Source organism: Ascaphus truei, chromosome 18 (assembly GCF_040206685.1).
Source record: "Ascaphus truei isolate aAscTru1 chromosome 18, aAscTru1.hap1, whole genome shotgun sequence".
Taxonomy (NCBI): domain Eukaryota; kingdom Metazoa; phylum Chordata; class Amphibia; order Anura; family Ascaphidae; genus Ascaphus; species Ascaphus truei.
The window spans coordinates 4,713,804-4,785,892 of record NC_134500.1 but is presented as its reverse complement, the minus strand read 5'-3'; the positions used below and the strand labels follow the sequence as shown (position 1 = coordinate 4,785,892).

Genomic DNA, 72,089 nt, shown 5'->3' with positions numbered 1-72,089 from the left:
ACAGGTGGCTCATTCAACGACTGAGCCGCCTGTGCTGAAGCAGGGATATCCTTAGAATCTGACCTGTTGGTAGCTCTTGAGGGCTGGCGCTGGCCACAGCTGGTTTTCGCTGAGTTTGACCAGCCTCAGCCCTGGGAAGGCACGGCTCATGACAGGACGTTTCATCCCATCATTTCCTTGCATTGTAGAGGATACAGAAACATCACTGCTGGTGAGCTAATAACTAAGGAGAATGTAGCCGTGACGTGTTGAAAGCCATTCTGGAACAAACATCTTCTTACAAGGCACGCGACCGGGGTGTCACCGGGCAGATTATTTCTCTCTGGGAGTCAGCAGCAGAAATATAATTGACACTTGTAGTGAATGAAGTTCCTCGCTTTAAAGTAATTTCATACAAACACCTGGCAGTCAGGTAAGGGTGATTTAATGTGTGATAGGCACAGTTTCTAAATAGGATTAAGAATGGAAAATATACACTGTAGGAGCCCAGTTGCTTTTTTGCTCTTTATATATATACACAGTGGTCGACAAATCACCAAACAATCTACTCGCCGAACAAAAAAATCTACTCGTCACCTAGTACCACACGTGTGCTGCTTGGGCCAGGGGATGTCACAGTATAATACCATCTTGAATATACTGGAGTACAACACTAACATATTCCTTACAATATGATTCCACTTTTGCTCACTTGAGGGGACGTAGGGGTAGCGGGGTATGGACACATGGACACAGAGGGGGAGAAGACCTGACAATCAAGTAACCGAGGAAGGATAGGTACCATGTATCTCAGCTGGAATCCGACCATTTCCTATATATCTCATATCTATCCAGGCAATATACCATATATATACCATAGTCGTTTATGGTCATAGTTGGGTATGGGAGTTTTTGTTCTATCCATGGAGACCAAGTTTTGTGAAGTCTATCAGCCGTGTCATTGAGCCACGCAGTGAGCTTCTCCGTGGCTAGAACTTTCCATATTTTATCTATAATTGCTGACATTTTAGGTATAGGCAAAAAAACAAAAAAACAGCGCACAACTCATAGTGTATTAAATGTGATTGTATTAACTCTTTGCAGGTAGGTAAGTATCGCACGTACACTTAGTTGGAATAAATCAGGCAGTACATGTTAGGGACATGTTACCACTATGAAATACATCAGGGATCCAGGATCTCGGCATACTCCGGTACCCAATAGAGGCGATCCATGATTCTCTGTTCTCCTCTTCACGAGCCAGGCACCGGATCCCGTCCTTCTCCACCTGTATCCCGCAGTCCTCCGCTCGATCGGGGGGGGGGGGGATACTTCACTATACAAATGCAGGGGAACTCCCGACACCCTACCAAACTCAAACCACTCTAGAATGACTTACACTTCGACCCTCGTGGCAAACACTGACCTCATGAACCAGCGCCGTCGGCCAGCTACCAAATGATCAAGACGACTAAGTGTTCAGTAAATACCACGGTCTAGGTTGTCGGGTTCTGCTCCGGAGACCCCCTGCACATCTACACTAGGATGAAAATGTATATTAAAAAATATTTAGTAAACACCAATACACCAACATCCCGTGCCCCCCCCCCGCCCCCATACTGTAAAACCATGATTTATTTTTTAACATACAGTATTAATACCAAAGGCCAGCGGGGCTCCCCGGTGGGCCCAACGGGTGTCTGCAGGCCCTACAGTGCACCCCGGGGGTGCCCGCAGGTGTCTGGGGGTCTCCGGGTGGTCCACGCTAGGCGCCGTGGCCCACCAGGTGGTACATGCTGGTCCCCACGGGCCCCAATGGGGTCCACGTGTGATCTTGTTGGGAGTCTGGGGGTCCCTGGCTCATCCCCACAGGTGTCTGGGGCCCTCGGGTGGTTCCCATGGGATCTGGGGGCCATCAGGTGATTCCCACGGGGTCTGGGGCCCACCGGTGGTAGCTGTGGGGCCCACGGTTCTTCCCCGCAGGTGTCCCCCGTGGGTCCGCAGGTGGTACCCATGTGCGTCCGGGGGTCCTCGGGTGGTACCCGTGGGCGTCCGGGGTTCCCCAGATGGTCTCCATGGGACCCCGCAGGCCTGTGGTACAAATCCTGTATGTAAAAAATAAAACATGGGCTACATTTAAATAACCCCCCCCCCCCCGCCCCCACCAAACACATACAGTACAGTAAGGGGCAAAATAACTATTATCCAGATGTAACGGGTATTCCCACCTGTCTGACCCACCCAATCTCACATTGGCCCGTGTGGTCTAACCGGTCCCCATTACGTGATCGTGTATGGTGGTGCACATGCAGGCAACAGGACTCCTGAGTCTCCCGCGTGATGGTATTAGGGGATGTCATCAGGAACAGGTAGCTGAGGTAGTGGGTGCGAGTCCTACCTATATCATGTGCAGCGCCTCCACCTCATCAGGATCTGTGCTTCCGCAGGGAGATGGTCCTGGTGAGGAACTCCTTCTTGGTGGTCTCATCCACTGTTGAGTAATCTCACACTCACACAGTGGGGGTATCTTTAAACAGGGCATCTTTATTGATGTATTCGATGAAGTAGACTGCCCCATGCAGCTCTCAGCTCTAGCCACACATTTCTCCGTGCTGTCCCTTTGCCAGGTACGCCCTCCCGAATTGGAGTGGGATCCCCTCTCCCCGTAGGGAGATCACCCCTGTGCCAGGTCCCTGGACACAGTGTGGCCTTGACAGGCTTGATTTGGAAACCCGTGCCACTAGTTACAGTACTAGTGGGCACCAAGCTATCCTGCAATCCCTTTCACAGGAGCCAAACACATCAGCAACAACAACACTAACTTGACAGTGTTGTGCCTTATATACCTCAGGGGGCAGGCACATCTCTGAGGTCACTATCCAGGGACTCAGAGCATGCAGCCACTCCCATCCATACATAGGGCACCTCACCAGGGTGTGAGGGAAAACCTCCATAACTACTGCTGGCATTCCTGTACTTACCAGGGTTTACTGCCAACAGAGAAGATGTCTGCAGTCCATTATTATGCATGGCTACACAGATATGGATAATAGATTATTTACCCATTACTAATCACAACATTAGCCAGCATACATAAATAAAGTAAATAAGTACAGTTCTACTTACCCCATGCATTATGAAGGGCATCCTCGTCAGGATAATGCAGGTCCCTGTCCTCCGTTGCGAGATAGCATACATACATAATAAATACAATCTAATGTCAACATATGAAGATAGTGGGTGCTCCTACCGTCCTGGAATTGTTTATTTCTTATCCATAAACGAATCCTAGAAACATGGCTTACCTATGGAATGGGTATACTACTAGGTGAGTGACTAAAATCCAATACTTCATAAACCTCCTGAAGGTAACCGGGAAATGATGATGCTCCCACTTCACTGCCCCTCACTGGAGATAATTGTATAATAAAAGTCCAAAACTCACCAAAGCTTGTAGTAATTGTTGTAGTCCATGTGATTAAATAAATCTTCAGGATATCTTACCCACTCCTAGAGCCACTGGATTCTGTAGGGGCTTGTCCAGCCGCAGTTTCAAATCCAAACAGCAAGAAACTATGCAAAAAAATGCACAAGGCAGCGCAATGCCCAGGGAGACAGGGGAATAAAAATTGAAAAATATTTATTGTCTAGCAAAACATTACAAAAAAGGAGGTGTGAACTTTCCTACGTGTTTCACACAACACGGTGATTTAACAAGGAGTATGGTACAATGCACTGGGGACCCCTTTATATTCTCTAAGAATACTGTTGTCATTAATCAAATTTCGCGCCAAAACGCGGGTGTGTGTGACGTCATTACGGGTTCGTCCATGCTCCCTTGGGCGCGCACGTTTCACTGACACCACGATCTCCCATCGCCCCCAATGACGTCAACCATTCCGCCCTCTGCTGAAGGCATGTGAGGAGCACACGCCCCAATTACACGGGGTAATTGATGTAGGGGGAGAGGTGAGACGGAGGGGAGAGAAATACATGTGAAGAGGAAGGGAAGTAGAGTGGGGCGTCTCGCAATACCACCGACACGGGGTGGAGAGGCGGTCATAACTCTAGTCTTGGGCCCCGGGAAATCGGTCTGTGGCCCTTACAGGAACACACGTCAGACCTAGAGTGCTCTGTAAACCAGGAACAGGCAACCGTGAGCTGTATGCTGCCTGCCTTATAAACTTAGGCCGCACTCACGGTGACGGCGCGCCCCCTCGCACACTCCGGCAGCCACAGCGATCTGTGCACTTGGCTGCCGGAGATTGGGGAGGCATGGCAGGGGCGTGGTAAACGCGTCAAGGAGCTGGTTCGCCCTCATTGGCTGAACGAGCTCACATGACGCTGACGTCCCACGACTGCAGCCTGAAAAGAGAAATTTACTTGTCTCTCCAAACCGCAGCAATGACGACGCGCTACATCACCGCCTGCATGATGCTACCTTCAATAAGGTAGCATAGAAGAGTCCCGAACACGCGCACGTAGCAACGCCCCCACCATGAGCGTGACCTTAAGCAGCCCAACTGAATTTGTAAATCCTTCTGCCTTTCCCAGGCAGGGATTAGCCCCTTGCTGGCCAACACCCAACAGCTGGAGCTATTACAGTCACTTATAAAGATATTAAAGAGTACCGGACCGGTACCGATCCCTGAGGTTCTCCCCTATTCATCGTTCCCTTCTTTGAACTCATTCCATTTCTATAACATTACCTACTAAAATCCTCTCTCAGGTAGCCCTGGGAGGCACAAAAATGTCAAAATGTAAACAACTTCCTTAGAAGTATAACTTTTCTCTAGAATTAACACTTGGACTGAATTATTTCCTGTAAATCTGGACGTGTTTTTATTGCATTCGGTTCCCAGAAATAAGCCTTGCCATGCTACATTCTTTACTGTTTCCCTGAACATCATAAGGACAAGCGTGCCAGTGACCGTACCAATGAACAAAGAACCTCATTTATTTATAAAATGTGTTACCAGGCAGTAATACAGTGAGAGGTACCTCTCGATTTCACGTATGTCCTGGGCACAGAGTTATGATGACAGATTCTTGGGTACGTTTTTACTCGGGGAGGTCATGCTAGGGTGACCATATTTTTACTGGGACAAATGCCACACTTGGGCAAACGGTGAGCGCTGACCACGCATGGAGGGCCAGCAAACGCGAAAGCCAAGTCATTTCGATAGATTTTGGGACAGAGGGAAGAAATGGGATGTTTGGCCACCCTAGGTCATGCTTACCACTGTCCAGGAGCAATCAACACAATTGGAAAGGTCCCACTGGTGAGTTTCCACCGACACCGTCAAGGGACACGTCACAACCAAGTAATTGTTAGCCAAACAATCGTGGGCAAGGAGGTCACGTGACACTTCCGGTGCCACCAGGCTTCCAGCAGCAAACGGGGTAACTAAGAATGAAAAATTACTTTGCAACCAATCACCCAGAGTTACAATGAGATGATTGACAATGTGTGTGTGGACAATAACAATTCTATCAGGAAAGAAATTAGGTACCGATCGTAATAAGAATTTAGCTGCTATGTAAACGTTGAAAGAAAACTTAAAATACTTTTACGTATTGTAAACAAAGTTTCCGGTCACCAACATTTAGCCCCTGAGGAAGCCTACACAGGTGAAACGCGTAGGGTGAGAACCCTGGACCTTGACAGCATCCGTAGTAATCACCTTTCTTCTCACTGAGTTGGCGCTGGATTTGATAACCGCCTGGGCATCCTCTGATGTGCTGCGGAGGAGACCCGGAACAACAGATGCCGATCCGGCTACGAGAAACAGCTGTTGTTCTGCGAGGTGGCATTACACTGCTGGAAGGTCAAACTTAGACCAGCATTACCGGACTGCGAGTGGCTCCCGCGAGCTGCGGTGCTGCAATCCGTGCGACAGGAGCTGTGGTGACACTTGCGACTTGCAGAGAGGGCACTGCTCATGCAGAGCAATTGATCAAGTAAGGCCGCGCTTACAGTCCCGGCAACAGTGACATCGTGTCAAAACAAGTGTATTGAATCCGTTGCATGCGCTTATAGTAGGAGCGGTTAACCTTATTGCTGAAAACATAAGGAATCGGTCTTTAAATTAACCCCACTATTTCTATGGAAAACTTGCAAGTAAATTCACGGAAATTAAGAATCAGCGCCTTCGCCAAAATTCTCACGAATAACATTGAATTCCATTCGTTTAAACCGGACAATATAACACAAGCGTATATGCATTTTTTTCAACAAAAGCCCTCTTTTTTTTTTTTTTAATAGAGGAATGCGGATATTCAACATCAAACGGACACGTGAGTTTTTTCGTGGTATACATACTGATTTCGCTTAATCAAGGTGTAACACATTTTTGTGTAAAATGTTTCTAGAATTTGTATTTTAATAAACGTAATGTTTTTTTTTCTTTTATATGCTTTGTCATCCAGGACCTGGGTCAAAAATGTGTTTTTGCTATTATACCTCTATATAGAAATGACTATTAGAGTATTCTCTTTTCTACATTTAACCCACTAACCTTTCCTCTGCTATTATTTGACTTTGATTCTAGGATGGACTGTTGCTTCCCGTAAATGAGCAGAATGAGCACAGTGGTCTTCCAAGCTCTCATTGAGCCGATGAGCCAGATCCCTGTCCTAAGGGAACCAACCAGTATTTTATTCATATGCTAATTAGTTGCATTCACCTATTTGCAAGTACATTGGTTGTTCCTGAGTGACCCGTGGTCCCTAAACAGGGTTTGAGAACCACGGAGGTCGTGCCTTGTTCATGTTAGTGTTAAACTCACGGTAAAAACACCCCCATGGTAGGTAGGAGTTTCTAACCTCAAAATGAAGCTAGCGCATCATATATTTATTTGAATGAGTGGACTTGTCTCGACTTTTACCTCTTTGCTGTCCCCTGTGTTAAATCTGGGAAGAATAGATGTGTGTGCCATATTATGGACATACAGTATATGTGAAAACAAGGGTGCGATGAACACTATTCATGATATTAATAACTAAAACAAGATGTAGGTGAAGAGTAAGACTATTTCCACTGCTATGACCGGGGGCCGGTGCCTTCCCTACCGGATTTAATGTGTGCTTGAACCAGGACATTAAAATCTCCTACTCACCGCCTTGGCGGTATCAATTCTGAGACCATCATTAACCCCATAATGACCAGGGGGTTCCGGTAACACTGTATCACTGATGATTTTCACATTTATTGTGTTTTTATTATGTGCATTTTTTATATACATCTTCTACATATTTTTTACTAAAATCAATATTTCATGAGAATTTTGTGCTGGTTCTGTTATTTAATATTATGGACAAGCCTCCTTCTGCAGATGGTTCCCTGAGATAAGATTAGTATGGCACAGAATGGAATAAGAATGTGAACTCCCAAATGGTGCAGTTACATTTATTGTTTGTATTAATATGAATATACAAATGTGTTAATAGTATAAAAAGCGTTTAAACGTTCCTATTTTACCACTGAAAGGTTGACAGATCTCAGCAAGGTATGTTTCCCTGCGTCCTTTCCCACATAGAACTCCATGTTTTATACTTTATCTCTGATACAACACTTGGCAGATTTGAAAGCAGACATCTTCAATGCTATTATCCATTTGAACTGTGAAATACACACAATGAACCTTCTATGACTTTAATCAAACTAGGATATCATGGAAAACGTAAGTCGTAAATCTTGTCTCGACCTGCAGCTCTTTGCTGCTCCCTGTATTAAATTTGGGACGATTAGATCTATGCGCCATAATACTCTGAACTTTGACGGCATCTTGCAATAGAGGATCACGGCTACAGTAGGTACTATTTCCCTATTGCTGATTCACTGCACTAAAATCCATTTGAATTCTGTGTTGCTGAGACCAGTTTAAGATAATTACGATCGATTATGTCAGATATAATTGTATCTAAATGTTCAATGTCACGGTGTGTTTCGGTCATGTTTGCGGGATATTTGCTTTACACAGAGGTCGCATGAAAACGGATTTAGTCTGCCAACTTCCCTTCTAAACATTTCCTTATCAATGTTATTAATATGAAAAAAACACTATTCTTTCGTAGCCCTGTTCATCAATTCTGCAGTTAGTATAAGTTGAACTTGATGGACATATGTCTTTTTTTAACCTCATCTATTACAGCAGGCCTGCACAACTCCAGTCCTCGAGGGCCGCAAACAGGCCAGGTTTTCAGGATATCCCTACTTCAGCACAGTTGGCTCAATTAGTGGCTCAGTAGGGGCGCTAGCCCCTGCTAAAGCCGCTCTCATTGCGGCTGCAGGGGCTCACTGGTAAGCACCAGCGCCTAAGCGCTGACCATGCCCGAGGCCTAATAGTTAAATATATGTTATCAGAGATAAGCGGCTTTCAGAGGTACCTTCAAGATCTGTCTCTCATATACAATGAAAGCTCCTAGCAGGAGGGGCGAACAGGAGCACAGAACACCCGAAAATAGCAAAATAACAAATGATACCTGAAGGTGCGATCCACCCAAACTAAACCGCTTTATTCACAGATGGTCCTTCAGAACTGAACCGCACTGTTTTCAGCTCCATGGATCACCTGGTTCCTAGAATACTTCCTGGCGAACTTACCAGTATTATTTTGTGGTGTTTGAATGGGATTTAAATGGCCGCCCAAGAGGAAGCCATAACCGATGATATTGTGGCAGCCATTTTGTTTCCCCTGGAGGGAGATGTAACCCCAGTAATTTCACAGGTATTTATCTCATGATACAAGGGTGCAGTGGGGCAGAAAATATCTGCGTTTGGCTCCAGGGGGATCCCAAGTTCCCATCCTGTAAATAAACTGGTCCTGCAGGGAGACAGAGAGACTGATTGGTTTGCTTATGCCATTGTGTAACTTAGGCATGGCCCAGTGGAAGAAACGTTGAACCTTTTTCTTGTCTTTAAGCCCCACACTGGTTATTCGTGGTGGGGTATTGTAAGGTTTTCTGCAGTTGTTTTCCATTCCTCAGCTAGAGATCTCCTAGGAAGGCAGAAATGAAGAGTCTCTTTGAGAAAGCTGATGCAGAAGGAAATGCTGATCATTCACTCCCCAGCAGCATAAGGCAGCAGATGAAGTGTGTGTGTCCTGAAACCATATTGTACATTGTCTCTGTTCTCAGGCTGCTAACATTCCCCAGTCTTAACTTGTTACAAATGTAACTTTCCTGGTTGGTTTCTCAGCCAGTTGCCTTGGCAACGCCCCTTTTTCTTAGTAAATTGGGCTGCCCCCTCCTCCCCTTGCTAGTTGGCATAGTCCTTGTCTTATTTCCTGTTTGGCCAGGCAAGCATGCTCTCTTTCAGCCAGCAGCCATCTTCAGCAGTCACCTTAGTCATCTCCTCTGGTAAACTTATTGTAATTGACCTATCCCTGATACTAAGCTATCCCTATTACCTAGCATTATCCCACTTGCCATCCTAGCTCCCTTTCCTCTCCATTACTCCCATGCCCCAGTGTTTTCTCTCAGTACCTTTTCCCCTTTTTATTTCTTGTTGTTGCCAAAATAAACACTTCAGCAAATAAGAAGCTTCCTTGCATGGTATATGGGATTGAGTTAACCTGCCTGCCTCTACTCACTAGCCACAGTGATCTTGGGACAGAACAGTGGAAGAGTTCGATCGCAATACATTGTACAACAGCTTCAGTACTCATGGAAGTTTGCAACCCAAGTCCATCACTGCACTGTTCAGTTCTTTCCACTAGATGGCATTACATTTTCTCCAATGTCTTGCCCAGACAGATGAATAATGCTTGTTTGTCGGAATCAGCTCCTGACCGTTGTAAACAGATGTAATCGCGATAACAATGCAATAGCAATGACATTGTATGCAAGCAAAATCTACCCATTTAGCAGGTACACTACCTGTGTCCTGTAAGACCAGCTGTACCTATCAAACAGAATGTTTTGTGTGTGGTAAGCTGCATAGGTTAGGGCAAGGACGGGCAACTCAAGTCCTGAAGGGCCACCAACAGGTCAGGTTTTCAGGATATCCCTGCTTCAGCACAGGTGGCTCAGTCGAAGACTGCACCAGCTGTTCTGATGCTGGGATAGCCTTAAAACCTGGCCTGTTGGTGGCCCTTGAGGACTGGAGTTGGCCCCTCTCCACCCCCCGCGGGTTACGGGACTACCACTGAAACTGCTTGGAAGTTCTTCCATCCAGCACGAGAAACTACAGTGGCGCCTATATCTATGTGCAAATGGAGAGTCTCATGTGCGCGGCTTGTAGGTGTGAAAGGCACATTACAGTTTATCAACATACAGATCCTACGTGATCCGTGTTTTCTTTTCTCTGTTGGGGGGCTATGAGGCTATTCCCCAAATCCACCCCCTCTCCGTGGATAACCCCTCAAATTTCCCTTTCGCCTTCCACCCTTCCGTTTCAGAGCATGACCGCTTCTTCTCTTTCTCTGAAATATGCTTCAGTGCTGTACTTACTGTAAATCGGGCACCATATTGGTATCCCTTCTTTGCTCAAACACCAAAAAGAGAGAGAGGAGGGGGGGAGGGAGGGTCAGGGAGAAAGAAGGAAATAGAGGAGGAGAGAGAAGGTGATATAACTACGATTTTTTGACGAAGCGCCCATCCTTGATGTTTTTGTATTACTTTAGACCCCTTGCAGGGGCTTCCCAAGCGGCTGGACCTGATACTCTATATTTTATATCACACTGGGCCCCACATTTGCTAAAGTCTGCTCCTGAGTTTCTGGGGTTACCCAATGTGTCTTGGTCTCTTCTACTGTACCTTGTACTAAAGTCGCTTTTACATTATCCGGCACATAATGGGGCCCCCCCCTTCCTTCCCTGACCTTCTAAATACAGTATAACTTAGTATACCTGATTGTAATTGCATCAAAACTCAGTAATAGCTGCAATATCCCATTCATCACATGTCATTATCGCAATTAGTTTGGGATTTTATTTCCCAAACATTTTACACATTTCCCGAAGGCTTCTGTTACTGCAAATACTAATCCTTCCTGTTTTCTCTTTTTCCTACTTCAGTCTTATGTTCCCCAGGATAGGTTTCCTGCTGTAATTTCCCATCATTCAGTCTCTTACAAGGAAGGGGGGAGGGGAATGGTTTTAACCTGATTCATTTCAGTTGCCTCCTCAACAAGTTTTAATACTTCCTAATGAAGCATCTGAACTGTTCCCTGAGTATATTGGTTCTCTCCAAGATAGACGCAGGCCATCTCATCTATAGGTCCAAATCCCTCCAGGTAGTAATATGCTTAATAATAAATCACAATCTCTCCTCTTACTTAGCCACATTAAAGTCTCTGAGCGAGGAGTCCTGCCTTGTCACCCTTATAGACTGTTACTACATCTCATTAAGTCCCCGACCCCCTCTTCCGCTGCAGTAGGTGCCTCTGGGGTGCGGTTCTGCCCGGCTAGTGCGGTGTAGGAGTTGAGCAGCGGCATAGGTTATGGGATCTCCAACTCTCACCGTACCAGAGCCCACCGTTATCCAGGCTTCCCCCCTCCCCAGAGCCCACCGTTATCCAGGCTTCCCCCCTCCCCAGAGCCCACCGTTATCCAGGCTTCCCCCCTCCCCAGAGCCCACCATTATCCAGGCTTCCCCCCTCAGAGGCCGCGGTTATCCAGGCTTCCCCCCTCCTCAGTGCCCACCGTTATCCAGGCTTCCCCTCTCCCCAGAGCCCACCGTTATCCAGGCTTCCCCCCTCCCCAGAGCCCAGCGTTATCCAGGCTTCCCTCCTACCCAGAGCCCACCGTTATCCAGGCTTCCCCCCTCCCCAGAGGCCGCGGTTATCCAGGCTTCCCCCCTCCTCAGTGCCCACCGTTATCCAGGCTTCCCCTCTCCCCAGAGCCCACCGTTATCCAGGCTTCCCCCCTCCCCAGAGCCCACCGTTATCCAGGCTTCCCCCCTCCTCAGAGCCCACCGTTATCCAGGCTTCCCCCCTCCCCAGAGGCCGCGGTTATCCAGGCTTCCCCCCTCCTCAGTGCCCACCGTTATCCAGGCTTCCCCTCTCCCCAGAGCCCACCGTTATCCAGGCTTCCCCCCTCCCCAGAGCCCACCGTTATCCAGGCTTCCCCCCTCCTCAGAGCCCACCGTTATCCAGGCTTCCCCCCTCCCCAGAGCCCACCGTTATCCAGGCTTCCCCCCTCCCCAGAGCCCACCGTTATCCAGGCTTCCCCCCTCCCCAGAGCCCACCGTTATCCAGGCTTCCCTCCTCCCCAGAGGCAGCGGTTATCCAGGCTTCCCCCCTCCCCAGAGCCCACCGTTATCCAGGCTTCCCCCCTCCCCAGAGCCCACAGTTATCCAGGCTTCCCCCCTCCCCAGAGCCCACAGTTATCCAGGCTTCCCCCACTCCCCAGAGCCCACCGTTATCCAGGCTTCCCCCCTCCCCAGAGCCCACCATTATCCAGGCTTCCCCCCTCCCCAGAGCCCACAGTTATCCAGGCTTCCCTCCTCCCCAGAGCCCACCGTTATCCAGGCTTCCCCCCTCCCCAGAGCCCACCGTTATCCAGGCTTCCCCCCTCCCCAGAGCCCACCGTTATCCAGGCTTCCCCCCTCCCCAGAGCCCACCATTATCCAGGCTTCCCCCCTCCCCAGAGCCCACCGTTATCCAGGCTTCCCCCCTCCCCAGAGCCCACCGTTATCCAGGCTTCCCCCCTCCCCAGAGCCCACCGTTATCCAGGCTTCCCCCCTCCCCAGAGCCCACCATTATCCAGGCTTCCCCCCTCCCCAGAGCCCACCATTATCCAGGCTTCCCTCCTCCCCAGAGGCAGCGGTTATCCAGGCTTCCCCCCTCCCCAGAGCCCACCGTTATCCAGGCTTCCCTCCTCCCCAGAGCCCACCATTATCCAGGCTTCCCCCCTCCCCAGAGCCCACAGTTATCCAGGCTTCCCTCCTCCCCAGAGCCCACCGTTATCCAGGCTTCCCCCCTCCCCAGAGCCCACCATTATCCAGGCTTCCCCCCTCCCCAGAGCCCACCATTATCCAGGCTGCCCCCCTCCCCAGAGCCCACCGTTATCCAGGCTTCCCCCCTCCCCAGAGCCCACCATTATCCAGGCTTCCCCCCTCCCCAGAGCCCACCGTTATCCAGGCTTCCCCCACTCCCCAGAGCCCACCGTTATCCAGGCTTCCCCCCTCCCCAGAGCCCACCGTTATCCAGGCTTCCCCCCTCCCCAGAGCCCACCGTTATCCAGGCTTCCCCCCTCCCCAGAGCCCACAGTTATCCAGGCTTCCCCCACTCCCCAGAGCCCACCGTTATCCAGGCTTCCCCCCTCCCCAGAGCCCACTGTTATCCAGGCTTCCCCCCTCCTCAGAGCCCACCGTTATCCAGGCTTCCCCCCTCCCCAGAGCCCACCATTATCCAGGCTTCCCCCCTCCCCAGAGCCCACAGTTATCCAGTCTTCCCCCCTCCCCAGAGCCCACCATTATCCAGGCTTCCCCCCTCCCCAGAGCCCACCATTATCCAGGCTTCCCCCCTCCTCAGTGCCCACCATTATCCAGGCTTCCCCCCTCCCCAGAGCCCACCGTTATCCAGGCTTCCCCCCTCCCCAGAGCCCACCGTTATCCAGGCTTCCCCCCTCCCCAGAGCCCACCGTTATCCAGGCTTCCCCCCTCCCCAGAGCCCACCGTTATCCAGGCTTCCCCCCTCCCCAGAGCCCACCATTATCCAGGCTTCCCCCCTCCCCAGAGCCCACCGTTATCCAGGCTTCCCCCCTCCCCAGAGCCCACCGTTATCCAGGCTTCCCCCCTCCCCAGAGCCCACCGTTATCCAGGCTTCCCCCCTCCCCAGAGCCCACCGTTATCCAGGCTTCCCCCCTCCCCAGAGCCCACCATTATCCAGGCTTCCCCCCTCCCCAGAGCCCACCGTTATCCAGGCTTCCCCCCTCCCCAGAGCCCACCGTTATCCAGGCTTCCCTCCTCCCCAGGGGCCGCGGTTATCCAGGCTTCCCCCCTTCCCAGAGCCCACCGTTATCCAGGCTTCCCCCCTCCCCAGAGCCCACTGTTATCCAGGCTTCCCCCCTCCTCAGAGCCCACCGTTATCCAGGCTTCCCCCCTCCCCAGAGCCCACCATTATCCAGGCTTCCCCCCTCCCCAGAGCCCACAGTTATCCAGTCTTCCCCCCTCCCCAGAGCCCACCATTATCCAGGCTTCCCCCCTCCCCAGAGCCCACCATTATCCAGGCTTCCCCCCTCCTCAGTGCCCACCGTTATCCAGGCTTCCCCCCTCCCCAGAGCCCACCGTTATCCAGGCTTCCCCCCTCCCCAGAGCCCACCGTTATCCAGGCTTCCCCCCTCCCCAGAGCCCACCGTTATCCAGGCTTCCCCCCTCCCCAGAGCCCACCGTTATCCAGGCTTCCCCCCTCCCCAGAGCCCACCTTTATCCAGGCTTCCCCCCTCCCCAGAGCCCACCGTTATCCAGGCTTCCCCCCTCCCCAGAGCCCACCGTTATCCAGGCTTCCCCCCTCCCCAGAGCCCACCGTTATCCAGGCTTCCCCCCTCCCCAGAGCCCACCGTTATCCAGGCTTCCCCCCTCCCCAGAGCCCACCGTTATCCAGGCTTCCCTCCTCCCCAGGGGCCGCGGTTATCCAGGCTTCCCCCCTTCCCAGAGCCCACCGTTATCCAGGCTTCCCTCCTCCCCAGAGCCCACCGTTATCCAGGCTTCCCTCCTCCCCAGAGCCCACCATTATCCAGGCTTCCCCCCTCCCCAGAGCCCACCATTATCCAGGCTTCCCCCCTCCTCAGAGGCCGCGGTGGCCGCTCAGGTGGTACACACCGGAGGAGAGCGCAGTTACATCTTTCTTGGGCCCGGAAGTCCGAACCCAGAAGTTAGGCCCTGACAGAATTCGGGCCCAACTTCTGGTTTCAGCCGCCTGGGTAGGACCCTCTCTGGTGCCGGGTAGGGCCACAGGTAGTTTCTGGGGGGGGGGGGGGGAGGGAGAATGAGTGAGGAGGAAGAGTGAGAGAGGTGGGGAGGGAGAGGGGGTGAAGGGGAGAGAGGGGGAGAAAGAGAGAGAGGTGGAGGGAGAGAGAGGTGGAGAGGGAGGGGGAGAAAGAGAGGTGGGGGGAGAGAGAGGTGGAGAGGGAGGGGGAGAAAGAGAGAGGTGGGGGGAGAGAGAGGTGGGGAGAGGGAGGGGGTGAGGAAGATACAGGGGGGCATAAAAGAAGGGAGGTGAGAGGGGGAAGGGGAAGAGAGGGGGAGTGTGTGAGAGAAGGGGAGTACTCGCAGTGCATAAACCTCAAGGCAAAAACAAAAGGGCGCAAAAGCAAAGCATCCAAACCTCTTTTTTATAAAACAAAATATTCAGCTCCGTTTTCCAGCCTGCTCCGGAGGGAGACACTCGGGGGGAGACGGGACGCAGGGGGGAGACGGGACGCAGGGGGAGACGGGACGCAGGGGGGAGTCCGGACACTCGGGGGGAGACTAGACGCAGGGGGGAGTCCGGATACTCGGGGGGAGACGGGACGCAGGGGGGAGTCCGGACACTCGGGGGGAGACGGGACGCAGGGGGGAGACGGGATGCAGGGGGGAGACGGGACGCAGGGGGGAGTCCGGACACTCGGGGGGAGACGGGACGCAGGGGGGAGACGGGACGCAGGGGGGAGACGGGACGCCGGGGGGTGTCCGGACATCCGGGGGAAGACGGGACGCAGGGGGGAGACAGGACGCAGGGGGGAGACGGCACGCAGGGGGGAGTCCGGACACTCGGGGGGAGATGGGACGCAGGGGGGAGTCCGGACACTCGGGGGGAGACGGGACGCAGGGGGGAGACGGGACGCAGGGGGGAGACGGGACGCAGGGGGGAGTCCGGACACTCGGGGGGAGACGGGACGCAGGGGGGAGACGGGACGCAGGGGGGAGACGGGACACAGGGGAGAGACAGGACGCAGGGGGGAGTCCGGACACTCGGGGGGAGACGGGACGCAGGGGGGAGACGGGACGCCGGGGGGGGTCCGGACACTCGGGGGAAGACGGGACGCAGGGGGGAGACGGGACGCAGGGGGGAGACGGGACGCAGGGGGGAGTCCGGACACTCGGGGGGAGATGGGACACAGGGGGGAGTCCGGACACTCGGGGGGAGACGGGACGCAGGGGGGAGACGGGACGCAGGGGGGAGACGGGACGCAGGGGGGGGTCCGGACACTCGGGGGAAGACGGGACGCAGGGGGGAGACGGGACGCAGGGGGGAGACGGGACGCCGGGGGGGGTCCGGACACTCGGGGGAAGACAGGACGCAGGGGGGAGACGGGACGCAGGGGGGAGACGGGACGCAGGGGGGAGTCCAGACACTCGGGGGGAGACGGGACACAGGGGGGAGTCCGGACACTCGGGGGGAGACGGGACGCAGAGGGGAGACGGGACGCAGGGGGGAGTCCGGACACTCGGGGGGAGACGGGACGCAGGGGACAGGGTCCTGAGCGAAAGATATTCCACTCTCTTTCCAAGGCGATTAATCCCGTTTCAATGACGAGTTCTTCCCTTATCCAACATCATTTTGCCGTGCTTTATAAGAAACATTTCCACGCGTGGCTTTGCGCCCCTTCTGTTTTTGTTTTGAGGATTATGCCGTTAGAAGAGGCTTGGGGCAGCACACAGGCTCATCTCAACGTCGAACTGTTTCACCCTGTTTTATTAATATTTTACATTCAGATATCCGGAGACTCGGTCACGCTTCACGATTGCGCTTATACGTCCTCGTGCAAGGACACTTTTCTATCGGGTGGATAGCTGGCACATTTTCTTTTTGTATATTGTTTGTATATTGATTCATACATGGTCACTTATTGATATACCCAAATATTTAACAGGTTTTACCCGTTAGCAGTTTACAAACTACAGTATAAACAATTATACATTTCTTCTTCGATTGATCAGAGGGATCATTTCCACCTAGCGCATTTCTTACATTTGATTTTTTTTTTCAGGGAACTCACAGTACTATCGACAGGGGGGAGCAGACACCTCCCCGCTCCCCCTATCCCCCCTTCCCGCTCCCCCTGTCCCCCTTTCCGCTCAACATCTCGGGGTCCCGGTGGGGATTTAATTCCTGGGCAAGATGTCGGCGGACCTTCCTACAGATGGGACAGTACCTGAATTTCCAAAATGTCTCATAGAAAACTACTGCTTCCCATGCGTTGCACTGTCCCACACCTAACATTGTAGCAGATGTAATAGGATTAAGAATACAATGACAATGCTGTGTACAAGTCTCCTGCTGGTTTAATACACACTTAGAAAACAAGTTACAGCCGGCAGAGTTATTATTATCTCCTATTCTCCAGCAAATAAAAAACAAATAAAGTGATACCAATTCTTAAGACAGAAGTCATCAGGCATCTAACACTGAGAAATAACTTCACTGTTACATCATATTGTATCTATTCCCCTGCAGCGGCCTGGAAGGTTCTTAAAGTGCAACACAAAGATTTTTTTATTTACACTATGGGGCCTATGCAGAGAGCAGCGAATTTTCGAAATTCGCCATTTTTTGGAGATAATCGCGCAGAAAACAGCAGAAAATGGAGATTTCCGAAAAACGCGCCAATTTTTCTTTTCTCTTTGTAAAACTCGCCTCGCGGCTGGCGAGAACCGCAATCTCGCCAGTTTAAAAAATATCCGTATGCAGAGAGGCGCGAACGGCATCTAGCGGCTGTTCGCGCCAATAAAATGGCGCGATTGTCTCCGTTTTGCCTCGCCAAAAAAAACTGCCGCTCGCGGCCATTGCAAAGGGGAAAAAAAAGGCGCGAATTTGTTTTAACACATTTCTGAAGCGCGCATCTCGCCAATTTAAACTCGCCACACGCATCCATGTTAAACATAGCAGAATTCGCACTTTTCTGCATATGGAGATTAAAACTCTCCAAAAAAGCTACTTTTTAATAAATTCGCCAATTTTAAAATTCGCTGCTCTCTGCATAGGCCCCCATATATGTATATACCCTCCTACATACCAATTAGATTGTAAGCTCCTTGGAACATGGACTCTTCTTCCTAAATGTTACGTTTGTCTGAAGCACTTATTCCCATGACCTGTTATTTATATTATATTATTTGTTATTTATATGATTACCACGTGTATTACTACCGTGAAGCGCTATGTACATTAATGGCGCTATATAAATAAAATAGTGGTAAAGTGAACACAGGCGCAAACAAATAAAAAGTAAACACTAATAATAAGTGACTTAATGAATACTTGAATAAGTGAATAAGTGATAATGATAAGTAAATACAGTTTCCCCCCCTGCTCAGCACCCACTGGAAGGGGCAGTCTTCACTCTTCCCCCACAGTAACAGCAGAACACACAAAATCCAAGGGGAGCATGGGGAGGAAACAAAAATAAATGTAAGTGCAGCAGAATAGCAATGTGGAAAAAACCTCCAAACGACTTGGCTCTAATAGATTGACTACTTACAAGATGTAAGAGTCAATAAGACAGGGTTGACTCATACAGTCAGTGGTTGGTGGGTGGTAAAGTTGTCATCTAAGTGGATCAGGTTCTCAGGAGGATGTGGCCCAATGTTGAGAGAAAGAAACATCCCGCAACGCTCCCCACTTCTCCGTCTCGGCCTCCGGTCAGCTGTGACACTGCTCCGGCTGGCGTCTGACGTCAGATCCGGGTCCGTCGCTAGGTAAGGGCTGGATCTTCCGAGACTACTCTGCTGATGGCTCCGTACTGGATAAGACTCCCACTCTACGCGTTTCGCCACGTGTTAGCGTTGGCTTCGTCAGGATGTTTCTTTCTCTCAACATTGGGCCACATCCTCCTGAGAACCTGATCCACTTAGATGACAACTTTACCACCCACCAACCCCTGGCTGTATGAGTCAACCCTGTCTTATTGACTCTTACATCTTGTAAGTAGTCAATCTATTAGAGCCAAGTCGTTTGGAGGTTTTTTCCACATTGCTATTCTGCTGCACTTAAATTTATCTTTGTTTCCTCCCCATGCTCCCCTTGGATTTTGTGTGTTCTGCTATACAAATAAAGACATACAATACATACAATGCTGGCCTCGGATTTGGGAGAATTCATTTCTGGTCCAAAACGCGGTAAGTAATGGTGGGTTTTTATTTTCCTCTCTTTGCCGCCACCTGGTGGACATGAAAAGGTAAGAATAAAAAGGCAAGAGTACAGTAAAATGATGTCCGGTTTGAGGAACTATCAGTAACTGTTGAACTTTTAGTAGCTTCTCCAAATTATAGACGTATAAAACTTTCAGAGATTTTGTTTGTAGGGGACAAGAAGGACAGATGGCCAACACAAGACCATGTGACTCTCTGTGCTGATGTCATAATACAGTGACACATTGTGCAAATATTGTTGCTCTCTGTGTAGGTGTTATGCTGTTATTTTGTTGCATTACAGTAATGTGTGGAAGTACAAAAAGTTGAACTCCGTTATTTCTTCCACAATTTGGATACAAACTTAAAGCAGCCGTCCCCACTGTGTTTGTATTTTTGTTAATGTACCTGAACCCCCGAGTTCCCTCAGATACTTTGTGGTTCCTTTATCTCTGGGGACCCCCATTTCTGAGATATTTGTCATTTTTGCTGCCAGTTTGAGAAAGAAAAAAACGACAGATTTGTCCGTGGGATCACAGATTTGTCCATGGGATCACAGATTTGTCCGTGGGATCACAGATTTGTCTGTGGGATCACAGATTTGTCTGTGGGATCAAAGATTTGTCAGTGGGATCACAGATTTGTCCGTGGGATCACAGATTTGTCCGTGGGATCACAGATTTGTCCGTGGGATCACAGCAGCAATGTCTTCCCCAAGTGATTTTGTAGATTTCTATTGGCTGCCGGAGCTGGGCCGCCATATTCTGGCCCCTGGGCAAGTATTTTTGCCCCAGTGGTGAAACCTCAAAAACTGGTTATTTCTTTAGGGGGGAACTGCACGTTTAAGCTGTTCCTTTGTAATTCAGCTGTCACTAAGTCATCAGAGAATGAATCAGTCATAAGAATTGTCTACCCGTAAACACAGAGAAAACACACAGAATGGCCTCCGGGTGAGGCTAGTTGCAAATACTGTACTGTGACCAGAGGACGATGTAAGGTGTGGAGTGATACGGAAACTGTGCTCAAGCAAATACACATTTATAGAATATTCCGTGCATGATTAATCCATCTTGTCAGCTGCTCATGGGAATCTACTTCTGCAATAAACATTCGATCTGGAACCCTTGCTATAAGCACAATCTTTTTACTTTACCCCAAGGGGGTCATTTATTGACGTCTCCCCGCTACAAATCTTGTGCAAACATAATGCGTCAAAAATGATCGAAGAGGAATTTTATTTCCTTAATAAATTGGGTGCAGTATTTTTGCCCCAGTTTTGCAGCCAGACGACTCTTATAAATGGCTCCTAAGTATCTGAGTTCCCTTTGACCTATTCCTGCTACATTCTCTAGCAGCGTAACCCTGGCTTCTTGCATTCGATGCAGATCAGTAGGCTGGGGAGTTAGTGTCCTTAGACTTGTCAGAGATTTTTGATATTAAGATGATTTAAAAATCATAGTTGCATAGTTACATAGTAGATGATATTACATAGTTACATAGTTACATACTGTAGTTACATAGTAGATGAAGTTGGAAAAAGACATACATCCATCAAGTTGAACCTATGCTAAATTTAGACGACAGATACTTTATCCTATATCCGTACTTACAGTATATTGATCCAGAGGAAGGCAAACACAAACCCCAGTGGCACATCATCCAATGAGATCTCATAAGGGAAAACCTATAGTACCTGGTTCTCCCAGGTGGTCTCCCAACCCGGTACTAATCAAGCCTCGCTCTGCTTAGCGTCCGAGACCCGGCGGGATCAGCGCGGTCAGGGCAGTATGGCCACAGGCGTATCAGACGGAGCTGCAGAACTTATAGCTCTTATTCCAGTCTGTGCATCTTGTAACTCCTCCTAATTGCAACAAACGAGGCCGAGGGGAAAAATACCGGGATATTTAGGGCACAGAGACGCAGATAAGTTGTATAGGTGGAATGGGACATTTGGTCACAGCCATTTCGCCGCAACCAAATGACCGCCAGCATTTGGCTGCGGCGGAGGGTTCGCCTGCTTCCAATCTGGTGCAGCCAACCCGCCACAGGAACCCTCGCCGCCGGCCGGTTCTAAGGTAAGTTTTACTTGTTAGGGTAGGAGGTTAATTTAAGGGTTTTATTGGCTAGGGTAAGGGGCTTAGGGTAGGGTGTTTTAGGATAGGGGTTTTTAGGGCAAGGCACTTTACTGAAGCGGGCGGTGGCACCAAGTCCCAGCGGCGAGGTGAGTCATGGCGAAGCGCCGGCGGACATTCGGTTGCAATGAAACTGTCACGATCAAATTTCCTAGACCAGGCCTGCACTCCTCAGTGCCTTGTGCTCCCCCCCCCGAACCCCCGCTCGACCCTGGCATCAAATGACGCGCGAGGGTCATGTGACATCACGTAGCCATGGTAACGTGAAGCCGTGGCGTATTTTGACGCCTGGTTACCAGGACGACGCATCGCTGGAAGGGAAGGTGAGTGTATTATAGAGGTCTCGCGAGCCCCCCCCCCCGGCATTTAATTTAAATGGAAGAAAAGTGCGCAACCCAAAAGACACATAATCGTTAAGAAGACAATGTCTAAATTATTACACCATCTACTTAGGCCTTGGTTATCAATTGACTGAATGCAAGGCCCAACCCCACTGTGGAAGTGACAAAATCCTAAAGTAAATCCATACAAAACCGTTGGATGTGGCGTCTGCTGCTAAAATAAAGAGTGGCTCAACACTTCCACGAACTAAGAGATAAAAACACAAAAAAAGCGCAAGACGCAAATGGTGAAGTATCTCTTTCGAAGCTAAACAAAAGCTTCTTCATCGAAACGCGTAGGATTACTATTTTCTGTTATTTTATGGTACCTTTTAACCCCCTGCCATTCATTGTGCATTTTTGAGCATTTTATTGTGCCTAAATTTCTGCCCGCATCGATCCGACACGGCCGGTGTGCAGCTCCGCGCTGCGCGTATGACGTCATCTCAGTGCGCACCTACCGACGGGTTTTCCCCGTTGAAACGCCAGCTGCTTAGACCGCAGTAGAGAGAGACCTGGACCCTGTTACTACCGGCTGAAGGAGACTCGCACTAGGTGTGTTTAGTGCTTGAGATGGGACAGATGACCTGGTGATCGAGCGATCTTGCTGGATGCTGTGGATGCCAATCACGTGTTGCTGTGACTGTGAGAGACCGTGGGAAACGCAGGCAGCAGTTCCAGTCTACAGGAGCAGAGAGACCAGAGCTGTATCCACCAGACCACTACATCTGATGCTTGCCGTGTGGTAATTTCGTGTTATTAACATGTGAATGCGCTTATTTTACAACATTGATGTACGCAGATTACTTACCCTTTTAATAACAATATTGATTACTTTGATATACTTCACCATTTGCGTCTTGCGCTTTTTTTGTGTTTTTATCATTTAATTTAAATGCCTGGGGGGAGAGCGCGGGACCTCTATAACTGCTGCACCCCCCCAGAAAATCTAACGCCCCCCCAGTTTGCGCACCGCTGTCCTGGACCAGGGTATAGGAGCCTTATCTGGAGTCCACTGCCCTTCAAGTGATTCCACATGGGATGGAGCTCCGATTCCCCTAATCAGAGGTTACCTAACCCCAGCCAGTGTCATCTTAATGTCAAAAAGGGTACTTTGTTTGTCCTGTGATACATATACTTTGAATATCATGGCTTCCTATCAGCCCGCAGGGCGCCAAAACTTTCAACAGCGGCCATATTGTGAACCCTGGCAGCCGAAGAGAGCAGTTACCGGCACCTGATTCAGAGGCAAGTATCTCCAGAAGCAGAGGGTCCCCGCAGCTGACATTAGTGGGGTTCCGTTCCGGAGACCCCCTACTTCAATGCTAGATTAAAATAAAATTGCAAAAAAATGCGACGGCTTCAGTAATAAGCCGTTCACACAAGCAAGTACAAAGCAAGAGTCATTACTAGCCGTGAAAGGGTTAAGGATGCACTAGTGTCCTTATCCTGGGTTAAGCTACGCCAGGTAGTGAGTGATGTCATTTTATTGCCTAAACCGGCCAATCCCAGAGATAGTCAGACAGGCCATGTGATGAGCTTCATTGACATGCTTTATAAGTGAAGCTTTGAAGCACGAGGAAGTCTTGTGTTTGTGTATAATGAAGGTAATTATGTAACGAGCAACACATTCCAAACCCGGTCTTGTCAAACAGGTCCATGTGGAATCTGTTAAATGTGCGTCCATGCAAAGTGTTTCTAAGGCAAACACAGGAACCCCGAAGTCCTGAGGACATTGTTTCTGTGCATCAGAGTAGTCCAAACCGTGCGTCGCACGTATGATGGTCGTTATGTCAGCGTGTCGCACGTGTGACAGTCGTTATGTCAGCGTGTCGCACGTATGACGGTCATTATGTCCGTGTGCTGCACGTCTGAAAGTCGTTAAGTCCACGTACCGCACATATGAAGGTCGTTATGTTCACATGTCACACGTGTGAAGTTCGTTATGTATGCATGTCACACGTATGAAGGTCGTTATGTCCGTGCGTCGCACGTATGAAGGTCGTTATGTCCTTGTGTCGCAGGTATGAAGGTCATTGTGTATGCATGTTGCACGTATGAAGGTCGTTATGTATGCATGTCGCACGTATGAAGGTCGTTATGTCCTCGTGTCGCACGCATGAAGGTCGTTGTGTGAGTTCATTCACATGACACTTTAGTTCAATGTACAATTTTGATACATTGTGTCATGTCGAATATCGGATTGATACAATATAAATTCAAACATAATTATGTGTTTTTTAAACTATAATTAGTGCCAGTACCCGTAAATATACATTGACATTATTTATAATAGCCATACAGTGACAATTAATACATTTTGTTAGCTATATAATGAAACATCAGATCTGCGTCAAATACATTTGTGATTGATACTTCGTAACTTAATTCTGTGCTGAATGGAAACAGACTTTGTAGGATTTCCATCAGGTGCAATTTGGCGGAAGATTTTACGCAGGTTCAACTATTTTTATGGGGCACAGATACATTGTTTAGTACATCTGAGTCACGTGTATCCTATTTGTATGAACCAATATTCCTGACCTAGGTCCCTGCTCAATACTCAGAGAATATAACACAGAGGATATAAATAATGGAATATGAATAATGTATGCATGTATATCTCTTTATTTGTATTATGCCACCCATGTACATAGCACTTCACAGCTGTAATGGACACATATACAAACACTAGACAATATAATAAGGGTGTAATACACAATGCATAATGGGAATATGTGTTTCAAACACACAAGTACACAGTATGAAAAGAAGTCCCTGCCCCAGAGAGCTTACAATCTAAGTGATATATGGGGAAGAGACAGTAGGATGATAGGTGCGTATGTACGGTGTTTGTAATGCACTGATGATGGTGGCTCAAAGATAGAGAAAGGATCCCGATGGCTGGAGTAGGCCGGACAGGGCTGAGGCCGGAGAGGGCTGAGGCCGGACATGACTGAGGAGATGAGCTGTGTGTCACAGAGTTGATTCAGGGTAGGTGTCGTGCAGGATCGACTGGGAAACGCAGTACAAAAAGGACGAGGCGGAAGCGAAGGTCAGGCGGGATCAAAGTAAAACAGGGCGTGGTCAGGGCAGGGGGGAAGGTTGAAGACTAGTTCATGACGGCCGAGGTCACGGCAGGCTAAGGTCAAGAGCGCAGTCAGCCAGGCGGAAATTCAGGCAGGAAGCTGGTCAGACGAATGAGACACTCTCGGACAGCAAGGCTGGGTGCAATGGGAGAACCACAGAGATCTAGCGAGCGGGAATAAGAAGTGTTTACTTTCAAATTAAGCCAGCTAGCGGAATGGGATGTTCCGGCGCGGCCATCTCACCGCAGCCGATGAGCCGCTGGGGACAGCTAGCTGCCGGCCGTTTCACCGTGAAGGTAAGTGGTTACAGTGATTAATGTTAGTATTTGGGGTTAACTTTAGGAGTTTTAGGGTAAGAGGTTAACGGGATAGGTTAAGGGTACGGGTTCTGATTAGCATTCAGGGGTTAGAGACTTACCTTCGCTGGGATACGGCCGGTGGCTAGCTGTACCTTGTGGCCGATCGGCTGCAGCGAGATGACCACACTGAAACGTCCTAGGCCACCAGGGAAGTATCCACAATGCAACAGTGGCAAAGGGGGTGAGCAGCAGGCAGGTATTAGGCCTGGGACATAGTGAATGGAAGCTCGCTGAGGCGGGCTGAGCAGATGCACAAACCCCCTGCATCTGTCATCAGCGCGGCTATAGTTTCCCCTTCCGCATGCGCGCTGATGCGTGCGGAGGCTGAGAAACTTGGAACAGACAGGGAAGTTTGAAATTTGCCGCTCGGGGAAGCGGAGGAGCGGTCACGTGACCGCTCATATCCAATGGGAGCAGGGGACTAGCCCCGCCTCCCGCTCCGCCTCCTGGCACGCCTACGCTCCGCCCCCGCCTCCGCCCCGCCCCCAGAGCGCGCTCACTACCTCGCCTGCAAGGACAGGAAAAAGCTCCATTTTCAGCAGGCGAGGCAGAGCAGGAGCGCGCCTCAGCGAGCTTCAAGTTACTGTGTCCCAGGCCTTAGGCCGAGCTCAAGAGTATGCAGCCACAACAGCTATCCAGCAGCTGGTTCAGGTGACTGCTAGAACGGCTGCCCCTCCAGGCCTGACAAGGTTATGGTAAGTGCATATGTGGGGGTGAGTCATTTAGACTAGTACTCTAGTACTCTAGTACTCATGTACTACACAGATTTCTGGGTCTGGAAGTTCTGGGCAAATGTATAAACATTTGAGAATTGGATGTCTCGCACATTCGCAGGCGGATGTTATAATATTCGTGTGAATTGAAAATTATGGTATCGGGAGTATTTGCCCAAATTTGTCCAAACCGCCAATGAATATCCGTCTGCAAATCGAATTTTGTTAAAAAACCAGCACAGAATTTTGCGCCTCGAATGTTGACACATTCGGCTTTCTCTGGAGGTGGGGGAGGGGGGAAACGCTGGCTGTACAAGCGCTCGCTGATCACGCAGTGACATCACACAGTGACATCACACAACCAGAGGAAATCAAATCCCCCCCCAAGTCTCACTTTAACAAATACTTATAGCTGACAGATTTGGGTAAAAAATTATAATAATGTATCAATTACCCAGAGGAGAGCACTTAACCATGCAAGTGTAATTATCACTATACGCATAAATTATTACATGAATGCACTGCAGTATAACAACATTATGGGACTCGCCGCTGCTTTTAGCACTCGTGTATATAGAAGCGTGCTAATATATGCTGCGTTCTCTCCAATCACTGCGCTAGGAAATCGGTCTGCACTTTTTCAGCACCGCCCTTTCATCTCAGCACAGGGTTCACCGCATGCGCCATGTTAGTGGGTGCAGTTACACTTTAAACCACTGGAGGGCACCATTGGACCATCCAAATCAAATAATGATAACGACCCAGCATGCAAAAAAGGTTTGCAGAAAAAGGGTAGAGAATGTGTCTCACAAAGTATCAGAACACAGTGAGCCACAAAGTTGTTATGTGTTATGTGTTATGTAAAGTTATTACATGTTAAGTTAAATTAACATTGTGTAGTCCGCCAAATATTAAAAATATTTTCAGAATCTACTGGAAATTTACTTTTTTCTTTTACAACTTTGCTATTTTTACCAAATTCTGGTTGATTCCAGACCTGATCATTCAATAAAATTACACCAAATGTGGAGGTGACAGTAATACTTTGGGAAACCCTAATGCAGACACTCTGAGCAAGTCTGTGAGATCACAGCATGATGTCACTGATCGAGACCGCCTTCCAACAAGCAAGACTGCCTTCCATCGAGTGAGGCTGTCTTCTAATGAGTGAGACTGTCTTCCAACGAGTGAGACTGTCTTACAACGAGTGAGACTGCCTTCCAATGAGCGAGACTGCCTTCCAACGAGAGGCACTGCATTCCAACAAGAGGGACTGTCTTCCAGATTGCCTTCCAATGAGCGAGACTGCCTTCCAATGAGCGAGACTGCCTTCCAACAAGCGAGACTGCCTTCTAACGAGAGGGACTGCATTCCAACAAGAGGGACTGTCTTCCAGATTGCCTTCCAACGAGCGAGACTGCCTTCCAACGAGCGAGACTGCCTTCCAACGAGCGAGACTGCCTTCCAACGAGCGAGACTGCCTTCCAACGAGCGAGACTGCCTTCTAACGAGAGGGACTGCATTCCAATAAGAGGGACTGTCTTCCAGACTGCCTTCCAATGAGCGAGACTGCCTTCCAATGAGCGAGACTGCCTTCCAACGAGCGAGACTGCCTTCCAATGAGCGAGACTGCCTTCCAACGAGCGAGACTGCCTTCCAACGAGCGAGACTGCCTTCCAACGAGCGGGACTGCCTTCTAACGAGAGGGACTGCATTCCAACAAGAGGGACTGTCTTCCAGACTGCCTTCCAATGAGCGAGACTGCCTTCCAATGAGCGAGACTGCCTTCCAACGAGCGAGACTGCCTTCCAACGAGCGAGACTGCCTTCCAACGAGCGAGACTGCCTTCCAACGAGCGAGACTGCCTTCCAACGAGCGGGACTGCCTTCTAACAAGAGGGACTGCATTCCAACAAGAGGGACTGTCTTCCAGACTGCCTTCCAATGAGCGAGACTGCCTTCCAATGAGCGAGACTGCCTTCCAACGAGCGAGACTGCCTTCCAACGAGCGAGACTGCCTTCCAACGAGCGAGACTGCCTTCTAACGAGAGGGACTGCATTCCAACAAGGGGGACTGTCTTGCAGACTGCCTTCCAACAAGCAAGACTGATTTCCAGTAAGAGAAACCTTTATTACCTGCCAGCGATAGATACTGTTTTCCATTAAGGGAAACTGATTTCCAGCCAGAGAGATCCCCCTCCAGAGATTGAGAATACCCTAAAATGACCAAAGACGGACATGCAATGCATGGGCAGACCCCCATCATGGTGGCAGCACAGGGACGTGTGTCCCAGGCCCAGTGGGGGGGACCCCTTTCCTCCCCCTGGGGCTGTCCAATCCTAGAAAAAAGTCTGGCCCAACTTCCATTTTCGGTCGCCTCGGTGGGCTCCCCAGAAAGAGTATGTGCACTCCACTCCACAGGTAGGGCCCAGGAGGGAGTGGGAGGCAGAGTGAGAGGGGGGGGGGGGGGAGAGGTGGGGGAAATAGTGAGAGGATGGGAAGAGTGAAAGAAGAGGGGAAGATTGAGAGATGTGGGTGCAAGAGCAAGTGAGAGAAGGGAAGATAGTGAGAGAGAGGGGGTGAGAGAGGGGCAGATAGCGAGAGAGGGGGTGAGTGACCGAGTGGGGAGAGGTGAAATGAGAGAGGGGCGAGTGAGAGTGGGGGGAGAGAGGTGGGAGGCTTGAAAGTGAGAGATCAGGGATAGGGAGAGAGGAGAAGTGTGTGAGGGAGAGAGTGTTTGAACAGGGGGGGGGAGCGGATACCTCCCCCCGCTCAACAATCCAGGACCCCGGTAGAGACTCTAGTCCTGGGCCCCCGGAAAGCTGTCCGCTGCCTTTTGCATGAGACTACATTCAAATGAATAAGACTGCCTTACAACGAATGAGACTGCCTTACAACGAATAAGACTGCCTTACAACAAATGAGACTGCCTTGCAATAAATGAGACTGCCTTTAAATGAATGAGACTTGCTTCTAATGAATGAGACTGCCATCACATAAGCAAGACTATGTTCCAGTCAGTGAGACCGATCCCACACGATCTGCCAGGTCTTCATTTACATAATATAGTTACGTCTTCATACGTGTGTCTTACACTTTGTGCATGTCACTGCCAAAACCAGCACAGGGTCAGTTACGCCTGTGTCACTTGGCCCGGGATAAACGCGCCCGGGATAAACGCGCCAGTAACTCTTTTTCATTTTGGAACTTGATAAGAGTCAAATATTTTCCTATATTTCAGGAATGCCGGTTCCGTCTCCAGGGACTGGGTCCGGCTGACAACCCGCTGAGTGGATGTGACACATTTACTGCCATTCTGGCTTCCATTCCCATCCCTGCTCTTGTATAGCCATTAGGTACGGGCAGGAGGAAGCCCAGAGAGAAACATGTTATCGCTTTCTCCATGATTCCCCCCGACAGGTTTACAGCGTTCACATTAAGCGGGAGAGCGGCCGTGCTTCTCAGAGTTTCTTTTCTGTACTTCTTTTGGAAACGTCACTGTGTTCGCATATTTCTGTCTCTTGCCCACACTACAGTTCCCCATATTTCATCACAATAAAAACAATGTTTCACTAAACCCCGGCTTCTTTGCATCGCCCCTTTGTGTGGCTGTGAATACACAGGCCTATAATGAGAATAGCTGACTCAGCCCCCCAGGATAACATTACAGGGGCCCTGACACACATGTTACCATTGCAGACTTTCTCGCACACTGCTACATAGTAACAACTATTGGAATTCCAGTGAAAGAGCTCAGACATTGTAAATCTTTTGTATATTGACCTGTTATTTGATATGCTGCGTGTTCTTATCGTATAGACGTAACATCCTAACTGTGAAAAGTATTAACTGTTGTGTAAATGACAGAATTGGATCATTGAATAATTCTGTGACTACACAATGCGACACAGGCAATATTTGGGCCCAGTCCAGCCTGTATATGACCCACCCAGAAACGTCACCACTGTATATTCTGGGGAATTGGTCAATAAATAACAATGCTGCAATTTACGGGAAGGCTTTGAGCTTTATTTCTGGAGCTGTGGTAACCAATTATCCTACTGCTGTACCTCGATCACTCCTGTGGGTACTCTGCCTTAGTCCTCTGGGTTAGTCCTGAAGAAGTGCGCAAGCGCACGAAACGCGTTTGCATCACATGCTTCTTGTAACATCTTGCTGTGGAGCGTGAAGTGCAAGATTGGACATTTCTGGACACTTCTTTACCATTGGACTGAACGTTTTTCCTATATGGGACTCTGTAGGCGCCGATCTGTATGGTTGTTTTTTGCTTTGTACTACAGTAACTGTGTTTTGGGTTAGTTTCCCTCGGCAGCCTAGCCTCACATTATTAAGGTATAGTGTGTAAGGTCACACACATTTTTTATCACCTTATATGTTTATATACACTGTTTATTATATATTCACAGCCTTTTAGCGCTATATACACCATTCCTTTTTTCCTAACCAATTATCCTGGTTTCTTCTCTTTGTAGCAATGGCTGCTGGAACTTGAAGCGCTGATTACGGACCCTTTGCTCTGGCCCCCCACCCGGGTACTTTGTTTCGGTTGATGATTGGAGGGGTGGAGAGCAGGCAGTGGGAGCAGCAGCTGTGGGAACTACTGTGGTACTATATCTTTAGACCTTCGTTCTCCAAGCAGACGGTCAGAGCTGTCCCACACTTGGCTGGATTCAGAAGTCATATAGACCAGGGGCTGCGCAATCTTTTTCCCCTGCGCCCCCCTGCCGGCAGTCCCTCCCTCCTCTCGCCCCCCTCCTTACCTTGGCTCCGGCTTTCTGACATCACGTTGCCATGGCAACGCAACGTCACGTGACCCTGCGGCATCATTTGATGCCGCGTTGCCATGGCGTCACGTCATCAGAAGCCGTGTGAGCCAAGGTAAGAGAGAGTTACAGAGGCCTTCACCGGTTTCCTGGCGTTTCATTTAAATGCCTTTAGGAGGAGTGCGTGACCTCTGTAACCCTGTGCCCCCCACAGAGAATCTCGTGCCCCCCAGTTTCCACACCCCTGATATAGACAACCACAGAGAGGAACCTATCACTCAGCTATAAGTAAATATAGTGGATGGTGCATATGGGATAAAAGAGAAGAATATTAATGAGTGGTCCCTAGAGTGGGATCAACGGAAAGCCCCCACCTGATTGCTCTCTTTACCACCTAAATATATATTGTGGATCATATAGTACGTCCTAAACCCAATGTCTAAGTAAACCGCCACTGTAATTACATTTGAACTAAAGCATATATTGGGGTGTTTTGACAAGAATATACTCATACTCATTTTGGTCAATCACTTCTTCTCAAGGGCTTTCTGCAATAGATCCCTTAGTTCCCTCATAAAGACATCTGTGGGGTCAACATGAAGGACACTAAAACAAGTCCTATCTGATAACCGTCTTAAACACTCGTTAGCGTGTGAATTCCTATTTAAGATCATGATGTTACCACCCTTACTCAAGGGTTTAATGATGATGTTTTTGTTGCTCTCTTGATATTTAAGAGTGGTAAATTCCCTGAAGATCAGGTTGTAGTCCCCTAGTTGTATGTGAGATTTTCTCAATATCGCGAATAAGATGTGAAAACATTTCACTTGTTTCAAAAGGTGGAATAAATGTGGATCCACCCTTTAGATCTGTAGAGGGACCCTCTCCTGGTGTGATCTGTCTCTCCTCCAGAAGTCCGGTATGTACTTGGGCGCAAGCCACGATCATTAACATCAACATTCCCATAAGTCGTATCTCTATTTATAAATTGTATCTTCTAGAGAAAAACTTTTGTAATAGTAGTTTTCTTGAAATAAATTGACATCTTTGATACATTCAAAGTGATCTAAAGGCACTGTAGGTAAGAAAGAAAGTCCTTTAGCGAGAATGTTAAGATGGTAGTGATCGAGTGTTTTAGTCGGAAGGTTCATAACATGGGATCTTGAGTTCTTATTCTGGATTATCTCTGAGGTAGGTGTTTCTTGCCCCTACGACGTGGAACACAGATGTCTCTGTTCCTTAAGCTTACTACTCTGTCCCCGCCGCGTCTTCCTCCTGTGAAATGAGTAAAAGCCATTCTGTTCTGGTCTAAAAAACAGCTGAGGTCATTGGTAACAAGAGGAAGGGCAGACTAAGTCTGGTTACCATTGTTTCCGGACCCCTGTCTCGGTCTATGGAAGGGTCTGTCTAGTTCACTGTCACTCTCAGAATAGTCCCAATCCACGGAGGAGTCAGCTGGTCATGCATTATAGCTATGTGGGGTTTGTGTCTTTTTAAGTGGAAAATCTTTCCCGTCAAGAAGACTGTAAGATCTCGGGTGTATTTCTTCCATTTTCTAGCTTTGATATCTGCTGTAAATCTCTCTATATTGGATTGGAGTTTGGACTCAAGAGGTCTAAAGTCCGGGTTGGTTTGCCATGTAGCCATTTCTGTATGGCGTCTATTTACGTCCCCATTGATTGTCTCGAGTTTCTTAGACTCAAAATCTATCAATAGTTTCATCAAAGTTCTGGAACATTCCACTAGTACATTCCCCCAAGATTTGATAAAAATCTCATCTTGTATTTGATGAGAAGAGGACAGATAGATCCGCAACCCGGGGAACAATCTCTGAGATAGTTTTTCAGGCTGGCAACCTCCCTCCATCTCCTGGTCTGTTGTTTATAAATCCCGTCCAATTCAAAGAAATATTTTCTAATAGCCATCAGTCCAGCCAACTGACCCCTTGGTTGAAAAGATATTATGTGCTTCATATCTGTAATTTTCGATCTGTTTTTAACACATCTTTATACTGGGAGGTATGTCTTCTGTTTGGAATAAAATATTTTTTTATTTAGCACCATTTGTGTTGTCAATGTGCTTGTGCTTGTGTTTATAGGTATTTATTTACCTGCTTTAGTGACTGCAAATCTATAATAGTTCAAATGTAATAACATTGGTGGTTTACTTAGATATTGGGTTTAGGACATACAGTACGATCCAAAATATATATGTACTGTATGTGGTAAAGAGTGGAAATCCGGTGGGGGCTTTCTGGGGATCCCACTCTGGGGATCCCACTCTGGGGATCCCACTCTAGGGATCACTCATTAATATTCTGCAGAAGTCACAGTATGAATGCATGGAAATAAAGTCAATAATATACAATTAAAGGACTCAGATCAACAAAGGGCTGTAAGGAAGAGGGAAACAGGACACAGGAATACTGTGAGAGGGCGGAAAGGAACATAATATTATTCCTGGTTATTATGCACCAAACTCTAACCCACACTAAAGGAATCAGCACCCTTGGTATAGCTGGTATACTGCTATTACTGCTCTCGACATGCTCCTTCCAGGGTGAGAGGAGGGGTTCTTAGCAGAGACCATGTTTTAAATACTCCAGAAGACTGCAGTACAAGCGCTCTTTGCTGCCCTGTGAAATGAGATCATTCGGAGCCCCTCCAACGTACGTGATTTATAGACGTGAATCATAGAAAATTCCCAATTGTTTTTGCAAATCAAGAAAGAAGATTGCACAGAGAAAAAAACAGCTGCCTCTGAAGCTTTAATGTGACAAGCCAGCGGGCGGGGGCTGGGAGGCGAGCAAGGGGGGCTGGGCGGCGAGCAAGGGGGGCTGGGAGGCGAGCAAGGGCGGTTACTCAATTCCCCCGAGCTCTGACACTTGTATTGAAATTAGCACGTGAACTGAGTGTGCGGCCTGCGAGCTCTCAGGGAGCGTGCGGTGTTACAGCAGCAATGTGCAGCCTGCGAGCTCTCAGGGAGCGTGCGGTGTTAGTGCAGTAATGTGTGGGCTGCGAGCTCTCAGGGAGCGTGCGGTGTTAGAGCAGCAATGTGCAGCCTGCGAGCTCTCAGGGAGCGTGCAGTGTTAGAGCAGCAATGTGCAGCCTGCGAGCTCTCAGGGAGCGTGCAGTGTTAGAGCAGCAATGTGCGGCCTGCGAGCTCTCAGGGAGAGTGCGGTGTTAGTGCAGTAATGTGTGGGCTGCGAGCTCTCAGGGAGCGTGCGGTGTTAGAGCAGCAATGTGCAGCCTGCGAGCTCTCAGGGAGCGTGCAGTGTTAGAGCAGCAATGTGCAGCCTGCGAGCTCTCAGGGAGCGTGCGGTGTTAGTGCAGCAATGTGCGGCCTGCGAGCTCTCAGGGAGCGTGCGGTGTTAGTGCAGCAATGTGCGGCCTGCGAGCTCTCAGGGAGCGTGCGGTGTTAGAGCAGCAATGTGCGGCCTGCGAGCTCTCAGGGAGCGTGCGGTGTTAGTGCAGCAATGTGCGGCCTGTGAGCTCTCAGGGAGCGTGCGGTGTTAGTGCAGCAATGTGCAGCCTGCGAGCTCTCAGGGAGCGTGCGGTGTTAGAGCAGCAATGTGCAGCCTGCGAGCTCTCAGGGAGCGTGCGGTGTTAGTGCAGTAATGTGCGGGCTGCGAGCTCTCAGGGAGCGTGCGGTGTTAGAGCAGCAATGTGCAGCCTGCGAGCTCTCAGGGAGCGTGCGGTGTTAGTGCAGCAATGTGCGGCCTGTGAGCTCTCAGGGAGCGTGCAGTGTTAGTGCAGCAATGTGCGGCCTGCGAGCTCTCAGGGAGCGTGCGGTGTTAGTACAGTAATGTGCGGGCTGCGAGCTCTCAGGGAGCGTGCGGTGTTAGAGCAGCAATGTGCAGCCTGCGAGCTCTCAGGGAGCGTGCGGTGTTAGAGCAGCAATGTGCAGCCTGCGAGCTCTCAGGGAGCGTGCGGTGTTAGTGCAGTAATGTGCGGGCTGCGAGCTCTCAGGGAGCGTGCGGTGTTAGAGCAGCAATGTGCAGCCTGCGAGCTCTCAGGGAGCGTGCGGTGTTAGAGCAGCAATGTGCAGCCTGCGAGCTCTCAGGGAGCGTGCGGTGTTAGAGCAGCAATGTGCGGGCTGCGAGCTCTCAGGGAGCGTGCGGTGTTAGAGCAGCAATGTGCGGCCTGCGAGCTCTCAGGGAGCGTGCGGTGTTAGTGCAGCAATGTGCAGCCTGCGAGCTCTCAGGGAGCGTGCGGTGTTAGAGCAGCAATGTGCGGCCTGCGAGCTCTCAGGGAGCGTGCGGTGTTAGTGCAGCAATGTGCGGCCTGCGAGCTCTCAGGGAGCGTGCGATGTTAGAGCAGCAATGTGCAGCCTGCGAGCTCTCAGGGAGCGTGCGGTGTTAGAGCAGCAATGTGCAGCCTGCGAGCTCTCAGGGAGCGTGCGGTGTTAGAGCAGCAATGTGCAGCCTGCGAGCTCTCAGGGAGCGTGCGGTGTTAGAGCAGCAATGTGCAGCCTGCGAGCTCTCAGGGAGCGTGCGGTGTTAGAGCAGCAATGTGCGGCCTGCGAGCTCTCAGGGAGCGTGCGGTGTTACAGCAGCAATGTGCAGCCTGCGAGCTCTCAGGGAGCGTGCGGTGTTAGTGCAGCAATGTGCAGCCTGCGAGCTCTCAGGGAGCGTGCGGTGTTAGTGCAGCAATGTGCAGCCTGCGAGCTCTCAGGGAGCGTGCGGTGTTAGTGCAGCAATGTGCGGGCTGCGAGCTCTCAGGGAGCGTGCGGTGTTAGAGCAGCAATGTGCGGCCTGCGAGCTCTCAGGGAGCGTGCGGTGTTAGTGCAGCAATGTGCAGCCTGCGAGCTCTCAGGGAGCGTGCGGTGTTAGTGCAGCAATGTGCGGCCTGCGAGCTCTCAGGGAGCGTGCGGTGTTAGTGCAGCAATGTGCGGGCTGCGAGCTCTCAGGGAGCGTGCGGTGTTAGTGCAGCAATGTGCGGGCTGCGAGCTCTCAGGGAGCGTGCGGTGTTAGAGCAGCAATGTGCGGGCTGCGAGCTCTCAGGGAGCGTGCGGTGTTAGAGCAGCAATGTGCGGCCTGCGAGCTCTCAGGGAGCGTGCGGTGTTAGTGCAGCAATGTGCGGCCTGCGAGCTCTCAGGGAGCGTGCGATGTTAGAGCAGCAATGTGCAGCCTGCGAGCTCTCAGGGAGCGTGCGGTGTTAGTGCAGCAATGTGCGGCCTGCGAGCTCTCAGGGAGCGTGCGGTGTTAGTGCAGCAATGTGCGGCCTGCGAGCTCTCAGGGAGCGTGCGGTGTTAGTGCAGCAATGTGCGGGCTGCGAGCTCTCAGGGAACGTGCGGTGTTAGTGCAGCAATGTGCGGCCTGCGAGCTCTCAGGGAGCGTGCAGTGTTAGTGCAGCAATGTGCGGCCTGCGAGCTCTCAGGGAGCGTGCGGTGTTAGTGCAGCAATGTGCGGGCTGCGAGCTCTCAGGGAGCGTGCGGTGTTAGAGCAGCAATGTGCAGCCTGCGAGCTCTCAGGGAGCGTGCGGTGTTAGAGCAGCAATGTGCAGCCTGCGAGCTCTCAGGGAGCGTGCGGTGTTAGTGCAGTAATGTGCGGGCTGCGAGCTCTCAGGGAGCGTGCGGTGTTAGAGCAGCAATGTGCGGCCTGCGAGCTCTCAGGGAGCGCGCGGTGTTAGTGCAGCAATGTGCGGCCTGCGAGCTCTCAGGGAGCGTGCGGTGTTAGAGCAGCAATGTGCAGCCTGCGAGCTCTCAGGGAGCGTGCGGTGTTACAGCAGCAATGTGCGGCCTGCGAGCTCTCAGGGAGCGTGCGGTGTTACAGCAGCAATGTGCAGCCTGCGAGCTCTCAGGGAGCGTGCGGTGTTAGAGCAGCAATGTGCAGCCTGCGAGCTCTCAGGGAGCGTGCGGTGTTAGTGCAGCAATGTGCGGCCTGCGAGCTCTCAGGGAGCGTGCGGTGTTAGTGCAGCAATGTGCGGGCTGCGAGCTCTCAGGGAGCGTGCGGTGTTAGAGCAGCAATGTGCAGCCTGCGAGCTCTCAGGGAGCGTGCTGTGTTAGAGCAGCAATGTGCAGCCTGCGAGCTCTCAGGGAGCGTGCGGTGTTAGTGCAGTAATGTGCGGGCTGCGAGCTCTCAGGGAGCGTGCGGTGTTAGAGCAGCAATGTGCGGCCTGCGAGCTCTCAGGGAGCGTGCGGTGTTAGTGCAGCAATGTGCGGCCTGCGAGCTCTCAGGGAGCGTGCGGTGTTAGAGCAGCAATGTGCAGCCTGCGAGCTCTCAGGGAGCGTGCGGTGTTACAGCAGCAATGTGCGGCCTGCGAGCTCTCAGGGAGCGTGCGGTGTTACAGCAGCAATGTGCAGCCTGCGAGCTCTCAGGGAGCGTGCGGTGTTACAGCAGCAATGTGCGGCCTGCGAGCTCTCAGGGAGCGTGCGGTGTTACAGCAGCAATGTGCAGCCTGCGAGCTCTCAGGGAGCGTGCGGTGTTAGAGCAGCAATGTGCGGGCTGCGAGCTCTCAGGGAGCGTGCGGTGTTAGAGCAGCAATGTGCGGGCTGCGAGCTCTCAGGGAGCGTGCGGTGTTAGTGCAGCAATGTGCGGCCTGCGAGCTCTCAGGGAACGTGCGGTGTTAGTGCAGCAATGTGCGGGCTGCGAGCTCTCAGGGAGCGTGCGGTGTTACAGCAGCAATGTGCTGCCTGCGAGCTCTCAGGGAGCGTGCGGTGTTAGAGCAGCAATGTGCGGCCTGCGAGCTCTCAGGGAGCGTGCGGTGTTAGAGCAGCAATGTGCGGGCTGCGAGCTCTCAGGGAGCGTGCGGTGTTAGAGCAGCAATGTGTGGGCTGCGAGCTCTCAGGGAGCGTGCGGTGTTAGTGCAGCAATGTGCGGCCTGCGAGCTCTCAGGGAGCGTGCGGTGTTAGTGCAGCAATGTGCGGCCTGCGAGCTCTCAGGGAGCGTGCGGTGTTAGAGCAGCAATGTGCAGCCTGCGAGCTCTCAGGGAGCGTGCGGTGTTACAGCAGCAATGTGCGGCCTGCGAGCTCTCAGGGAGCGTGCGGTGTTAGTGCAGCAATGTGCGGCCTGCGAGCTCTCAGGGAGCGTGCGGTGTTAGAGCAGCAATGTGCAGCCTGCGAGCTCTCAGGGAGCGTGCGGTGTTACAGCAGCAATGTGCGGCCTGCGAGCTCTCAGGGAGCGTGCGGTGTTAGTGCAGCAATGTGCGGCCTGCGAGCTCTCAGGGAGCGCGCGGTGTTAGAGCAGCAATGTGCGGCCTGCGAGCTCTCAGGGAGCGTGCGGTGTTAGTGCAGCAATGTGCGGCCTGCGAGCTCTCAGGGAGCGTGCGGTGTTAGTGCAGCAATGTGCGGCCTGCGAGCTCTCAGGGAGCGCGCGGTGTTAGAGCAGCAATGTGCGGCCTGCGAGCTCTCAGGGAGCGTGCGGTGTTAGAGCAGCAATGTGCAGCCTGCGAGCTCTCAGGGAGCGTGCGGTGTTAGTGCAGCAATGTGCGGGCTGCGAGCTCTCAGGGAGCGTGCAGTGTTAGTGCAGCAATGTGCGGCCTGCGAGCTCTCAGGGAGCGTGCGGTGTTAGAGCAGCAATGTGCGGCCTGCGAGCTCTCAGGGAGCGTGCGGTGTTACAGCAGCAATGTGCGGCCTGCGAACTCTCAGGGAGCGTGCGGTGTTACAGCAGCAATGTGCGGCCTGCGAGCTCTCAGGGAGCGTGCGGTGTTACAGCAGCAATGTGCGGCCTGCGAACTCTCAGGGAGCGTGCGGTGTTACAGCAGCAATGTGCAGCCTGCGAGCTCTCAGGGAGCGTGCGGTGTTAGTGCAGTAATGTGCGGGCTGCGAGCTCTCAGGGAGCGTGCGGTGTTAGTGCAGCAATGTGCAGCCTGCGAGCTCTCAGGGAGCGTGCGGTGTTAGAGCAGCAATGTGCAGCCTGCGAGCTCTCAGGGAGCGTGCGGTGTTAGAGCAGTAATGTGCGGGCTGCGAGCTCTCAGGGAGCGTGCGGTGTTAGAGCAGCAATGTGCGGGCTGCGAGCTCTCAGGGAGCGTGCGGTGTTAGAGCAGCAATGTGCGGGCTGCGAGCTCTCAGGGAGCGTGCGGTGTTAGTGCAGCAATGTGCAGCCTGCGAGCTCTCAGGGAGCGTGCGGTGTTAGAGCAGCAATGTGCAGCCTGCGAGCTCTCAGGGAGCGTGCGGTGTTAGAGCAGCAATGTGCGGCCTGCGAGCTCTCAGGGAGCGTGCGGTGTTACAGCAGCAATGTGCGGCCTGCGAGCTCTCAGGGAGCGTGCGGTGTTACAGCAGCAATGTGCGGCCTGCGAGCTCTCAGGGAGCGTGCGGTGTTACAGCAGCAATGTGCGGCCTGCGAGCTCTCGGAGCGTGCGCTGTGTGAGTTTGCATGTACAGGTGTCTGAATGTTATGATGGGGTATTGTGTATTATCAGTCACTGGCATGCAATCCAATGGAAAATGTGTGCTATCCTGCGTTATAACACCATACTCACTCTATGCTCCTGTCCTGACTAGCCTAGTTTTATATCTACTGATAAGGACTGGCTCAGACAAGCCTGGTTTTATACCTCCTGATAAGGACTGGCTCAGACAAGCCTGGTTTTATACCTCCTGATAAGGACTGGCTCAGACAAGCCTGGTTTTATACCTTCTGATGAGGACTGGCTCAGCTTCCTTCTGCTAACACAGATTCTGGTATTCTCCTGCACTGAGCCGCCTGTAGTGTAGAGATGTGTGAAATCTAAATTTGCGCCTTTTTAAACAAAACAAAACACAACCTGAAAAGTTCCTACATTAGATCACATTACCCTTTATATAACTCCAGTATCACAAAATGCGAGCACAAAGTGGCAGACATTTGGCAAAGTATCACGCAATCTGAATTTGAATAAAAATTCAAATATTAAGAAAAAAAATTGCAACAAATATTTGCAAACTCCTCTGGAAGACGTTTGCACATCGGTGCTGTAATGTGTGTGTGGGTTGTGGTCTCCTAATACGGTATATTCCCGCTCCGCTCAGAACAAGCCACTTACTGGCACCACCTCTGTGAAGTCCAAATACAATTGGTACCGCGTGTGCCTCCCTGTGATTGCATGTTCCGAGCCCGGCTGAGACCGACACGCTGCTTGCCTTGAGTTTACATTCTAAGCATGTTTGTGAAATGGTTTGAAGATGTGCGATCATTGCTCTCCCCAGACTTTTATCTAAACACAATGAATTGGATGCCTTCTCCGGTCTCTCTGCAGCGGCTATCTCTGAATTCATTTAACCTCAGTCACTTTTAATTTCATGTCAGTAAAAATACTCAGCGGGTCCTCATGAGTTTGTGCTTTTGTTTTTTTTCTCCATCAAAGGCCTTTCCGATGCAACTCTCAGCACCTCGGGCAATAGTTCTAATTTATTTCATGGTCTGAAGTTAATTTGAGCAGATGCACGGGGAATGAGAAAACCAAACAGCCAGAAAAAGTGGTTTCCAGACCTTCAGGCAAAAGTTTAAACTCCATAAATAAATAAAATAAAAATAGACAGGACAGCCTTCAGCTCCTATTTATCTGCTAGACAGAGACTGGGATCCCTTAGAACAGGGGTGTGCAAACTGGGGGGCGTGAGATTTTCTGGAGGGGGGGCGGCTCTTACAGAGACCCCGCGCTCTTCCCCAAAGCATTTAAATGTAATGCCGGGGGACTGCACGAGGCCTCTGTAAGAGGCTTGGTCCCCGGCGGCTGCTGCGGCGTGCATGCTGCACACAGGCCCCAGTCGGCGAGTGTGCGTGCGCGTACAAGCCGCGATGCGCGACCGCCTCGGCCAAAATACAAGATTTTTGTCTCCCGGCGCAGCGGACGAGCATTGGCCACGTCACGGCGGTAGTTCAGCCAATGAGGGCGTGCCAGCCGCGTGACGTCATGGCCGCGCCACCCCGCCACGTCCCGCAGTGGCGAGTGATCTGAACTCCATCAGATCACTCGGCTGGAGGAGGAGCGCATCGCGAGCATCACGCGCACTGGGGCCGGAGCCTTACCTTGTCTCCGACGGCTTAGCGCGACACATCCTAATGGCAATGCGGCATCAAATGATGCGCGGGGTCCCGAGGCATTAGTCCTTTCTACTGAGAGCTCAGCCAACTGTGTAGAAATATAGTAATGCGCGGTATTGACACTAAAAATAAAGGTCTCACCTTCAGTGCATATTCTGATCTTTGTAACCTTCTGTACGTATCCCTTGGCTCACATTCTGCATCCCTCATCCTTACAGCCAGTGTCTACATTACTATCCAATAAAATCACTTCATTTCAATCAACTATAAACAATATATACAATAATTACAGTTTGTTGAAACGTTGTTCATCAAAATCCGCCAATGGATACAATCTGCGGATTCAGCGATCCGTGGCGATTTCTTAAGAATCTGCCACAGATTGCTGAATCCACGGATTGCATTCTACAAATCCGTCAATGGATTGCGCAATCCGTGGAGTGTATTGGTAATAATAATTTTAAAAAATCCGCAAACCTCCAGTCGCCGTTTTTGAGATTGATCCGCTGAAATCCGTGGACCAACGGCACAGGCCGATGCGCTGCGGATCCAAACCCGCCCCCCAAATTCGTCCATCTCTACCAAATACCCCCTGGTAATGTCGTTTCTTTCTCCTGTAATTTAGATGACAGTGTTGTGGAGCTGTATATAGGGGGACTAAATATTATTACAGTATACAGTGCAGCATGTTTATTTATGGGAGCACAGATACTGCCTAATAGCAACACATGGCATTTTCTTTTTTGCTGCTCTAATACAATACCCTCTGACGTGGGCGGCCTTGGTTTGGGACCCGAGCCGCAATCCTTGGGCAAACGGCTTTATCTTTCTTTGCTTGGGTGCTGTAACATTGTAAACTCTTTGGGGAACGGATTTATCCAATGCTGCTCTACTGGTAATGGTAAATAAACATAAATAAACTCTTCTTGAGTTCCTTCTATTCCAGTATTTCCTTTAAAGTCTTGGAAATTACAAACAGATTTAAATCTACGAAACGTTTGATGTTTTCTGCCATAACTTTTATTTATTTTATAAAATAATATACATTCTTGGGAGAGAAAAAAAAAACCCCCACGCTTCTCCATCCCTCACTATGGTATAAATCAGGGCTCGCCTAAGATGTCGTCACCTAGAACAGGAACGGACATTATGTTCCCTGATGTAACAAGGTGCCGTAAAGTTAATCAAATGCAAAAACAGCACCGAACTTCATCTCATTAGCATTAAAGCAGCAAAACATGAAATCGGATACAGTATGTTTGTTTGTTTTTAAAATAAATCAGTTCTGTAGTGTTAGATAATAGTGACTTTTTTTGTTTTTGTTCAACTCTTAATGCCATTTTTAATGAGTTTTAAAGCATCGTTTGATTTCTGTAGCAGGCTTTATCCCACCTCCCCAGCATTGCAAAATCTTTGCAACACTTTCCTGTTTGGGATAATGTGTTGCCAATGTTCCCAGCAGTTTGAACTGCAAACTGTAACGATAGATAATATTACCTTAGTAATATAAGGATATATTGTGGCTGCTGAGTTAGGACCCGGCCATGTTCCCTGCTTGCTGGCGGAGGCGCGCTCCCGCTCAGCACTGAGCCCCTACAGCCGCAATTAGAGCGGCTTTAGTAGGGGCTCGTCTATGCTTCCGCAAGCGCGCGGAAGCGTAGGTCTTAGGGGAATTTAAAATTTCCCCCCTTGCCGGCGCGACAGGCCGGTCACGTGAGCGGTTCGCCCAATGAGGGTGAACCAGCTCCGTGACGTCACTGGCCCGCCCCCAGCCCGCCCCCTGACGGCGCGCACGGTAAGCAACCGCAAGGCCAGGGAAAGCACCCGCTTTCCCTGAGCCTCAGCGCGCCTCAGCACGCCAGCGGGGAGCCTGGCCGAGGCCTTAGGCTTTGTTCATAGTGAACGCGAGCGCTACAGTGCTACTTGCTTGGTTTTTGGCAAGCGAGCGAGAGGGTGGGCGCGGTCATGACGCGGGGGGTGTGTCAAGAAATTGTCATGCATGAGAACACGCCTTTAGCAAATAATAAAATGCATAATGCCATGCAATAACAGAAGCAGCTAATCTGTAACAGGAGATCCAGGGCACTCACACAAAGAAACCCGCGATCAAAAAGACACGGATCCCAGGTATGGAAGAAATTGTGAAGGCTTTATTAGAACATATTTGAAAGTGGTCATCTCAAAGAGATGGCGTCCTCCCACGCGTTTCATACTCGCGCTTTCTCAGGGAGACTCCTTTTACAGAGACTCCTGGATCTCTTGTTACAGATTCGCTGCCGCTTCCTGGATTCTGCGGCACACGGAGGGGGGAGGAGGAGGATTCGTCATCACTTCAGAACGGGTTTGATCTTCTCAGCCAGCGGGATTCAAGCTACACAAGCGGGACTGCGCCAGGAGGTAAGAAGATTTTCCCTACCGCCATTATCCCATGTAGTCCCCAACGGTATTTCACCAGATTTCCTGGATTCAACGGGATTCTAGCCATTATCAGCTGGTCTTCAATAGGAGGTCAGTGCTTTCATTATACCCTCCAAGACCACCCACAGCCCTCTGACGGACCTCCATTACTCTCTCTCCCCGATCCTACCTCTCCTCTGCCCTATTTGTGTGAGCACACTCCGGAGCGCAGGGCGGTTCTTTCTTCATCACAATAACAGGAGGAGTCTGCAAACATATATATATATATATATATATATACATGTAGAGGTATCAGTACCAAGCCTATGGACAAGATTGAGCTGTGCAGTGACCTGGAAGAATTCTTCAGAAGGCTGCGTCTTAAGGAGTTCTTCCACAACAGACACAACCAAGATTATGCCAACACTGCAGAAGGAGAGCCGCTGCACATGAGCAGGGAGAAGCAAAAATCCAACTGGATCCCACAAACTGGGCGCAACCCCACATTGGACCGGTACATTGAAAGCTTCAGACACAGCGCCAAAACCACCATCCTGGACAAAGTAAGGAAACAAACATATAATCTGACACTGATGGAGAGGAGAGCCATAGAATCGCTAAAGGCCAACCACAACATAACAATCAAACCTGCGGACAAGGGAGGAGCAGTGGTCATAATGAACACCACAGACTACCTGCGGGAAGCACACAGGCAACTCTCTGATTCAAAGTACTACACCCAACTGCAGGAGGATCCAACTAAAAAATACATGCGAGAACTCAACAGGATCATTAAAACACTCCCGATCCGCACAAGAGAACAAATTCTGGACCTGATACCAGCTAACCCAAAACCTGGCACATTCTACATGCTCCCTAAAATTCACAAAGAGGGCAACCCTGGGCGCCCTATTATCTCTGGATCTGGCACACTTACCGAGAATATTTCTGGCTGGGTGGAGGGCATTCTAAAACCACTTGTCAGGAACACACCCAGCTATATCCAGGACACCACCGACCTACTAAACAAACTGAATGCTATTGGCCCCCTCCCAACAGGAACACTACTAGCAACCATGGATGTAGAGTCACTTTATACCAACATCCCCCACGAGGATGGGATTTCAGCCTGCAGATACTTTCTGGGACCGCAGGAGCCACTCACAGAGACAGTGACTAAATGCATCGAATTTATTCTGACCCATAACTACTTCACATTTGGAAATGACACATACCTTCAGACAACCGGGACCGCTATGGGTACTCGGATGGCGCCACAGTATGCCAATCTGTTCTGCGCAAAACTGGAAAGTGACTTTCTGTCCACCTGTCACTTGAAACCCCTTACATACCTTCGCTACATCGATGACATCCTCCTGATTTGGACCTCTGGCGAACAGGACCTCCTACAGTTCTATGACAACTTCAATACTTTCCACCCGACCATCAACCTCAAACTCACCCATTCCCCGGATGAAGTACATTTCCTAGACACCACCATTACTATAAAGAACAACCAACTACAGACCTCTGTATACCGCAAACCTACAGACAGAGCCAGCTATTTGAGGGACAACAGCTTCCACCCGACACACACCAAACATGCAACCATCTACAGTCAAGCCATACGATACAACCGGATATGCTCCGACACAGCAGACAGAGACCAGCGGATTAAAGCCTTGCGATCAGACTTTATAAACCGTGGATATAATCACAGAATTGTAGACCAGCAAATTCACAAAGCCACCAGAATACCAAGAAGTGATCTCCTTGAATACAAACAGAAGGAGACAAGCGACAGGGTACCTTTGGTGGTCACATATAACCCACACCTAGGAGCCCTACGCAAGATCGCCAGGAAACTACAACCCATCCTCCAGGAAGATACAAGACTGCAACAGGTCTTCCCTGAAGCACCCTTATTATCATACAGACAAGCCCATAATCTCAAGAATATTATGGTGAGGAGTAAAGTATTCAGCAGTACAACTGAATGCGGGACAAAACCATGCCAGGACCCAAGATGCAAAACCTGCGCAATGCTCTACACAGCGGACACAATACAAATACCACACAGGAATCGGGAATACAAAATCAGAGGAAGGTTCACCTGTTCTTCCAGCAATGTCGTGTACCTCATCATGTGCATGAAATGCCCAGGGGGCTGCTACTACATAGGTGAGACAGGGCAGGGGCTAAACAAGAGAATGAACCTGCATCGCCACAGCATCACACGCGGTACAAGAGACAGTCCTGTTGGCGAACATTTCTCTGCCTCTGGCCATCAGATGAACGATCTGAGGGTTGCCATACTCAAAGGTAATCTTAAAACCCCGAAAGAGAGACGGTTGCATGAATACAAATTTATGCAACTGTTCGGGACACTTAGCAGTGGCCTAAACAGAGATCGAAATTTTATGAGTCATTACTGACAGTAGTGAACGCTCGTCCCATAAGCGCTAAAGGCCATGTCTGTACATACTGTGCTATATGTTTGCACACACAGCTGTCTCTCACACATACTAATACTCCTTGTTTTTCCATCCCTATACACCAATAGGGACCACTAAGTATCCACACACACTTTTAGTTGTGCTACTAACTCTCACATTTCCACACCCACCCACACCATTTATATCCAGTCCCACTCCACACACACCTTGTGTAAAGCACTGTATATACTGTGGTCTCTCCATTCATTTTTATTCACACTGATACACATACACACTCTTTCTTAACTTGCTTTCACAGTAACCTTTTGACACCTCTAGCCATAAAACACATCCACACCAGGGGAAGGAACAGCACAGATAACATTCCAAGAGACACTGTTTTTAAGTTTACCTTTTGCTTCATTCATTGTAACATCGCCGGAAGAAGAGATCAGTGTATCTCGAAAGCTCGCACAAATAAAAGCATTTCGTTAGCCACAGAACGGTATCATCTATTTATTTTTTTGATTATATATATACATATATATATTGTGACAAACGGCTTACTCCGGGGCTCCGCCGTCTGTCCGGGACTGTTAGAACACGGTCTTTTAGGGTAGGTTAAATGATGAGACGTCACGTACTGTTCCTTTAAACAGGCTATGCCTGGTTTATTCAGTCCCAGGCACTGAGACTGCCACAGTTTAAACAGAAAACAAAGCCAAACAAAAAGCTGCTCGTCTGAGCGATAACTTAAACTTAGATGTCCCTGACTCAGAGTTGGAAGTGGCTTGTCCACTTCCACCAACAAAATAAGTACCTTTGCAGTCTTTAGACAAACTAACAGAATGAATGAAGCGATTTGGGAAAGAGGCTTTCTCACCCCTCTGCAGTTCAGCAGCCTTCCAGGCTCTTGGGCGGGGCCCAGAGGAAACAGGAAACAGGTCTTATATACCTGAACTCTAATCAGCATGACAGGTGACAGAAAACAGGCAGCAGACAAACTGTGGAATGGAGTGCCTGTACCACGAGGCTGCCCTGTTCAGCTTAGACAGGACAGAAACTGTTCAGTATCCTGGGAGCCCTGTATATGGAGTTTATTACCAACCCCTGGTTTCTGTCACATATCCTCCCCCCCAGCTCAGACCTCGAGGGGTGAGCGACCATGGATATTAGGGAGTGCATCCTTGACAACCCGTCGGCATTGCCATGTTTGTGCCCCGACCTGTGTTCCACAGAAAATTTAAAGGGCTGTAGGCTTAGGAACCACCTGGTCACCCTAGCGTTCTTCTCCCTATTTTGACACATCCAGGTAAGGGGTGCATGATCTGTGACCAATCGGAACTTTCTCCCCAACAGATAATACTTGAGTGTCTCTACAGCCCACTTTATTGCGAGACACTCTTTCTCGACTATGGAGTAATTTTTCTCCTGGGGATTTAGTTTCCTACTTAAATAAAGGATGGGGTGCTCCTCCCCTTGAGACTCCTGGGAGAGTACCGCCCCCAGCCCTACCTCAGATGCGTCGGTTTGGACTACGAACTCTTTGGAGAAGTCAGGTGTGACCAACACTGGTTGGGCACAGAGAGCTTCTTTCAGGCTTCTAAAGGCCTGTTCGGCTTCGGGGGACCACTTTACCATTAGCGGTCCTCTTGCTTTTGTGAGGTCGGTTAGTGGGGTTGCCTTAGTTGCAAAATTGGGAATAAACCTCCTATAGTAGCCAATTAACCCCAAAAAGGTCCTTACTTGTTTTTTTGTGACTGGCCTTGGCCAATTTTGTATCGCCTCTACTTTGAGTGTTTGTGGTTTGAGTAACCCTCTACCAATAGAATACCCCAGATACTTGGCCTCCTCCAGACCAATAGTGCATTTAGCGGGGTTAGCAGTTAGTCCAGCAGACCGAACTGCGTCGAGCACAGCTTGGACCTTTGGAAGGTGGGACTGCCAATCTTCACTATGGATTACCACATCATCCAGGTAGGCGGCAGCGTACCGAACATGTGGTTTTAAAATTTTATCCATCATTCTTTGGAATGTGGCGGGAGCTCCATGTAAGCCAAAAGGCAGCACCTTATATTGAAAGAGGCCGTCTGGGGTTGAGAAGGCTGTTTTTTCTTTTGCCCTTTCTGTGAGGGGAACCTGCCAGTACCCTTTTGTTAGGTCTAGGGTTGTGAGATATCGGGCTTTGCCCAGTCTCTCTACAAGTTCATCCACCCTGGGCATAGGATAAGTATCAAATTTTGACACCGCGTTTAGTTTCCGGTAGTCATTACAAAACCTTGTTGTACCGTCTGGCTTTGGGACTAAAACTATAGGGCTGTTCCACCCACTTTGGGATTCCTCAATTACGCCTAGTTTTAGCATTTTTTTAACCTCTAAACTTATAGCCTCTCTCTTGGCCTCTGGGATTCGGTACGGTTTAAGGTTAACTCGGACCCCCGGTTCAGAGACTATGTCATGTTTAATTACGTTAGTTTTACCTGGCTGTGTAGAGAAGATTTCTTTGTTCCTTCTCACTAAACTCTGGACCTCTCGTTTCTGATGCACGGACAGTGTTTCAGCTATGCTAACCTCTGGGTCAGTTTCTTGATTCTCTGACGGACCTGGGGGTACTAGGGTTAACAAGACCTCTCTATCTTTCCAGGGCTTGAGTAGGTTTATATGGTAAATTTGCTCAGGTTTCCTCCTACCTGGCTGCCTTACCCTATAATTTACTTCTCCCACTCTTTCCAAGACCTCATATGGCCCATGCCATTTAGCAAGGAATTTACTCTCCACGGTGGGAACCAGAACTAGTACCCTATCACCTGGAAAAAAAATTCTGACCCTAGCACCCTTATTATACGTATTCCTTTGTGCTTCTTGAGCTTTCTCCATGTGTTCCCTCACTATGGGTAGGACTGCAGCAATGCGGTCCTGCATTTGGGCAACATGCTCTATTACACTTCTGTAAGGGGTAACCTCGTGTTCCCAAGTTTCTTTGGCTATATCCAGTAAGCCCCTTGGATGTCGGCCATACAATAGTTCAAACGGGGAGAAGCCTGTGGATGACTGGGGAACTTCCCTAATGGCAAATAACAGGTATGGTAACAAACAGTCCCAGTTTTTCCCATCCTTATCGACCGCCCGGCGTAACATGCTCTTTAAGGTTTTATTGAACCTTTCCACTAAACCATCTGTTTGTGGATGATAGACTGAGGTTCTGAGATGCTTGATTTTTAGGAGTTTACATAGCTCTTTTGTTACTTGGGACATAAATGGTGTTCCCTGGTCAGATAAGATCTCTTTAGGAATTCCGACCCGGGAAAACAGAAGTACTAACTCTTTTGCTATGTTTTTAGCAGAGGTGCTACGTAGGGGAACTGCCTCCGGATATCGGGTAGCATAATCTAATATTACCAATATATGCTGATGTCCCCTAGCAGACTTTATTAGGGGTCCTACTAGATCCATAGCAATCCGGTCAAATGGTACCTCTATTATGGGAAGGGGTACCAATGGGCTGCGGTATGCTTTGAACGGGGCGGTGATCTGACATTCTGGGCATGAGGAACAATAGTTTGTAATTTCTGCCAGAACCCCAGGCCAATAAAAGCTTCGGAGAACCTTTTCTTTTGTCTTTTCCACCCCTAGGTGTCCCCCCAATGGATGACTATGTGCGAGGTGTAATACTACGTTACGGAATGTCCGTGGTACCAACAATTGTTTAGTTGTAACTGATTTTCTTTTATCAACCCGATATACTAGGTCGTTCTCTACCTCGAAGTAGGGGTAAGCAAGTGACCTATCTGGTTGGCCATGAGTACTATTCTGGTCCCGTATATTTCCCCTTGCTACCGCTAATGTGGGGTCCTCCCACTGGGCCTTCTTAAAACTCCCAGGACTGACCTCTAGGTCAGCGAGGGTCTTATCCTGTACTGGGGTGGTAAGTGCCTGATCAACATCTTGATTTGGGGTATTCCCTACCAAAGTAGTGATGGGGAAGGGAATTTCACAGCACTCCTCCTTTTCCCCTTTCTTATTTGGGCCCTCGTCAACCTCCATTTCTGAAAAAGGGAAAGGATTTGTTTCTTCTAACACTTCGTTATGGTCTGCTATTGAACTCTGGGCGCTATTCTGAGCTGGGGACCACATTTTTAGAAAATGGGGAAAGTCGGTCCCTATTAACACATCATGTGCCAGTTTGGGTACAACACCCACCTTGAAATCTAAAGAACCAAATTCTGTTTCAAAAAAAACATCAACAGTGGAATATTCATGATTATCCCCATGTATACAACAAATTGCCACTCTTTGTGAACTGTTTACCTGTTTCTTCTTAATGGGCAATAGGTATTCGGACACTAGTGTGACCATACTCCCAGAGTCAAGAAGTGCCCGAACCCTCTTACCATTAACCTTTACAAATGCCCACAGATGGTTATTCAAGGGGTCCTCTGGGCTAGGGCCCATACATTGGGACAACAGCGAATAAGGTTCCACGCTGTTGCATTGCATGGGCTCATCATTTAGTGGGCAGATTTTTGCTGTGTGGCCCCTCTCATGACAATTTACACATTTAGGTACATAGTCTGTGTCCCACTTAGAGCCTTTTCCCGGCTCCCCATGTTGGCTATTGCCCTTAGTGTGCGAACCACTGTTGCTGGTGCTGCGTGAAGGTGGTCGCCGCTCTTCAGCTCCCCTTAACCCCGGTACCCTTTTACCGTCTCTGGAAGAGTCCTGGAACCTCGGGTAGTGGGGTTGCTCCACGACTGTGGGTTGCGGGTGCTCTCCTGCTGCATTGTACCTTTCTACGAGGGCCACAAGCTCATCCGCATTGTGGGGGTCACTCCGACTGACCCAATGGCGTAAGGCAGAGGGAAGTTTCCTCAAGAACTGGTCCATGACCAACCGTTCCACGATGTGGCTTGCTGAGTTGATCTCGGGTTGTAGCCACTTCCGGGCGAGGTGGATGAGGTCATACATCTGGCTTCGGGTGGCTTTATCCATCGTGAAGGACCATGCGTGAAACCTTTGGGCGCGAACAGCCGTGGTTACGCCGAGGCGGGCGAGGATCTCGAACTTCAATTTTGCATAGACGTTAGCTTCGGCTGGCTCTAGATCAAAGTAAGCCTTCTGGGGTTCGCCGCTTAGGAAGGGTGCGATTAGACCAGCCCACTCAGCTTCTGGCCATCCCTCTCTCTGTGCCGTGCGTTCAAACGTGAGAAGATAGGCTTCCACATCATCCGAGGGTCCCATCTTCTGAAGGTAGTGGCTTGCCCTGGTCATTTTCGGAACTGGGGCTGCCGCTGCCAGTGGAAGGTTACTGATAGTCTCCCTCAGGATCTCGAGTTCCTGCTGTAAGCCCTGAGCGAACCGCTGTTGCTCCTCTTTCAGCAAGCGGTTTGTCTCTTGCTGGTTTGCATTCGCCTGTTGCAGGGCTTCATTCGCGTCTCTCTGGACAGCGACATTGCGTACCAGCGCACTCACCACGTCTTCCATCTTGTTTGGAGAGAGAGAAAAAAAAAACCTTTTTTTTTTTTTCTTTAAAGTTCTTTAACCCCCAGACCTTTTAGTGTTCTGCCCGCATTCTCCACCATATGTGACAAACGGCTTACTCCGGGGCTCCGCCGTCTGTCCGGGACTGTTAGAACACGGTCTTTTAGGGTAGGTTAAATGATGAGACGTCACGTACTGTTCCTTTAAACAGGCTATGCCTGGTTTATTCAGTCCCAGGCACTGAGACTGCCACAGTTTAAACAGAAAACAAAGCCAAACAAAAAGCTGCTCGTCTGAGCGATAACTTAAACTTAGATGTCCCTGACTCAGAGTTGGAAGTGGCTTGTCCACTTCCACCAACAAAATAAGTACCTTTGCAGTCTTTAGACAAACTAACAGAATGAATGAAGCGATTTGGGAAAGAGGCTTTCTCACCCCTCTGCAGTTCAGCAGCCTTCCAGGCTCTTGGGCGGGGCCCAGAGGAAACAGGAAACAGGTCTTATATACCTGAACTCTAATCAGCATGACAGGTGACAGAAAACAGGCAGCAGACAAACTGTGGAATGGAGTGCCTGTACCACGAGGCTGCCCTGTTCAGCTTAGACAGGACAGAAACTGTTCAGTATCCTGGGAGCCCTGTATATGGAGTTTATTACCAACCCCTGGTTTCTGTCACAATATATATATATATATACTGTCATGCATGAAAACATGTCTTGTTAATAAAATATATATATAATGTGATGCATTTAAATAAGCATTGTACACTACAATTTTTTTTTTTCACAATTATATACAAGTAATGGACAATATATCAGAAATTTCTCTCCATACATTATCACTGATATTTCTGTAATGGTATGAATTAAAGGTTCATGTTTGTAAACCTCAGAAATCAAATGTTCAATAGTTGAATTGCCCATATTCTCACAGCAAGCAAACAGTATCCAGGCAGAATAGCTTACTACATATTCATTGGCTGTTAGCCGCTCACATGACCAGGCTGTCTCGCTGCAATAGCAAACATGTTTGTCTCCCCTGCTTTTGGTATCCTTGTATCTCACGTGCAAGCTCGCGCTCACTATGGCCATGCGCTTTGGAATACACACGTTTGTTTGTAGCGTGAGCTATGTAGCTCGCTCCGTATCTTGCACTATGGACGAGGCCTTACACTGACTGAAGCGGCCATTATGTTAGGCACACCATCGGGATTTTGACAGATTTATAACAGGGGCACTAAACGATTGCCAGCTTAGGTAAGAACGTACAATTGTACATTGTCACACGCTTTACATATAAGAAAAGAAAAAGTTGAAAAGAAGTATTGCTACTTTAATTCCACATTCTTACAGCAGAATGCTGCTGTATCATTCAACGCGATGTTAGGTATCTCTTAGCATTACTCTTATCCAGACCCTGATATAGGTCTTTAACTCAAGAGAGAAGGGGGTAAATAATGCTGGGATATAATGCTACGTTAATGAAATCGCACGTAACTGTACTGTTAAAGCCCTGGATGTGAGTAACGCCGACTTTAGCTGCAGTACAGTATGACTTAACTTTACGCTAGTTACGTCCCTGCGTTAACCTTAACGCACTTAAGTGGCTAGGCGAAGCTATGAGACCCCTGCATTTGCATTTAATTTGCATGTTATTATCACTAACGCCGTTATAGTTAACACTGTGCCCTTTATGGGGGAACACACGGCTTAGCAGTATGTTATTGTCCTGTGAAGATAAACTGTTACTCTTAACGTTACAGAAAAGAAGGAGAATGCTAAAGCACCATCAACAAGATAGAAAGTAGGAAAAGGGAAATATTCCCCAATACAAGAGAATGTAAAAATATTGTTTTATTCTATCAATCGAACAAAATAGGGGTATTACAGAAAAAAAGGTGGGGGGGTGGCTATAGTGGTTTTCAAATACAATACAAATACAGTATATATAGGCTCAGACGTCAGTTACATACCCACAAGTATTAGGCAAAATTTCAGACCTTTGTCAAGTCGAAAGGGCCATCACAGCCTGAGACTTTGCCTAATACTTGTGGGTATGTAAGCTGACGTCTGAGCCTATACATGTGGTATTTGTGTAGTATATTTTAATCATTATTCTTATTGATAGAATAAATATATATATATATGTAGAGGTATCAGTACCGTGTTAGCCGAGCTTCAATAATCAAAAAATAAATGGATGATACCGTTCTGTGGCTAACGAAATGCTTTTATTTGTGCGAGCTTTCGAGATACACTGATCTCTTCTTCCGGCGATGTTACAATGAATGAAGCAAGGATAACTTAAAAACAGTGTCTATATATATATATATATATACATTATTTTGGATTGTGGAATATTTGCCTATTGATAGTTTCTGTGATTATGATAGAGATGGGAGTCTGCGCCTTCTTTTTCTCTGTTGTGTTGGGGGGTGTTTGGATGTCGGAGCCACCCTTGGCTCCGGGCACTGTCAGTCCTATCATTTGGTATATTTATGGAATATATATTGTCTAATTTTGGTGCTGCTTGTCACTATCCTTTATTTACTTTTAACATGGCATTAAGTTAGGATTAAGTTTGTGGATCTGATCCTGAGTGATATCTTCAACAAACATCTTATAATGATTTCCTGAAAGAAAGAAAGAAAGAAAGAAAGAAAGAAAGAGGGGCACTCACTGGATCTAAATAACTGATCTTCATACACAAAATATTTGTTTGATCTTTTTTAGTATGCAGACCCCTGGATCTCCGACTCATTCTTACTCCTGCAGGACGTGTCGTGCATAATAATTTAGTAGAAATCATTTGCCGCATATTTGTATTTTAACCAAAAGAAAAATTCAATAAAACTTCCACTTTAATCTGTGTGATATGCATTTTTTGCTTATGTTGCTAATACAAAGCAGATAACTACAGGGAAGGTAAAACAGGAGACATTTGGGAAAGCCGTCCCTTAATAAAGCGGTTTTGTGTTAGTCGCAGGGAGGGGAATCAATGCTAAGTATGACACGGTCTGACCTTATAGTATACGCAGAAGCCATTGATCCAAATTGTCCAGTGTCTCCGATTGACAGCATGTAATGCATTGATTTGCAATTATATGCACGTTTACCCAGTGACTGAAGCGCCAAAAACCAAGTGGTACTCGGATTAGAAGAAGTTCCAAACCGGTTTAACATCGGGACAAGGCTCGTTACGCTTTATTTTAGACATACTGTATTTCAGCAGGATATATACTACAAAAAAAAGAAAGGCAAACTCCCGTCTATCAAATACATCCTGATTTCTCTAAAAAGAAAGTGGAAGTGTCATTTTGTAAATAGAACAGTAGTGGTTCTCTTTACTCGCAGGTACCACCACGCTTTAACATCTGGCGAGCCAGCGGGCGCGATCGGGAGGCGGGGGGAGACTGAGGGAGACGGAGCAGTGACGTCGCTGGTACCACCACGCTTTAACATCTGAGTTTGCCTCGTTACATCGCTTTCAGTCTTTGAGTTCGATACCCAGACCCTGAAATGTCATCGGGTGACCGAAGGTTGGACTGGATCTGTAGCCCCATGTAAATATAAGGCTGGGGCCATAGAAGGGGTAGCAGGGCTGGACCGCGCTGACGCTGAGGCTCGCCTGCTGAAATCTGCGCGATTTCATGCCCATGCAGGCGAGCCAGCGGGCGCGATCGGGAGGCGGGGCGAGACTGAGGGAGGCGGGGCAGTGACGTCGCTGGGCCAATCGCCTGCGACGCACCGACGTCAACGTCACGGCGCCGACGTCACGGCGCCGTGACGTTGACGCTGCTCCGCGCTGATTGGATGTTTTCAGCCGACAGCGCTCTGAAAAACAGTTTGGCTGTCGGCTGAAAAATCCAGCGCCTCAGCACGCCTGCGGACGCTCGCGTGAGCCCCCTCTAAAGACATCCTCATGGAGGATGCAGGGGCTCAGCGCGGAGCGTCTGCACGGCTCAGCGCTGCTTGTCCTTCTATGGACTCAGCCTAAGTGGTACCGTTTGGGTATTTTCTATACCCATTTATGTTGCAGAATACAGTATGAGGACAAGATTTACAGAACTCCTATTCCGATCCCCTAATATCTATTCCCCTAAACACAATATTCCTTGGCAAAGCGAGACTGTAATCTCATAGGTGAAAACTTCAGCATACACAGTCTGTGCTATAAAGAAGAAAGAACCCATTTTTCTTGTTGCTATATCCTTAGACAGGGATTCCACAGAGATGTACTGGTTGAGAAAGCTCATTTTGATCAAGTAATTTTTTTCCTTTACAGCCCCCTGGATTCTGACTTTCCAATAGTTGCAATTATGTATCATCTAACCCAGCAGGATTCTATTAAACCTATCAGTATTCACAGCAAAACCCAAAGGGCCCATTGAAGCTAGCAGTTTAAAAACATGTGTTCAATAAATGATTACAATGCCAGACATACTTTACCCAACATGCATACAGATTGTTGGAATGGCAAACTGACAGGGGACGCTAAGAATATATGTGCACGAGTGAAATGTTAAACAGATCTGTTTGGGTATGGCTCTGCAGAGCATTATAATGCACAGAAACTGAGATACAGATTGATCTGTGGCCTATCATTCAGTGTGTATAATATAATATAATATCACTGTGAGAAAGCAGGACTTCTTTATAAATGTAAGCGGTCAGTACAACATATGGCCATGACACACAGATAAAAGCCATAGAACGTTCAAGTAAATTAAAAGTCAGAAATATATTATTATTGTGTATTTGGCGTCCTCCCTGAGTGTCAGATCAGTCCCATTGCCTGCTACAAGTGCCCTCCTTTGTCCCGAAAGTAGCAAGGAGGGGGACAGGGGTCGCAGGGACATTGGCAGAGAAAAGAATACAGGGGGACAGAGCCAGGCAGGTAAAGAACGAGTGACAGAGAACAGAGGGCTAGGCATGGTGACAAGAGCCATATTAGAAGAGCGCGGGGAAGGATTTACAGCCGAGACCTTCGCTCAGACATAATTTAGGTGTAAAAGAGTCACACAAGGATTGTACTAAAGACTTTCAAATCATTTTATGTCAATGCTTATACAACACAATAACATCTGTACCATGACCTTATCTTACCAGCAAGGTTTAGGGGCTTGTTCTACATCCAACGAAATTACGGATCAGGTCGTTTTAGGGGCGAAATTCCCAGTTGAAGTCACAATGGAATGAAACCCCCCAAATATGGTGCCATCGGCACTGCAGCTGGTATAGAATAAGCCCCTTACTGGGAAAAAATGATCTTAGCTGCCTAAGCAACTACAATGAAATGATCAGGAATTCCACTGGCCACGCCTAGGCCCATCGCAGGCTGGATTGGGCCCACCACACTCCAGTTAAAGCGCCTGATTTACAGTGTTGTAATAAGCTAGAGAGACTGAACACATTGCTAGCATCGATGACACTCTGTGATACATTTTGGGCTTAAAAGTAGCCTGTGTTAACCAAAGCGTGGTTTGATTATCAGCAGCTGAAACTAAACTGGGCCTGTGAAGTCTAACGACTAATAGCGGTGAAACGTTTTTTTTTTAAGCACTTCATACAAGAATAACATTTGTACTTTCCATTTTATATATTAAAATAGTAAATTTGTCATTTTTTTTTTTTTAATTTCCAGGACCTTTCCGTGAATTTTATATGACTCAATATTTACCATTTTTGAAAATGCAATAAAATATTAGGTATAAAAAAAACAAATGACATCTGCCTGTCGGCGGTGACAAATTCTACACGGTATGTTTTGTCATAAGAAGGGATAAAAGGAAACCTTCAATGAGGACAACTTATTATAGCGCCATCTGTTCACCGCACATGTGCTTGAAGTAGTATGTAATGGGATATTAGTGCTATTTATATAGCGCTCATACACCGCGGTGTTATGGCTCTGAGTTATGCTTTAAATAGGAGCCGTTCGCTCTTACACCGTAACTCCACTGTAAGTTTTAAAGAACCTGCCGGCACCCATTAAATAAGCAAAAGTTCATATAAATTCCTTTAGAAGGTCTGTGCTTTCATAATATTTAGGGAAGGGATAGAGAAGCTCTGTTTGCACGTAGTACAGAACTGGAGGTGTCACCTCGGCAGCTTCTGGGAAGAGAAGCCAATTCAACCGCCTTCCCTGTCCAAGTTCCCTTCCACCGGGAATCCATTACCCTGAAACGGCAAACTTATATTTCCCCAAAACACACTTCAGGTGCATTTACTTTCATGAAAAAAGAAAACACAGCGCCAACTTCTAAGTATAAACAGTGACTAAATATCATTTACTTTCATGCTCGAGTCATTCTTCCAAATCTTTCCTATCTTACATCTGCCACTAGATCCCTCAAGTTCTTTATCCTTAAGGAAAATTTCAGCCACGTTATCCTTCTGTGTACCACGCCAGCTGCCCTATAAACCCCGATAATAGCCAACAGGGAGTTTCCACAGTTGGGAGGGTGTAAAATGGCAGTGCCTGTATGGAAGTAGGAACCCTGGTTTTTGGAGCACTCAGGTTTTGGGTTTACATATCGAAGTAGAAGACATTTCTTGTCGGAGAGGCCTGATGTATATTTCAATGCATTGCAGCTCCCACTTGGCATGAAAGGGTTGGATGAATCTGGCCTCACTTGCTTTTGGAAGTCCTATACCTTGCATATTTCCTGCAGGCAAGTGGCATCTAACCATCCAAGTTGATGGAAATGACCTCTGAGCGCAATGGGCATTTTGCATGTGCCTGCAAAGCAATATTGGGAACATCTGCTTACATTTCTAGATTGTGCACATTGCTAATTAGAAATCACTGTGGATCCCCCCTGGAGTTTTCAAAACGGTATATGAACCCAATCAAGATATGCATGGTCACAATCACGGATAATGAGTTTGCCAAGTACTTTCTCAGTGATGGGTAAAGGAAAGAATATATTAGTGCAGGAGTTCATGTCGACCCCTTACACTAAAGGCTTGGGCACTGAGGAACGATTTGGGTGTACAGTACAGTTCCCTGAAGCTGCTGGCATTGAGCTGACCTAGGAGAACATACCTTCCATGAGAACCTCTTAGTACTTCTGGCGCATTGGTGAAAACATAACACCATTGTGAATATGTACTGGGTTCCAATCCAGACTCTGGAAAGTAGACCTTTTAATTTTAATTATAGGTTAAAAAATCACTAATAACGTGGGACGTTAACCTTTAACCCGCAATAAATGACTGAGAAACAAAGTCTTGGGATGAACAGTATGAACATTTTACTGTCACTTCTAGGCACCTATGGCCCTGGTCTAAGTGGGGTGGTATTGTGGGTTACAGAGTAACAATACGTTTGCATGATTATTTATTTTTATTGTAGCAGTGTGAGATGAAAGAGCATCTCATCCCATGATGAAGACTTGGGACTATCGACAAGATACATTAAGCTCCAATACAGGTTCACTCGCGATCTCTGTGCGACACCCTGCGTCAGAAATCCGTGACAATTGCTCTGTGTATCTAGCATCATAGAAAACTATTTCGCCATTAAGCTGAGAGTAAGGCCGCGTTTATAGTGCCGGCTACAGCGACGGTACACAGCGCCAAAGCAAGTATATTTAATCCGTTGCGTGCGCCTTTAGTGGGCGTGTGTGCGATGGCGCGACACAGCGACCAAAATTGCTGAAATCAATAGATTTTGATATTTACGGCGACGGCCGCACCACGTGACTACAATAAGCCAATCACATCGCCTCTACTTGACGTCACCGCCCCCTGCAGCCACTGACATCGCAACAACTCAATTGCAACTTTTGCGATGGCGACGGGTGACCTCACCGGTTGCATCGCCGTTAATGTGGCCCGCACTATAAGCTCAGCCTTAAGCAACTTCATACCAATGAGCGATTTGGCATAAGCCGCTAGACGAGGACAGAGTTATTCAGGGGAATATTATCTTCAGACAACACTGTTTTATTTTCTTCACCCCATTCTGTCTTCCATATGTAAGTTCTGACCTCCGCAGAGATCCGCGTCAAATGGAAGAACCTCAATGAGCATTTTTATTACATCCGACACCAGAGACAGAATTCCTGCACCCGGCACGTCATTTGGTCGCGTAGTACGGAGCCTGGTGGCTGATGCCAGGGTTTTTCGGTAACAGATACAGTACAAAGTTTAGTGGTATAAGCGCGCCAGCGCTGGATCCTCAAGGCAATATATACACTGAATAGTACATAAGTCAGGGCACAGGACACAAGGCATGAGAGAACATGTAAATCTCTAGTGTAATGAAGTTCTGAAAAAGGACAACAACACCCTGAAGGAAAAGAGTAACGGGACTGCACCCACTCCTCAAAACCTCATTGGGATAGTCCCAGAACTGCTATAACAACACAGGAAAGCAATCTTAATATACTCACAAATATATGAATGTCTCTGTCCTGTGCCCCTAGTGAGGCGTGCTGCTGATGGTGAATGTAGACATGCAAAAATAGAGAGTACAGCGCACAGCCAAGAGAGTAGGTCCAAAATAGATATTAAACATTATTTAATTAGGGCCATTAAAAATAGAGGTATAACAGACCTCCTACGCGTTTCGTGCCCGGTGCACTTCATCAAGGAGTTTTTTCGTAAACAGATTAGTGGACACATGCATTATATTCCACTTTTATGATTGTCCACTAATTGTCCAGTAGTCACTGAATACTCACTGTGCAGGGAGTTAACCATAAATACTTCTTACCGGCAAGAAACGTGAAACATCCGATTTGAAGCCAGAAATATTTTGCAGACAGTGTACAGGTACAGCTGCAAACCTGTAACAAACATTGAACATTTCTAACTGGCTAAGCCGCTCGGCACTACTTACAACTACTTGTAAATCTGGATACATTCCACGTGACTAATCTAAAATATTCCGTTTGTAATTAGTTCCAGGCCAGTGACTGTGATTGCAGTGTATATACAATGTGCTATTGCCAGGCGGGTATGTTGATGAGCTAATGTAGCCCAGCTATAGGAGCGTTGAATGAGGGATATACGGTACTGTTGTAGGGATTCCTTCATGCTAATTACATGGTCCATATGAAAAGTAACCACTTCTGCTCATTAAAGTGTCAAATCCCCCAGCATGTCTTACAATTTGGGAACACAGAGGTTAGCATGCAGGCGCTGGGAGCCCCTTAAAGCGGCAATCCAAACTCTTTTGTTTTTAATTCCCCCCCCAGGGTTGTAGCAGGGGGTCTCCAGTGCTGAGTCGCACACATTTCAGCTCCAGGGACCCCCTGCTCCCAGAGATACATACCTCAGTAGAAGGTGCTGGAAGCTGCTCGGCGATAAAGGATTACATAATGGGCGCTGATCAAAGTACCGGTGCCCTGCGGGCCAATGGGAAACTCTGACGTCATCTGCTGCGGCTTCCTATTGGCCCACGTGACTCGGGAGCGTTAAACGTTAAAGCTCAGCTAGCGCAGCTGGAGCGGCTACAAGACCTACTGCAGAGGTAAGTATCTCTGGAAACAGGGGGCCCCAGGCTAAACTGGATGGAGTTTAGCTCCAGAGGTCCCCGGCTTCGATCCTGGGTAAAAAACAAAGTTACAAACAAAAAGAGCTTGGATCGCTCCTCTAAGCAAAGGACAACTTAATAAGAAGGTCTAAGAAGCTGTTCCTACAGAAGCAAAGATTTGTTACACTGTACAAATGTCACTTACCCTCCGGTCAGGTAAGTGACTGAGTAAGCAGTCACAGAAACAGACCACAATATAGATCAAAGAAACTAGCAGCTATAATTTAGAACAGTGATTCAATCAGCAATGCCTGAACATTATGAATATATCTGTATGGATTCCTAAACTACGTTCTACATGTGCATAAATGGGCCCTGAAGCCTATATTTCTATATTACCACTATTTTTGGAGTGCCTTCTATTTATATACATACTCAAATCCCTGTATTTAGGGATAGATAGGAGATAAAGCCTTGAAAGATGAATTCTCCAAACTGCTTCTCGTTTCACCTTCCACATGCCCAAGCAGTACAAACCTGTCCTACAAACCGAGCTACTTTGCATGTGAAGGTCACTGCTGACCTCTGAAACTCACCCTACAGGCCAGTGCATACTGCCCAATTCATAGTATAGCACAGGTACTAAATATATATGCTAACAAGCTTACTGCCTGCAGGGAGGAGGTGAAACATCTTCCTGCATACTGTATATTACAGGAAGCTGCTGCAAGTCTGGAAGTTTCCACATTTCTTGTAGCATATGCGCGGGTACTCTATGCTTGGGAGCCGCCATTGGGAATGATGTCTGTGTTGAAGTACTAGGACTAAAATGAGAACATTTGGTTTGAGTCCCATTCACACTGAGTATACATTGATAAACAGACTTCAGTGGAACATCAACAATTCGAATCAGAACCACTTCCTGAAAATATAATGTTTGATTTGTACTTCTATGTCACCCATGTGTTTCAAATCCCATTGCTAAACTGGGTAATGAAACATTTCCTATGTGTACATTACATGAAAACATAGATTGCCATTTCTTCAATATACGGTTCACTTCCAGATTTTCCTAAGGACAATCAGTCATTTGGCGCTTTAAGCTTCACACTCTGATTTCTGAAGATCTGGTACATTCAGTGAATTTATAAAAACCTTTATTCCCAGTTGTAATAGGATATTTGGTTCTGACGGTGATAAGTCGGGGAATTGTAAATGTCAACTTATATTAAACTCAGTTTACTTATCCCTTCTTAAAGTAACTTTTACATTTGAGGCTGAGTTCTTCACAAGTTAGATTGTGAATGCCTTGAAGCTGAATTTCTCTTTTCTAAAGTCAAACAGCATTAGCCTTTAGGGTCAGAAATGCTGATCCTTTCGAGTGGCAACACTTCAACCGGAATTCATTCTCAACTCAACTTAATTACACCCATTCTGGATATAAAATCCATTCCCAACATGGTGCAAAGACGTCATTCATTTTTCCCATTGATTTGACCTTTTGTAGGGTGAGAACTGCAGAGCGATGTGTATTGAACGGTTCAGTACTGAAGAAACTGTGATAGGCATACATACTGCTGCTGGATTATACGAGGAGGCTGGAAGCTGCACTTTGCACCCAGGGTGCTATTGTTTTGAAACTAGGCAGACCTTTTTTATGTTTAGTTTTTGCCATGTTTTGTGTTTTTGGCTGGCAGCCATATTGAAATATGTTTAGTTTTAGCTGACAGCTCTGGTCAACAGAGCGCAGGTAGACTGTATGCTTGACAAGACAGGGCAGCATTGCTCAGTCAGAGAGCATAAATTTCCTGCAGCTACAGAACGTGCGCCTTCATCCTCTCAAACCCCAAGTCATCTTGCTGTAAAACCGGCCCCCACCACATGCTATTTGACAGTGTTTGTTACGACGACTATAGACTGCTAGGCGCTGACACTATCCCATCCCGACTTTGCCTCCTGGAAACGTATACAAAGCTGCCATCCTGTTTGCAGCGATGTTGTGGATTAGAACGAAACAGACGTGATAAGCCAAGAATACGTCACAGCTCCAATCTCGCACGCCAGCTACGCCCAGCCCAGAGTACAGCTGCTACCAACAAGCATTCTGGGAAATGCACTCCTATTTTTTCTAAACTGAAAAAATGCTAGGGAGTAAAAAAACTGCACCAAACTGTCTGAAAAACGTGAAGACCCTCTTCACACTAACTTAAAGCAGCAGCTCAAGCAATATCCTACATGTGTGGTTTTCTTAATAAATGAGTTCTGTACTACGAGAAAATACTTGTACAGTAGCATTTAAAAAAAATCTATTTTTAAAGACATTTTTGATGTATTCTAATGTAGCGGTGCGCAAACTGGGGTGCACGAGACTGCCGGTGGGGGGCGCGGGGTTTACAGGGGCCCCGCGCGCTTCCCGAAGGCACTTAAATTAAGTGACGGGGGAGTTGCAGGGCCTCTGTAAACCTTCACTTACCTAGGCTCCGGCGGCTTCCTCCCTACGTCGCCATGGCAACACGGCGGCAAAATGACGCCGCAAGGTCATGTGACATCACGTTGCTATGGCAACGTGACGTCATGACGCCGGAGCGCAGGTAAGTAGGGGTTAGGGGGGGCGCGGGAGTGAGGGGACCACCGGCAGGGGGGCGCAGGGAAAAATGTTTGCGCCCCCCTGTTCTAATGTAACAAGCATTTGTGTTTCTATAGCAACCATTTACAAAATCACATCCCTTCCTGTTCTGAGACACACCCATTTTGTCTCTCTCTCTAGCAGTTCACCAATTGTATCTAGTACCTGCCTGGTCACATGATCTTCCCCACAGAACTTTGCATCTTGGGTACTCTTCTGCATCACTGACAGTGATTTAAAGAGCTCCCGTGCCGCATCTTTGCCGATCGATCTGCAGTTTAGCTAATCACTTGTCCGTGTGCAGATTGTATTGAATGGGAAAAAATTTTTTAAAAATAAAACGGCAGCTTCAACCGCAGTTTTAAAACTGTTTCAAAGGACCCTCCAGGAGTGAAGCGGTTAAAGCCGCTTGTGGCCGCCCTTTTTCTTGACATTTCGCGTTTAGAAAAATAAGCATGTGTTAGAGATCAGCCTCACGGAGGAATATGATGGTGGATATTTTACTTTAGAAATGTGTTTTCTATAAATCAGGGTTTTTTTTGTGGTAAAGCTGCAGTAAGTACGAGTTTGAGGTTGTCCTGCGTGTTTTGTTTACGCCACAATTGTCTTCCCCTTTGACCTCTGGGTACTTGTTACACAGTGAAAGCGACAGCAATTTTCTAATCATGAACTTTACAGGCGAAGGTGATAACTCGGGTGGCAAATTATAGTCCTCAAGGGCCACCAACGGGTCAGGTTTTCAGGATATCCCATCTTCAGCACAGGTGGCTCAAACAGTGGCTCAGTCGAAGTCACTTGTGCTGAAGCAGGGACTGATTGAGCCACCTGTGCTGAAGCAGGCATATCCTGAAAACCTGACCTGTTGGTGGCCCTTCGAGGACTGGAGTTGCCCACCCCTGTGCTAACTCATTACAGCATCTTTGTTAGAGCAACATCGTCACCAATTCATGTTTCTGAAGGAAATGACCAATTATGCTTCAGAAGTTTATCTTCTATTACTGCAAACAAGCACTATACTGTTATAGAAATATCACCAACAACACCTCAGTGCAGATTTAATCACAGGAAAAACGCAACTTGACCGGAAACAAGTGTTTATTTTAGAAGGCGACCCCACTCAGTGGTAGAGATGGGATGGACTTATCTCCAAAACTCCAATTGGAAGAAAAAACGATGTTTTTATATATTTTCCAATATTTGAAAAACGTGAAATAAAAATGTTTCTATAAAAGAAAACTGTATATCCAATTTCCAGCCGTCCGTCCATCTCAATGGCACCAAAGTGAAAGCAGCTGTTTTTAATGGTCATATACTGTGCTGTACACAGCGTTAGAAGACAATTGAAGAAGAAAAAAAGAGTATTTTTCAAGCTCCAGATTGACAGCCTTGACCCAAGTGTTAAACCGGGCCTGCTGACCACTTACTGAAGCATGGTCAAGATAATGATTCTGACTCTTTAACCCTTTGCAGCCAGGGGAGATGACTTCTTGGCCCCTCTAGAAGAAAAGGGGATCAAGGTGCAATCTAACCTCTAAACCCAAAGGGGTCACCAACAGGCCAGGTTTTCAGGCCTGCTTCAGCACAAGTGGCTCAATCAGTGGCTCAGATGTTGACTGAGCCACTGGTTGAGCCACCTGTGCTGAAGCAGGGATATAATTAAACCCTGACCTGTTGGTGGCCCTTGAGGACAGGACGTTGGCCACCCCTGCTCTAAACTTACCTTCATTTTATTAAAGGCCTGGAAGTGGGGTGTCTGGCACAGCTGAACCACACTGATTGCAGCTCTGGGACCCCCACCCTTGTTTCCCGAGTTACTGATGAAGTTACCAGTATAACTTCCTGGCTTTTTAAATGGCATTTAAATGGCTGTCCAATAGGACGCCACAACCGCTGATGTTGCAGCTTCCTATTGGCCCACGATGTGGCTGCCATTTTGTTTCCCCGAAGGAGATTGAAACCTGGTAACTTCACCAGTATCTTGGGAACCAAAGGGTCCTCAGAGATCAAAATAGTAGCGCTCGCCTCAGGGGACCCCCGGCGTCTACTCTGCAACAAATGTGGATAGAAAAAAATAATCTAGTAAGAGGAACTGGTCCTTTAAGACTTTTTCAGAGGGACCAGCTAATCTGCTCCTAGCTGCGCATATTGTCCACTGCAGGACACTGCCAACGGCCTGGAAAATACCATCTCTGCAATACTCTTTCTTTGTATCCCTATTATTAACAGCAGGCAGCTGTTTCACATTATCGTGGGGAGAAAAGGTCCATTTGAAGGAATTATGGCATAAATTGACTTGCAGACTGCGGGAATTAAGTGTCTGCACCTGGCCTGCCACGGATATTTTATCCAGCCCCCAATCACAGGCATAGAGGGCTTTTGTTGCGTCCTCTCTCCAATCCTGTCGCTTTCCTTATTGTTTTGGAAAACCCAAGTGAGATTTCTCCAACTCTTCCCCGAGGCTCTTTCTAGAAATATGCAATCAAAAAACGGTTTGCCGCCGGAGGTCCGCGCAGCGTGTTGCGATGGAAAGTGCTGCAGGCCGGGAAACTAAAGAGAGACTGTTATGCTCAGGAATTTCACATCTGTCATACAGTTTAAAGGTGCAGTTCCAATCCTCCAGGGGCGGCCAACTCCAGTCCTCAAGGGCCACCAACAGGTCAGGTTTTCAGGATATCCCTGCTTCAGCACAGGTGGTGCAGTGAAAGACTGAGCCACTGATTGAGCCACCTGTGCTGAAGCAGGGATATCCTGATTACCTGACCTGTGGTCCGGAGTGGGCCACCCCGGCACTGCACACATTTCATTGGGAAATACTCGAGTAGTTAAATCCCCGATCCCACTTACACAGTGCGGGAAAAATATTTGTGTGCGCAATTTCGCCGTTTCTCCTGATGCAATCTGATTTCTGACCCTCCTGTCAAACCCCTTTATCAATTTGTATTATCAGAGAAAAGGAAAACCTAATGCCAGACGCAGATGTCTGTCTGAGGGGCACTGAAACCCCCTTTCACGATTTACTTCTGGCAGACAAAAGCTCCCTTATCCCAATGGAAAGTCAATGAAAGATGCAGACACCCACTTGTTTTCCTACCAAACCTTCCTGAACCCCAACCCCCCCATTGAGCCACCTATGCTGAGGCAGGGACTGATTGAGTCAGGAATATGAATATCTTGAAGACCTGATCTTTTTCGGGGCGACGGGGGGGGGGGGTCTGTTGTACACTATAGTTAAAGGTGCAATCATTCTCACTTTTTTTTATTTATTTACATATAAGTATTTTAGAAGGGGGGAAAAGCCATTGAGATTTAGCGCTTGTTTTCACATATATCCTATGCTCAGAGTAATACGGCACTTGTTTGACTTATCCATCACTAATAGAAAATCCAGGTTCAGGTCTTCTCTTTTCATCACTTGTACTATTGTGGTTATATATTAGACTAGTATATTAGATTGTAAAGCACTTTTAATATCTCTGCATAGCGCAAAGCTGAACGAGAGAGAACACGAGAGAGAACACGAGAGAGAACACGAGAGAGAACACGAGAGAGAACACGAGAGAGAACACGAGAGAGAAACGTAAAGTTCCGTTTGCATATATTCTTTTTATTCCTTTTTCAAACATTTGAAAAATTGCAAAAAACTTTTAAACAGAAATTGTCGCATTTTTTCGCCAAATGATCTAGTTTTGAGAATTAGTTTGATCTTTTTTTTAGCAGCAAAATCACAACATTCGCTACATTCATTAAGGAATAAAAAAAAAATGAACTTTTGTTTTAAAAATTTGACTGGGAATTTGAATTTTGGGGAACAATTCCTGTCTTTCTACTTCCCCCTGAAATACACCCATCTCAGTGTAACCCGTACAGCAGTTAGCTCTTTTTTCGTCAAAAACAGAATTTTGCCCAATATAAATACATTCAGAAGAGCGAACACAACTCCCAGTAATGCCACAGGCGCTCTGGACGGCTACTACTGACCTTCTGGGGCATTGGCACGTGGGTTCATTCTCTGCCCGCTGAGGTTGCCAATTTGACCTAATACTGTTGGGCATGTTTATATTATTCTGCAGCTTTTATGTCAATTCATTGGGCAATTTGGAGGTCTGTTTTACTTTAAGGAAAGGGCACACACGGGTAACGGATCTATATGGCAGATAATATTATTGATCACAGTGTTACTTTACTGCTAGTCACAGGAACGTAACTTCTCATTTTTACTGGCAATACTGTGCGAAACACACCACAGGAGGTAACACTGGCTCAGGATAAAACGTACGATACGTACAGGAAACATTGCCATTTGGGGTGTTGTTTTCCACACCACTGAAATAAAATGATATTGTACTGAAGATACATCGGATCATGCACTTGCAGTGTTGCCAACCTAAGTCCGTGCCATCGCAAGATCCAATACTAGTGTTCTGATGTCAATCCCAGTGAATCATGCAAAACATTACTTTCACAGATCTCTCATACTTAAATATATATACTATATATATATATATATATATACCTTTACTTGCTTTTACGCTACCAAATGCATGTGCTGCATTAATCAGTGCATTATAGATTAAGCATAAGAAAAATAATAGTACATGTATCCAATTAAAGCCGTCACTGTCATTGCTTCACTCTGGTCTGAAAGGAGACAGCACCTCTAATTGCTTAGTACAGGGGTGCTCAACTCCAGTCCTCAAGATCCCCCAACAGGCCAGGTTTTCTGGATATCCCTGCTTCAGCATAAGTGTCTCAGTTTATGACTGAGCCACTGATTGAGCCACCTGTGCTGAAGCAGGGCTATCTTTAGTACCTGGCCTGTTGGGGGTTCTGGAGGACTGGAGTTGAGCACCCCAGGCTTTGTAACCTTGTAACAATCATTTTGTGATTGCAATTCCTTCTTTATTTATTGTAGGGGAATTGGAATGAAGAAGTATCTGGGAGTAAATGGCGAGGCGTTTAGAAATGGCGGCTGTGTGCTCTGAAACAAGCAGTACGTATGACGTCTGATGTTTAAAATAAAAGATTTCTAATGAGACTCAAAATGGAAAAAAAACAGCATTTTGTATAGTTGCCTCAAAACTATGTTTCCCAACAAATAATTACTTGGAGGGACTACAATATTACACTAAAGAAATTGCCTCTTATAGAATCCCAAACCATAAAAAAACAGTAATCCCAGCTGCGAGAGCAATGGGGCCATTTGTTAGGGGGATGACACATTTAATGTGAAACATTTGCCAGAGGAGAGAGAGAAAGGTCCATTTGGTCTGAGGGAAGTTCTCCACACTCCTCTGAAATAGATGAAAAAAAGTTGTTTTAGTCATATGTGGCGCAGCTGAGGTTTCCGGGGTTCCAGATGTTTTCCTGGACAGATGTTCCCAAATGAATTTGATTAATCTCTGACAAATAATAAAACAGCACATGGGAATTCCAGAGCCTGAAAGAAGAAGCCAGAAACACTGCAGAAAACTGTCCGTGAAATAATTCTGATTCACATCCAATTCCTTCCGGCAACCTCAGATTGAGACCAAAAAATAAGCTTTTGCTAATATACAGCGTGTAATGGTTTTGGGTTTCCTACTGTGTTGTTAAATGTTGTTGGACAATAATTCTGTTCCAGTTTCCTCTGTCTCCTTCCTTGTTTCCGTTTCTCTTGCTGTAGTTTGGGAAGACCACCTGGCTCTAAGGACAGGCTCAACAAATCCCAAATTTATACCTCCCATGCCAATAGCTTCTCCTGGTGTACATCTGCATTACGTTCCAGAGAGCATGACAACAGCATGCAGAGTATGTCCCTAATGAACTGAAGCCAGGTGATCACAGCCAAGCTGGAATATATTGGTCTTAGGTTTATCCAGTAGAGATTTATTATAATCTATTATAATATTTAAGGATGGGCCATTGGGAAGGTCCTCAGCTCCAAATTCCCAACTCTGCAAACTTCGACGTTCGTTCGGATGTCCAGACACATTTTCAAATCCCAGAGAAAAAGAAATACATTTCCGCTAACTTTGAGCTCATTCTATATTTTTGTTTACAAATCTACAAAAGAAACATCCAATTTCCGGCAAAATCAAAACACCAAAAAATATTCATGACCGGAACCAAAACACACGTGAGCGTGGCCAGCCGTAATAATATTTCATGTCCGGTCAGCCACGTGGGGAAAAAAAACGGAGTAAAATTAAATATCTAAAAACCATTTTACGTTAAACAAATTTGTGGGCATTTTGAAACTTGCGGCAGCAAGTTGTGTTATCCTTGTCAGTGCCAACAATACATTGATTAGATTGTTACCTCTTCGGGGCAGGGACTCTTTTTCCTAATGTTACTTTTATTTCTCAAGCGCTTATTCCCATTGTGTTATATTATTATGGCACGTGTGTTACTGCCGTGACGCGCTACGTACATAGATAGCTCTATTAGATAAAGATATATACGTACAAACATTGCTCTGAAGTGGTTAATGTCAGTAATAAACCAAATCCTTTATAGGCTTTAACATTGACATATTAGTCCGGTAACAGTCTTCTTAATTTATGTTAAATCATCAGCAACAGTGAATTGGTTAACCCTGAAATGTCCTTGGTGTCATATTCAGTGACATTTAAAACTCACGCACCCTCTAACTCATATTTCTAACTATCTGCACGGTTCCTTTCCAAGTTAAAAATACTATGACAAGTGAAATTCCCAGTGTGCCGTCTCCGAGTCGGGAACCTTCCTTATCACATTATCTGTATCCTTTTCCTTCCTTGGAGAGCGTAAAATGAACAGGAGAGATAAAGCCCTTGTCATCAAGGAACAGAGCCAGATAACCTTGTTTAGTTTTGCTGATTGGAGGATGAGGTGACAGTTCTAAGTGGAGCTGCACTTTGAGACGTCATCGCCCCTGCAACAATAAACCCTCCGCTCAGAGTCACAGAGACATGGGCAGGGTTGTGTAAGAATATATAGTTCTGTAGTAATATATATCTAATAGCAATGACCGGTGCAGTGTGCCATATGCTTGGTGTCTCTCACACACAGGCCCATATATTGCATACAAGGTAACGACTCTTCTTGGAGTCTTATTCATTTGAATGGAGCTGTCGTTTTCTCCAGCACTAGGAAGGGTCATTGAGTACACAAAGCTGACATTGAGATCAGCACCTTTAGGACTAGATCTCTCTGAACCCAAGTTGAATGTATCCATTAGATCATGGGTACTCAACTCCAGTCCTCAATACTCCCCAACAGGTCAGGCTTTCAGGATATCCCTGCTTCAGCACAGGTGGCTCAATCAGAGGCTCAGTCTTTGAAGCAAGGACTGATTGAGCCACCTGTGTTGAAGCAGGGGCTGATTGAGCCACCTGTGCTGAAGCAGGGATGTCCTTAAAACCTGAACTGATTCTGCCGTCCCCTGAGTCTCTGTCATTAAAGGAACGGCTGACAGCAGAGTTGAAGATGTAGTATAAGGCTACGGCACCGGTGGTCACGGATGCACGCGCGCCGGAGCGTCTGCCGGTGCTTGCGTCCGTTTCAGCCGCGACCTCTGGTCTGCAGCTGCGCTTTCAGTGGAGAGCATGTGATCCGACGAAGGGAGGGGGACGTGGCGGGGGCGCGGCCATGATGTCACGCGGCTGGTTCGCCCTCATTGGCTGAACTGCCGTTGTGACGTAGCCAATGCTCAATAATTTGCTTAATCTTCTTCAATTGTGTATTTAAATCAGGCTACCCCCTCCACTCCCCGCCCCCCACCCCACACTCCACGCCCCATATATTACGATGCAGCATTGTTCATGGGTATCATGTATGCATCAATGCAGAATACGGATGTAGCCCTGTGTAATTTTGGGGTTACATGCCTCTCTCCTCCTGTGCAATAATCCCTGTTAAAAGGGCAGGTTTGCCAGGAGTAATCATGAGGTTTGCCCTCATACCCTGTGATGTGTATTGTGTAGTGAAGGAAGTGACATCATGCTCTGTGTCCAATTATAGTGACACAGGGGGTGGTGCCTACTGGAGCTATATAGTACGCATCACTTCCTGAATTTAGTGTGTGTGAGTGTCTCATGCCACTTGAATGAGACTGTCTAACCCAACAAGGTGCCAGGGCTCTGGCAAGGATTGTGGCCCTCCCTTAGGTGAGAGGTGGGCAGACTATTCCCCTTACTCTAATAGAGAGTAAGGGAAGGGCAAGGACAGCTTCTAGGGCCCTGACTAGGAGTGGTGTCCAGGGACTTCCTTGAGGTGGGCAACCTTTATGATGAGCGGCTAGAGACCGGCCGCAATGATGGGCAGTCTGCCACTAAAGATGACAATAAAGGATGTCCAATTTGAAAGAACCTTCTTGCCTGAGAGTGGAGTAATTCAGGGAGAAGCTGCACCCAGAGGTTCTCTTTCAGAGACTCCTCCCTGCTGTCGTGGGGACCTGGAAGAGATGGAGGCGCTGTACCAGAAGTGAGTAGTTCTCAGCATTACGTCACAAGCCAGTCCTGATGTACTTCCCCATATCACCGCGGAAGACTCAGGAGTTCCGTAAGCCGCAGGTGCACCACACTACAGTACATGTAACATGGGGCAGTTTCCTCACGTAAGGGGCCAATATGAGATTGTGGGTGGAGGGGGGGGAAACACGGTTACACGTAGTTGTAATGTTCCATGGCACTGCTGCCTTGAAATACACTGCCCACGTAGTTCCCATATAACTCAGCAGCACATTGCTGATACATGCATGTGAAACCCCCCCTATAAAGTTAATTACGGTTGCAGCAAAACGGTAACGACGCCTTGCCAGTGCCGGAGGCCATGTCAACAATGGGACATCGGTTGTAAAAATCGATTTGCTAAACTGTATGTTCAGCAGACAAGGAAAAGGAGAGATTACGAACCAGCGAGATAAAAACACTGCGGTTAATAAGATGCTCAGATCAGAATATACAAAAACACTCACTTTCGTTCCAGAAAATACTTTTATTGGATTCGGAATTTATTCACTTAAAAAGAGGTTACTGGTTAAAACCTGACAATGAGGAAAAAAAAGCCCTGAAAGTCAAACGTTTTTACATTAGAAAATACTTCTGCCACCAGATGATCCCAGGTAATATCCTATAATCCATTGTTATCACTTGCACTATATTATCCCTAATTACAGGAATGGGATCCAGGTAAGTCAGTAATGATGTTCCCCGGCAGTTCCTGATGTACAGAATTATTGGCACACGCGTTCTGCG

General features: G+C 48.1%; 1 long non-coding RNA gene and 1 pseudogene across 2 annotated transcripts; one reads left to right on the top strand and one right to left on the bottom strand.

The window, feature by feature from the left end:
• Positions 1-20,716: 20,716 nt before the first annotated feature.
• Positions 20,717-20,834, bottom strand: LOC142469337 (5S ribosomal RNA; annotated as a pseudogene).
• Positions 20,835-22,003: 1,169 nt separating this feature from the next.
• LOC142469249 (uncharacterized) lies at positions 22,004-67,903 on the top strand. 2 transcript variants are annotated; one of them, XR_012788995.1, is made up of 3 exons: positions 22,004-22,292; positions 66,356-66,451; positions 67,787-67,903. It is a non-coding gene; the product is annotated as an uncharacterized LOC142469249 (long non-coding RNA). The 2 variants fall into 2 exon arrangements; XR_012788994.1 differs by having other exon boundaries at positions 66,356-66,456.
• The last annotated feature ends 4,186 nt before the right edge of the window (positions 67,904-72,089 follow it).